Source organism: Quercus lobata, chromosome 3 (assembly GCF_001633185.2).
Source record: "Quercus lobata isolate SW786 chromosome 3, ValleyOak3.0 Primary Assembly, whole genome shotgun sequence".
Classification (NCBI taxonomy): domain Eukaryota; kingdom Viridiplantae; phylum Streptophyta; class Magnoliopsida; order Fagales; family Fagaceae; genus Quercus; species Quercus lobata.
The window spans coordinates 56,741,502-56,813,590 of record NC_044906.1 but is presented as its reverse complement, the minus strand read 5'-3'; the positions used below and the strand labels follow the sequence as shown (position 1 = coordinate 56,813,590).

General features: G+C 38.3%; 2 protein-coding genes and 1 pseudogene across 2 annotated transcripts; 2 read left to right on the top strand and 1 right to left on the bottom strand.

Moving 5' to 3' along the window:
* Window positions 1–7,458: 7,458 nt before the first annotated feature.
* LOC115982400 (cytochrome P450 71B34-like) lies at window positions 7,459–9,100 on the top strand. Its single transcript, XM_031104986.1, has 2 exons — window positions 7,459–8,374; window positions 8,486–9,100. Exons 1-2 carry the CDS (start codon window positions 7,469–7,471, stop codon window positions 9,098–9,100), a joined length of 1,521 nt encoding a protein of 506 aa, XP_030960846.1. The 5' UTR covers window positions 7,459–7,468.
* A 4,819-nt stretch (window positions 9,101–13,919) lies between these two features.
* On the top strand, window positions 13,920–20,293 carry LOC115981120. The gene is made up of 3 exons (XM_031103303.1): window positions 13,920–14,460; window positions 19,473–19,676; window positions 19,746–20,293. The coding sequence occupies exons 1-3, from the start codon at window positions 13,920–13,922 to the stop codon at window positions 20,291–20,293; spliced, it is 1,293 nt and encodes a 430-aa protein (XP_030959163.1).
* Window positions 20,294–42,783: 22,490 nt separating this feature from the next.
* Window positions 42,784–54,330, bottom strand: LOC115981119 (annotated as a pseudogene).
* Between the last annotated feature and the right edge of the window lie 17,759 nt (window positions 54,331–72,089).

The following is a 72,089-nucleotide window of genomic DNA, read 5'->3' as shown; positions in this document are numbered from 1 at the left end:
CATTTGGTGTAGGCTCTGGAAAGTTCTTGGGCTACATGATGACTCAAAGGGGAATTGAGGTGAATCCAGATCAGATTAAGGCCATTAATGGCTTACAAGCACCTCGGAATCCCAAGGAAGTGCAGAAACTGACAGGGATGACCGTTGCTTTGAACCGATTTATATCTAGGTCAGTTGATAGGTGCAGACCCTTTTTCCTTTTACTGCATAAATGGAAATGATTTGAATGGACTGAGGAATGTGCTGTAGCGTTTCAGCAGTTGAAAGAGTACATATCTCGGCCACCTATCATGTCCAGTCCTGAGGTTGATGAGGTCCTGTTTGCCTTTTTAGCGGTAGCCTCCCATGTAATAAGTTTTGTTCTGATACGAGAAGACAGTGGTATCCAAAGACCAGTCTACTACGTAAGTAAGTCACTTCATGAAGCCGAGGTGCGGTATTTATCGCTGGAAAAGGCTATCTTGGCAGTAGTACATGCTATACGAAAACTCCCCCATTATTTTCAAGCACACACCGTGGTGATTCTAACTCAATTACCACTCAAGTCCATACTTTGAAGTGCAAATTATACTGGGAGGATTGCTAAATGGGGCACAATTCTAGGGGCACAATTCTAGGGGCTTTCGACATCAAATATATGCCTCGTACGTCTGTGAAAGGCCAGGTCCTCGCCGATCTAGTAGCCGAGTTTACTGAACTTCTAGAAGAAGCAGAGGTGAAGCGACATGACATGGATGAAAAATCAGTTGGTTTAATCTTCACGTAGGACACCTTATCCTGGAAAGTATATGTGGATGGAGCAGCAAACCAATGGGGAGCAGGAGTGGGGCTAGTTCTGGTATCCCCCGAAAAGATCATCATTAAAAAGTCCTTGAGGCTGGGATTCTCGGCTACAAACAACGAAGCGGAATATGAAGCTTTGCTGATGGGAATGACAATATTCCAGAAAATGGGTGAAAAGGCAGTGGAAATGTTCTCAGATTCAAGACTGATCGTGGGTCAGGTAAAAGGGGAATTGGAAGCTCGAGATACAAGAATGCAGGAATATTTGGGTCAGGTTAGGAGTGTACAAACGAAATTTGAATCCTTCGATTTGTCACATATCCCCAGAGGTGAAAATACCCATGCAGATTCCTTGGCTACCCTCGCCACCTTCTCGGCACAGAATTTGCCCCGAGTGATAATTGTCAAGGATTTGTGCATTCCCACCCCAATGAGGAAAGATTTGCTCCAGATCTATCAAGTTAATTTGGGGCCGAGCTGGATGGACCCTATACTATTATTCCTCGAAAGGGATATATTGCCTGAAGAGAAACCAGAAGCTGAGAAAATATGAAGGAAATCTCCTTGGTTTTGGTTGTCCAAGGACAGAAAGTTGTATAAACGTTCTTTTTCTGGGCCATATTTGCTTTGTGTACATCCCGAGACATCAGAGTCACTCTTAGAGGAATTACATGAAGGAATTTGTGGAAGTCACATGGGGGGAAGATCCCTATCTCACCGGGCTATTACTCAAGGATACTGGTGGCCAAATATGCAGAAAGAAGCACAAGAGTACGTTAGAAAATGTGACTAATGTCAGAGATTCGCTCCAAACATCCACCAACCTGGAGGAGTTCTTAATCCTCTTTCCAGCCTTTGGCCTTTTGCTTAGTGAGGTTTAGATATTGTAGGTCCTTTTCCTAAAGCACTAGGGAACAAAAAGTATCTGCTAGTCGGCACGGATTATTTCACTAAGTGAGTCGAAGCTGAACCTTTGACTAATATCAGGGACGTTGATGTTAAAAGGTTTATTTGGAAGAATATCGTTACTCAATTCGGGGTTCCCTATACCCTTATTTCGGATAATGGCCTTCAGTTCGATAGCAAAGCCTTTAGGCAATACTGTTCTGACTTGGGGATAAAGAATAGGTATTCCACTCCGACTTATCCTTAAGGGAATGGGCAAGCTGAAGCTGTCAATAAGGTTATAGTGAGTGGACTTAAAAAAAGGTTGGATAACGCAAAGGGAAAATGGGTGGAGGAATTACCACATGTCCTTTGAATGTATCGAACAACGCCTTGGTGATCAACAGGAGAGACCCCTTTCTCAATGACATATGGAGCCGAGGCCGTAGTCCCTCTGGAAACTGGTTTCCCAACATTGAGAACTAGCGCTTTTACCCCGGGCGGCAATGATGGGTTGTTGGAAAGGAGTCTGGATTTGATCAAAGAGCAAAGGGAGAATGCGATGGTCCAACTGGCTTACTACCAGCATAAGCTCAAGCAAGGTTATGATACCAATGTAAAGCTGAGGCCTTTGGCTGTAGGAGATCTGGTACTGAGGAAAGTTCTGGGAACCACCAAGAACCCAACCTAGGGAAAATTGGGGCCTAATTGGGAAGGACCATATCGGATCACTTCGGTGGTAGGAATAGGTGTCTACTATTTGGAAGATCTAGATGAAAAAGCTGTACTCCACCCTTGGAATGTAAACAATTTAAAAAGGTATTATTATTAATAAAAATAGTCCTGTTTAGTTTCCCTTTAATTTGTTCCAATCATATGTCATGTGTTTCCTCATCTATTGAAGTATTAAACAGAAACTAAGTTATGTCAGGTTCCTTGGACCACAAACTTAATGGAAATTAATACCCTATGACATCTATTAAGTATTAAACAGAAACTAAGTTATGTCAGGTTCCTCGGACCAGAAACTTAGTGGAAATTAATACCCTATGACACCTATTGAAGTATTAAACAGAAACTAAGTTATGTCAGGTTCCTCAGACCACAAACTTAGTGGAAATTAATACCCTATGACATCTATTGAACCCCTAAACAAGTTCAATAGAAATTAATACACCCTCATACTATTAAAATGCTAGTCCAACGCGAATTTGAGCACTTAAAGGGAGTAAACCCTTACTTTCCATTCTCGGATCACAAAGTTAGTGATCACCTAGTAAAGATATAAACCTTAATAAGCCTATGAGCATCATTTAGAGCATACTGGGGCACTTCAGATTTAACTTTATCAAACGCTTGGATGTTTACTTGGGGTTAAGCTTGTTAGAATAGATATACATGTATTCAAAATATGTCTATGTAATGTTACAGATTCAATGGTTATCGTCCATTGTAACTGCCAATTAAAAACATGTGTAAACTATGTTTTTTCTTTTGTACAAACAAAGGGCGATCAAGATGAGAACTATTCAAAACCAAAGTAACAAAACCGATAAAATAAAAATGAAATGAATAATAACTCAAACGAATTCAAGACGTTAAAAATACATACTTCATTAAAATATGTCTAAAAAAAAAGGGGACAAAATCCCTTACAAAAGTCATAATCATATTACAAAGGATGGCTTATTTTTTCAACTTGATCTGAAGCTTGGAGGTTTTGTTGGCTGGGTTATCTGCCTCTGAGGTAGTTGTCCCCTATTTATCTTTGGAGGCTCCCTCGGTGGGCAGGACAATTGAAGCCAAGTCTTTCTAGAAGCCCTGGGAAGCTACTCTTACCTCTGGAACAACTGCAGCCTTGTCCGAGGATACTTTTTGGGAAGTACCGGGCTCTTTTGCTGGCCCTTGCTTGCTGAGAAGAGGAAGGTCCTGAGGCCGTGCTTCTTTACTTGGATTAGCCACTGTAGAAGCCCCTTCATCTTGAGCAGAAGGAAGGTCCAAGACTCGTATGGTAGAAGGGTAGAATACGTTTTCAGGTTTCCTCAGCTCAGAAGAAGCCTCAACCCCAGCTTGGTTAAGGGCTTCATCCCAAGTCTGGGCACAGTAAATGCAACATACAGCTGGAGCCTCTGCCCTAAGGGCTTCCTCGGTCTCAGCTACTCCAAGGTCGTAACCCTTCTGCTCGGCCTCATCCCTAACCTTCTCGGCCTCAGCCCTTGCCTTCTCAGCTTCAGCCTTGGACTTTTCAGCTTGATCTTTTAGCCTTTGGGCTTCCTCAAGTTCTTCTTGAGCGCTGCCATTTGTTCCCTGGCAGCAGTTAATTGGTTAGTTGTCTCGCGTAGGCACTTCCTCTGGTCCTCGGCTTGCCTCTATGCACCTTCTAAGGCCGAGTCAGCACTACGGCGAGCATGCTCCTCCTCGGTCAGCTTTTTCTTTAGTTCAACATTATTATTTTCAGCAATTGTAAGTGTTTGCACAACTGACGTTCGTCTTTTCCTTTCATCTTCTAACTACTGGTAGTAGTTATTGGTAATCTCCTCCAGCCTGAAAGTGGCTTGGACAACCTAAAAGAAAAGGATTAATACCATAGCCAACAAAAAGTATATGTCTACAAATAATGATTAAAAAAAAAAAAAAATGGGGTTAACATTTTACCATGCCTAAATATCTTTTACCGTTGAGGAAGACCTCATTTTTCCTCATGCTCCGCAAGTCGGACATATCTTTTGGGAGCAGCAAGGCCTCCTCCATGGCCGTGGCAACATGGCACCCAATGCCCCCGTTGAAGTCCCTGAGTGTTGCATCATCCCTCAGGGGCTCCTCGCCGTGCATGGGTGCTAGGAGCTCATGGCTTTGAAGGCTGAGTGTCCGATCTCTCCAGGCCCCGATGTGATGTGTGGCTAACCTTTTGCTGCTTCGCAGCTCGTTGGGCCTCATCTTCCCGGGTCGAACGGGATCTTCCAGCGTCAACCACATCTTTCCCTTTCTGCTCCATTTTCCTTTTGGGATCATCAGGTTCGGGTCTAATTGGTTGAGGTTGGTGACGAGTAGGAGGAGGAGATTTGGGAAGAGGAGGGGGGAATCTGAGATTGTGTAGATTTCCCTGGTGCACCTTTTCCAGGCTGATTTTCTATCAGCTCCATTAAACTCCTTTGGGGTTTCCTTTGGACACCCATTTTGTCAAATACGTTCTCGGGGGATAGAGTCTAGTTAAAAACCTCGAATTCGTCCGAGGAGTCTGACAAGTCCACAACCTTTTCTGGGCTTCTTTCTCCTTATTCTTTTCCTTCTTCCTCTTCCTCGAGAATGGCCTAAGATGAGGATGCTCCAATTGAAGGAGTGGCCACAAAAAGTGGTTGGGTGCGCGGAGTGTCTTTAGGAAGTGGAACACCTTTTGGAACGATGAACCCTTGGTAGGCAACACTGATATGGTGGAGCCGAGGGTCCCGAGCTTTGATCACGTACTTAGGGGCTTGGAAAGCAAATGAGAGGGGTGTGTATCCAAGGATTAAATGGGCTGCTCAGAGTTGACCGTCAGCCTCGTTCACATACACCTCGGCTTGTAATATCCTGTCCAAGCTCGCTTTGTTGACTAAGCTGAGCTTGGGTTTGGTAGCACGCTTGTCTGCAAAATCATTGAATTAGAATGGGGTTTCATTAGTAACAAGAATATTGAGACATAAAAAAGAAATGTAAACTAAAATTTATGAATCTACGGCTATACCCCCACCTGGTTCTCCCTCCTCCATTGGATAGGGTAGGCCGTCGTGCCATTCGAAAAGATAAGGAAATCCTCTTTCAAATTTTTGTTTGAAGTGGGGAGGCACTGGATTAGCCTTATTTTGGGATACCTTGACTTGAGGTAATATCCCTGCCCCTTCAAATTGTGCAGATTGTATACCCAATTCACATCGTGGTGGGTTAGGTTTAGGTTCATTCTCTCGTTTAAAGCTTCTATACTCCCCAAGACCCTAAACATATTTAGGGCACACTGTATGGGAGATAACCTAAAAACCTAAGGTAATTTCTAGTGATGGTACCCATAGGAATGGTCATCCCTCCCTCTATGAAGGCAATCATGGGAATGACAACCTCTCCAGTTTTCCTAGCACCGACCCACTCCCCCTGGGTAGCGTACCTCATGCCTACTATTGGTGGGATCCTATACTTAGTCCTGAAACTTCTCATACCCTCCTCGGACTCAACCAAACACACCCATTTTCCTAAGAGGTTTCGAAGAAAAATTAATGAGTTTAAAATGAAAGCTAAAATGGTTTTAAGAAGACTTACAGGTTTAAAAAAGGGTCCTTGGACAAATTCTAGTATTTGTAGATGCGCAGGAAAATGAAAGAGAGAGAGAGGTTCAGTGTATAAGCTCTAGGATTGTGTGATTGTTGAAAGTAAGAAAAAGAATTGATTTGAAAAACTATTTATAGTAGCGCAGAAATTACAAGCGGGAAAGTTCCCTCTTGTGAAACAAGAAAAACCCTCCACCGTTAGATTTACATTTTACCGTTGAACGTGGGGGATAGGGGTGTCGCCAAAATTTAATGCTGGCACGCTCTGGACACCGAAGCGCCAGGAGCGTTCCTTAAGCAGGTAAAAAGACATATAGGAGGTCAGGAATACGGAATAGGGCCATAAACGAAATAGGCTGAGGACGTCAAAATCAATATTTCCTCCCGAGGAGTTGAAAAGCAAGATTTTGAGAGGCTATTGTGGGGGCCAGTTAATCAGGAGGTACTGTTAAGGCAGTGCTAACTGGGCCTATGACCCAATCCAAGGACGTTAGACCATTCGAGGAGGTCTAGATAAGTTTATAAGGAGAACGGAGTAAAGAGAGGAGTAGAGATAATATGAGATAAGTTCAACGAGCATCTGAGGATAAAATCCATCTCAGCAACAAGTGTCCGAGGTCAGTACAAGTGCCATATCATCATGGAGTTACATCATCACTAAGAGTTAGACATCGGATAAGGGATAAGAAAGGAGAAGGGCAACAAATATCTTCAAAAAGCTGCTACCTCCGCATTAAATAACTTCCAACCAACTCTCTAGCCGCATTAATGTGGAAGTGATGCCTAAACAGTGATCAAGCAGCCTTACAGCTACTAGTTGATGGTTCTAGGAAGTACTGGATGAGACAGCAAGGAGTTTCCCAAATCTAACCTACACGTGTATGGTAGGGATGATACCAAGACTGGAGTATATAGCATGGAAAGATGTACTAAAATAGGGGATTGAAAAAAATCAAGAAATTTTGGAAAGAAGACTGTGAACTCTTGTATGATCGTATTGTTTAACAACTACAATATAATACGAATCACTCGAGTTACTCCGAGGAGTGATTTTCCCATCTTACGTTTGTCTAACAATCTTAAATTACCAAATTTAATCGTTTTTCTTCTGGAGTAGATCTAGTTCTTTCATCCACGCTCTACAAATTTATTGTTTGGGCCGCTTGGGCTAGAACCCAATCCTATTTTGGGTCTAATCCCATTTTAGTCCTTACAGTAATCATATTACACTCATGCAAGTGTGAATGTAGTATATACTAGCTAGAGTGTAAAAATTGAAAAAATTGTGTACATCGCGCATGCAAATGTGATGTAGTATACCGGAGTGTAAGAAATAGTGTGAAGCAATATTTTTCCTTTTTAAGTATATCATACCACCTAATGAGGACAAAAAACTTACATACAGATTTTTTTTTTTTTGGTTCAATCTGGTATCTCGGACTATTTATAGGTGAACAATTTTAGAGGATACTTACTAACTTGACATAAAAGATATAGCTTCAATGGCTCTTGATACCATACCTTTATGGCTTCCTCTTCTCCTTATTCTCCCTCTTCTATTGCTCATGAAAAAAAAGATGGATGAGCGGAGTTCAAAGAACCTTCCACCAAGCCCTCCTAAGCTCCCTATTATAGGTAACTTGCACCAACTTGGTGTGTTGCCTCACCAATCTATGTGGCAACTTTCCAAGAAATATGGCTCTGTGATGCTCCTTCAACTTAGTGCCATAAGAATTGTCATAATATCTTCTGCTGAGGCAGCAAGAGAAGTCTTAAAAGATCATGATCGTGCTTGTTGCAATAGAACTCCCTTAGCTTGCACTAAAGTTTTTTCCTACAATTATAGAGACATGGCTTTTTCACCTTATGGTGATTATTGGAGAAAGATAAGGAAAATATGTGTTCTTGAGCTTTTTTGCATGAAGAGGGTGCAATCCTATCAGTTCATTAGGGAAGAAGAAGTTGCTTTGCTTGTGGATTCTATATCTCACTATGCATCTTCTGCAACCCCTATTGATCTTTCTGAGAAGCTATTTGCCCTCAATGCAAGTATAACTTTTAGGATTGGTTTTGGTAAGAGTTTCCGTGGGAGTGGTTTAGACAATGAACGGTTTCAAGCAGTGGTTGATAAGGTAGTGTCCATGATAGGAAGCTACAATGCATCTGAATTCTTTCCCTTCGTGGGATGGATTATAGACACTTTCTCTGGTAGATTTAAAAGGCTTGAAAGGGTTTTTCATGAGTTGGATACTTTATTCCAACAGGTCATTGATCTCCACCTTGATCCTGAGAGGACAAAACTAGAGCATGAAGACATTATCGATGTGCTATTGAGAATTGAAAGGGAGCAGGCTGAGTCTGGCGATGCTGCTTGGTTCACAAAACATAACATTAAGGCAGTCCTCTTCGTAAGCTGCCAATCTTTTATTAATCCCATGTTTTTATTTATTTATTTATTTTTAACCTTATCAAATTAGCCCATGTTCATCTACTTACCTATTACTATATTTGTTTATTAGGATATATTTTCAGGTGGAGTTGACACTGGTGCAATTACCATGATATGGGCGATGGCAGAGCTTGCTAAGAACCCCAGATTGATGAAAAAAGCACAAGATGAAGTTAGAAATTTCATTGGAAATAAAGGGAAAGTCACTGAAAGTGACACTGACCACCTTCATTATCTAAAGATGATAGTTAAAGAAACTTTTAGATTGCATCCTCCAGGAACTCTACTTTTTCCAAGAGAAACCATGTCACACTTTAAGATCAATGGTTATGACATTTACCCAAAAATGTTAGTACAAGTTAATGTCTGGGCAATAGGACGAGATCCTAAATACTGGGAAAACCCAGAAGAATTCATCCCAGAAAGGTTCATGGATAACTCCATTGATTATAAAGGTCAAAATTTTGAGTTATTGACATTTGGATCTGGTCGAAGAAGTTGTCCTGGGATGTATATGGCAACAACAACAATTGAGCTTGCACTTGCAAATCTTTTATATTGTTTCAATTGGAAATTACCTGATGGGATGAAAGAGGAAGATATCAATATGGAAGAGGAAGCTGGTCCTAGCCTTACTACGAGTAAGAAAACAGCTTTGAACCTTGTGCCAATCAAATTGTTTTAAAATATTAGTATATGTCAACACTCCATTCCAAATATAATCTTCATAGGAATAGTTGCTTTTATATAATATATATATATATATATATATATATATCTATAGGGCTGGGCTTGTGTCCAGTGACCAGTTTCATTGGACAGGTTGAGATGTGAACACGTGTCCAATTTTGGATATGTATCCGTATCCGTATCCTAGCGTGTCTAGTGAAACTGGTCACTAGATAGAAGCCTTTCCCATATATATATATATATATTGCTAAGCACTTTGAAATAAATGGTGGCCAATTAGCATGTATGTTTTGGCTTTTGCGATCATGGATCATTTTCCCTTCTTATAAATAAATGGCAGGAATTGAAAGATAATTTGTGTTTGTCTTTATTACCTATGGTGGTGTTATGGAATACAAAACCACTATTTCTATTCCATTTTATACGTCACTAATCCTAATTTGTTATGATGTATTCATTTTATTTAACCTATAAAATAACTAATTTAAAATATAAAAAATAAAAATAAAACACATGGCATATCACAATCAATAGAGTATAAAGTAATTTTGAGACTGATGGTTTCTATTCAGTATTATGAAGGATAGGCATAATTATTTCATTCAATTAATTGTTTTGGACAACGGAGTAGAGGCTAGGTAGGCAAATTTTCTTTAGACTCCAAACTATATGGAGAAAAAAAGGAAGAAAGCCTCACTTTGATCGTATTACAAATTATATTATAAATTTAAATCGACTTTAATGTTCAATTGTTTGATCATGTATGATGGCAATGAAAGGTGTGTAGAGGGAATCTTTCAACTCCAACATCAAAATCAATGATGCATCCCACCAAATCATTTTACAAAGATATTTTTTTCTTATACACCTTTCTACCTCTTATTGAACCATGTGCTTCGTACAGGGTGTCATTTTTTAACTTTTACATGTGAAGTATTCATTTTGTTTGTTTTTTGTTTTTTTTTTTTTGTTTTGTTTTGTTTTGTTTTGTTTTTTTTTTTTTTTTTTTTTTTTTTTTTTTAATGAGGTGTGTAATAATAAACTTATAAACTAGTAATTTAAAAATATATAAAAAAAAATAACAAAATTGTTTTGGCATACGTAATGATTAGCAATATCTATTAAGTTTTAATTTCCTATAAATGAATGCTAATGAAATAAAAAAAAATGTGGTTGAACATAAAATAGGGATTTTTATTTATTAATTAACAGATTTTGAGTTTAAATCATGTCTATACCAAAAAGAGTTTTAAATTTTATTATATCTATAAAAAAGTATAAGTGCTAAATTAATTAATATGTATTGATGAGATATGACACCTGTAGGGGTAAAATTCCCAAAGCCAACAATGGGCCTTGGGCCCCGCACGGAGCCCAACCACGACCCAAAGGTAAAGCTCATGGCCCAATCCTGTGGAGCCCAGTTTGTTTTAAAAGACGTCCGAGGAGGAATGTCTCCTCAGACACACAAATATGGGCCTAATGTGCGCCCCCTCCACAGTGAAGAACCATCCCAGACAAACGTGGGTAGTAGGATGAGCCACACATAGCAGGAAAGAGGAAAAGGTAAGATGTCTAGAGAGAAGCCACAACTGCCGCATTAAATGCAAAGAAGCTACTTTTTCAGCCGCATTAATGTGGAGAAGACAGGCGAAACAGTGTTACATTGGCCAGTGCAACTCACAGAAAGATAAGGTGGATATCCGATGGAACAGGCACTCAAGTGAAGGTCCAGATGGTTAACAAGTGTAAGGTCCTTATCAGAGAAGGAGATCCCCATGCAGAGGGGATCAGAGAATTTAGAGAAAAGAGAGAGAGAGAGGTGAAAGAATTCTGTAGTCTGTAACCAGAGCAAGAGGTGCCATTATACGTCTCCTCGGACCGGTATCCTGTAAACTTAAATGGAGTATTCTCACGTTCAGACTATTGTATGGCGTTCAACTAACATTCACTTCGTCTAGCCCTAGTTCTGTAACCCGCTCTCTACAAATTCATTGTCTAGGGACTTTTGGGCCAGAACCACTCACTTGCTGGGCTTGGGCCCCAAAAACCGCCCCTACAATTGGCGCCGTTTGTGGGAAGAACTTGTGTCTCGACAAGTGAATCTGTAAGAAATGGAAGGATCAGGTCCGCGTAAAACCGGACGTGTAGATTCCCAACGGCAGGACAATTTTTTGAATCTCGAACGAGGGAAGGACCAAGATAATTAACGAGAGGGCAGTGTGAACACCTCTCACACGAGTAGAAGCCGCTCGAAGGGGAAAGATCATGCATCCTATAAGCGGAACGAACGAAAGGTTCTACAGCAAGAGATTGATGATTTGAAGAAGAAGCTGTGCCGAGCGCAGCAAAAACGTCCTTCACCCGACTCGGACACTAGCAGTGATGAGGATAACGAATACAGGCGAAGATCAAGAACCCCTCCGAGCGAGACTTTTTCCTATGAGGAAGAGTGGCCTCGCAAACGCAGCCACAAAAGCCCATCTTACCAAGGCCTGGCCAACGATGCCATGAGCAAGGCCCTGGATCGCATCTCCCAGTCGCCGTTCACGCGTAGAATAGAGAGGGCAGTGCTTCCTCGGCGGTTCCATCAACCAACGTTTGCCATATACAATGGTCGGACTGACCCAGTAGAGCATGTAAGCCAATTCAATCAGAGGATGGCCGTCCACTCCAGGGATGAGGCGTTAATGTGTAAGGTGTTTCCGTCCAGCTTGGGACCCATGGCGATGAGATGGTTTGATGCCCTCCAGCCGAATTCCATAGATTCCTTTAAACAGTTGACACAGGCTTTGGTTCCCGCTTCATCACCAGCATTAGAGTCCCTCGGCCCCTCGATTCCCTCCTATCCTTGTCCATGCGGGAAGGAGAGACGCTGAAGGCCTACTCGGACAGATATTGGGAAATGTATAATGAGATAGAAGGAAATTACGATGATGTCGCCATTAGTACGTTCAAAAGGGGCCTGCCGACAGAACATGGCTTAAGAAAGTCCCTCACTGGGAAGCTAGTCACCAGCGTGCGCCAACTCATGGACAGAATTGACAAGTACAAAAGGGTCGAGGAGGACCAGCAGATGAGGAAGGGTAAAGCGAAGGTTGTCCCTCAGGAGAGGAGGGACTTCAGGTCGGACTGCTTTAACAGCAGTAACAGGCCGAGAAGAGACTACGCGGAATAGTCCGGACCTATTGAGGCTCAGGCAGTCCATGCTGTGTTCCGAGAACCATTGCACAAGATCCTAGAGAAGGTGAAGTGCGAACCTTTCTTTCAGTGGCCGAACAGGATGGCGGGTGACCCCTCAAAACGTAATCAGAATCTGTATTGCGCGTACCACCAGGAACCAGGTCACACCACCGATAATTGCAGGAATCTAAAAAACCACTTGGATCGACTTGTCCGAGAAGGGAAGTTGAGGCATCTGTTGCACCGCCCTGAAGGATGGCAGGAACAGTCAAATATTGAAACCAGACAAGGCACACTGAGGCCACCCATTAGCACAATAAATGTCATTCTTGCCGCACCTGGAAGGATCGGTTCCAGCCCTTTTAGAGTAATGTCAGTGGGCAGGTTCCCGACTGAACCGGACGGAAGGGAATCCAAGAGAGCCAGAGTGAGGGCCACGCCATTAATCGGGTTCTCGAAGGAGGACAAGCAAGGAACCCTTCAACCCCACGACGATGCCTTAGTCATCACGCTCAGAATTGGAGGTTATGACGTGAAAAAGGGTGTTAGTTTATCAAGGCAGTGCCGTGGAGGTAATGTACCCTGATTTGTACAAGGGGTTGAACTTGAAGTCAGAAGACCTGTCGCCATACGATTCCCCTCTGGTCAGCTTTGAAGGAAAAATCGTCACCCTGAAAGGCATGATAAGGCTGCCTGTGTAAACAGACTTAGACGTGGTAGAGGTGAACTTCATTGTCGTAGATGCGTACTCCCCCTACACAGCTATCGTGGCCCGGCTGTGACTTCATGCACTAGGGGCTATGCCATCAACCTTGCACCAAAAAGTGAAGTATCCGTCAGGAGGTCAAATCAAAGAAATAATAGGGAACTAAGGAATGGCTAGGTAATGCATGGTGTCGGCAATCTCACGACGACCAAATAGTAAACCTTCCACTTCAGCCGAGAATGGCTTATAGCAATCAATGACCCCGGTCCCAACTGCGGGTGGTGGAGGACCAGCCACGGAGGTGAACTGTGAGGAGCTGGAGAAAGTACTCGTCGGATCAGACCCTGAGAGGTTTTTTCAGATCGGCTCAGAATTACCACCACAGGAGAAGTCAACACTAATTGATTTTCTTCGACGGAATGCGGACGTATTCGCCTGGGATCCCTATGAGGCCCCCGGGGTTGACTCAGATCTCATATGCCATCACCTTAATGTTAACCCGGCTATAACGCCTAAGAAGCAACCTCCTCGGCGGCCGTCAAAAGAACATGCAGACGCTGTGAGAGAAGAGGTCGCAAAATTGAAGAAAGTTGGGGCTATCAAGGAAGTATTCTACCCCGAATGGTTAGCCAATACAGTTGTGGCAAAAAAGAAGAGCGGGAAATGGTGGGTCTGCGTAGACTTCATGGATTTAAACAAGGCCTGCCCAAAGGATCCTTTCCCAATGCCACGGATAGACCGATTGGTAGATGCGACTGTCGAGCACCCCCGAATGAGTTTTTTGGATGCCTTCCAGGGTTACCATTAGATATCCCTGGCTGCCGAAGACCAAGAAAAAACTGCTTTTATCATCCCAGTTGGAAATTATCATTATAAGGTGATGCCCTTCGGCTTGAAGAATGCCGGGTCGACCTATCAAAGGATGATGACTAGGATGTTCGAACAGCAGATGGGTAAGAACGTTGAAGTGTATATAGATGACATGGTGGTAAAGAGCAAATTGGTGGCCGACCACATCAGAGACCTCGGTGAAGTCTTTCAAATTCTGAGAAAGTACAAGCTGCGACTGAACGCATCCAAATGTTCATTTGGGGTGGGATCAGGAAAATTCTTAGGCTATATGGTGACCCACAGAGGAATAGAAGTTAACCCTGACCAAATAAGAGCCATTCATAGCTTGCAGCCTCCTCGGAATCCCAAAGAGGTCCAGAAGCTTATCGGCATGATAGCTGCTTTAAACCGTTTCATCTCCCGCTCAGCGGACAGATGCAGACCTTTCTTCCTCCTATTGCACAAGTGGAAGGGCTTCGAGTGGACTGAGGAGTGTGCTTTAGCTTTCCAACAGCTCAAGGAATACCTCGCCCGACCACCGATTATGTCCAGTCCTGATGCCGACGAGGTGCTGTTCGCATACATCGCAGTAGCCTCTCATGTGGTGAGCTTAGTGCTAATCCGAGAAGACAACGGCACGTAGCGACCTGTGTATTACGTGAGCAAATCGCTGCAGGAGGCAGAGACCTGGTATCTCCCCCTCGAAAAAGCTATCTTGGCCGTCGTACAAGCCACGCGGAAGCTCCCCCACTATTTTCAGGCACATACAGTAGTTGTGCTAACTCAACTTTGTGAGAGTGCCTTTTTCGGGATACTCAAGCCCAAGGATCCTGGGCCTGAATGAAAAGGAAGGATTTGGTGGACCGGGCCTTGATTCACCGCAGCTAACGAGCTGTTTAAGAATCAAGTGAATGCAGAGAATACTCCTGACAATATACAGAAAGACAACAAACAAGGATATCGAGGAGTACCAAAATTAACAACGTAAGTTCAGAAGGAAACAAAGCAGGATTAGCAAAACGATAAAACAAAGAAATAGTGCTTGTGAGGATCCTGGGAATTATTAAGCAGTGTTTCATTAATAAGTTATCTGTTTTGATTACAGAAAGCTCACTAGGACGTGATACAAGGTCCAATCAAGCTCAAAAATTGCAGTCTTGAATGGCTATTTCAGCCTTCAAAACTTGCAAAGTTTGATTCTCGTTGAATCCGAGTATGTGCAATAGTGGCCTTTACAGGATATCGGGAAGCAGTATTTGTTCTTCCCTTAGTATTTTTCTTTCTGCATAGATTTTTCTGATGGTTCTTCCTAGAGAATTTCTTCTTTCTTGTGTTTCTTTCTTTTTTTCTCGCTACTTTCTTCACAACCCGTCCCCTCCTTTTATAATGGAGTTTTTCTGGGTGTCCCGAGTTCCCCTGTTTTGTTCTTTTGCAAACAGAGCATGTTCTGTCCCTGTCGCCTCGGTAAGTCCCTTTGCCGTTTTCTCTCATTCTTTCCTTCTCTTGGTTCTGATTCCTTCGAAAGCTTCTGGTTGGCCATCCTCTTTGGGACGTGCTGAGGTATGCCCTTCTCGGCATCCCCATTTTTGGCGCATTCCTCTTTTCCCTTTCTTTCCTATTTGGGCGGAATCCTGTTCTGCCATTTTTGAAAGTCATTCGTTGCCATTCTTCTTCCCTGTCCTGGTTCCCCGAGGCTCTTTTGCTGTCTGTGCCATGAGAGGTCGCTCGCGTTTCTTGTTTTTTTCTTTTCCTGTCTTCTTTCTACCGATCTGTCCCAGTCTTCCTTTTTATTTGTGCTTGAAGGGATTTGAGGATCCTTGCTTCTTTATATTTTGCCGTGGTCTCTTTTTGGGATGCTTCTTCCCTTTCTGGGCTTCAGGATCCTCTGGGCCTTCCTTTTATCCCCCATGGGTCATCCGTGTCTATTACTTTCGGCTTAGCCTGAGATTTTTCCTTTTGGGCTTGACTTGTTCTTCTGCTTTGCCCTGACCCGTCAAACCTCATGGTCCATTTCTTCCCTGGGATCTCCATCACTGCTACCTCACCAGGGATTTCTTCACTCAGCGGGCCTTCTTCCTTTCCTGGGAATTGAGCTAGCAAATCTGCTATGGCCTGGCTCTTGACAGCCTTGGGAGTTTTTATACCTATATCATATTGTGAGAGCAACACTAGCCATTGTGCTATCCTTCCCGTGAGAAGGGGCTGGTGCAGGAGTGCTTTTATGGGGTGGGATTTGGTCACCAAGAGGATTTGGTGAGCTGAGAAGTACCTCTTCAACCTTTGTGATGCATAAACGATCACTAGGCAGGCTTTCTCTATTCTGGGGTACCTGGTCTCGGTATCCTTGAGTGTTCTGCTTACATAATATATGGGCTGCTCATTTCCTTGGTCATCTTCTTGTCCCAGCAAAGCTCCTATTGCCTGAGAGTTTGATGCTAGGTATAGCAACAGAGGTCGCCCACGTACTGGTGCCTGGAGGGTGGGCAGATGATTCATGATGCCCTGAATTCTTTGAAAAGCTTCCTGCTGCTCCGTTCCCCAGGTAAATTCATTTCTCTTTTTTAATAACTTGGATAGGCCTGCTGTAGCTGAGGCTAAACTAGGTACAAACCTCCTGATATAGGAGACCCTTCCCAGGAAGCTTTTGAGTTCCCTAACAGTAGTTGGTCTTCTCATCGTGGCAATAGCTGTGGCCTTGGCTGGGTCCACGCTTATGCCTTTGTGATGTACCAGGAACCCAAGAAACTTTCTAGCAGACACTCCAAAGGCGCACTTCATGGGGTTCATACGTAACTTGTATTTCCTGCATCTTTCAAAGACTTGCTCAAGAACTTGGAAATGTCCTGTTCTGGTTTTTGACTTGACCACAATATCGTCTACATAATCTTCCATCTCCTCATGCATCATGTCGTGGAAAATGGCTGTCATGGTCCGTTGATACGTAGCCCCTGTATTTTTGAGGCCAAAGGGCATTACAGTGTAGTAAAAGTTCCCAATCGGAGTTCTGAATGCCGTCTTCTCTGCATCTTTGGCTGCCATGCGGATTTGGTTGTATCCACTGTACCCATCCATAAACGAGAACATTGAATTTCCTGCAGCTGAATCTACAAGGAGGTCGATATTGGGCAAGGGGAACTCATCTTTAGGACATGCCTTGTTCAAGTTGCGAAAGTCTACACAGCAACGGATCTGACCATTTTTCTTCTTCACAGGTACAATGTTGGAAAGCCATTTTGGGTGTTGGATGGGTTTGATAAAACCAGCTGTTAGTAATTTCTTGACTTCTTGGACTATTTGAGCTTCTACCTCAGTGTGGAAGACCCTAGCTGGTTGGACTACTGGCCTCATCCCTGGGTCCACATTAAGAGAATGGACTACCAACTTTGGGTCTAGACCTGGCATCTCATCATAGGTCCATGCAAACACATCTCTGTATTTTTGAAGCAAGGTTATCAATTGTTCTCTTTCTTGAGCCACCAATTGACTGCTAATGAAGACAGGTTTTCGGGATCCTGGTTCTGTCCCCAAGTCTACTTCCTTTAATTCTTCCTCAGGCTGAATCTGGGCCTCCTTAACTGGTTCTTCTGGGATTTCTTCTTGGGCCATCATGCAGCTCGGTGGTCCGGGACCTTCCTGCACAATGCATTCGGGTCCCGCGCACCTTCACAAACGATAAATTAGCCTTCCCCCAGGTTCCCGCACCACCACACATTCTCGGGATCCTGAAGAGCTGGGCTCTCTCTTTTGTCTTTTTCTTTCTAGAAGGTTTCTCAGGTCACGGGTGCCCCTTCCTCCTTCTTCTTCTTCTAGGACAGGTGCCCCCGGGGTCCCCAGGGCGGGGTTCTCATCATCTGGCTCCAACTCATCATAAAACATCGTTTCTGCAAAGTTCACTTCTCCCTGGCTGAAAGGATTATGATTGGCAGGGATCCTTATGGGCCTCCCATTCAGTCTCCCTTTAATGCATTGATGGAACGTGGATGGAATAAGGCGATGTTTATGAAGCCACGGGCGTCCCAGCAACACGTGATAAGAAACTTCTGCATTAATCACATGAAATCTTGTCAGAGCTACTATCGGCCCCACCCTTAAGGCTAGCTGCACGTATCCTTCTGTTGACTCTACTGATCCTCCAAATCCTGTTATCTCCATGGGAGTCCCCAGGATCCTTCTGTCAACTAAGCCAACAGCTTCCAGGGTACTTAAGGCTATGAGGTTGAGTGATGCCCCCGTATCCACCAGTGCTCTTCTGACTTGAACGCCGTTTATGGTGGCCATTAGATAAAGGGGTCTACGGTGGTCTGGGTGCTCAATCTCCATGTCTTCATCAGTGAAGGTTATTGCGTTGGTTGTTTCCAGGAAAGCTCGACTAGCATGTGACTCAGCTGTAAAGCATTCCATCCCTGAATCTGCTGCTATGCTCATGAGAGACTCTGTGGCCACCCTCCTTGCTTCTGGTCCGAATCCTAATTGATTGAATAGTGACCTGAACTTGAGATTTTTCTGGAGGGTTCTGACTGTGCTCGGGTGGAAGGATCCTTCAGATTCTCCTGCTTCTGCCGGGTTCCCGTGTATTACCACTGCTACCACCCCTTTTCCTTTGTGGTTAGGTAAGGGGTTCCTCTGCACTTCCGGCTCCTTCTGAGTGAGCTCCAGGGTTCCTTCTCTCAACTTTTTGTGGAAGAGTCTGCGAAGGGTCCAGCAATCCTTGGTGGAGTGCTTGACATAATTATGGATTCTGCAAAATAAAGGGTTCTTCCTTTCTTCTTCTGTTGGTGGCCTGGACACAGTGAATGGCCTGACAACCCCATCTCCAATCCACTTGTCTAGGACATGGCTTAACTCCTCAGCTGTACATGGGATCATTGGTGGTTCCTCAAACACCTTCCCATCTGGTCTCTTCCTTTTCTCTCCTGTTGATGCTGTCATAGCTTGGGATGCGGGCAGCCTTTTTGTTCTCATGGTTTGCGCTGTCCTTCTGGTTCTCTATAGCAGGTCAGCAAACTGTGTGATACATAAATTTTCAAGGTTGAGCCTGTAATCAAAAAGCATGTTGGCTATACAGGTTTCCACGAGCTCCTTTTCTTCATGGTCTCCATAGCAGTCTAAGGACACATCTTCGAATCTTTTAATGAATTGAACAGGATCTTCTCCAGGTCTCTGCCTCACCATTTGCAGGTTCTGGAAAGTGATTTTGTCTTCACCAGGGTAATATTTGGCGCATAATTTTTCCATCATCTCATCCCAGGTTTTGATGGACCCGGGTCTCAGTGTGGTGTACCAAGTGTATGCCCTATCCACTAAGGATTTGACGAATTCCCTTAGACATAATTCTTTGTCTCCTGCATAGGGGCCCATAGTGTGAACAAACCTACTCACATGTTCCACGGCACTTCCGTTCCTTCCATCGAAAGGATGGAACTTTGGGGGTTCGTACCCCTTAGGGTATGGTTTGCCAAGAAGTTCTGGAGGGAACGGGGGATCCCGAGAGAATTGCTTGGGGATCCTTGAGAGTTTTTCCCTTTCTTACTCCAGGAGGGCATTGACGTCTGCCAGTGTCAAGTACTGAGGGTTTAGCCTGAGATTTTTCCTTTTGGGCTTGACTTGTTCTTCTATTTTGGGCTTATTTCATTATGACCCTTTTTAGACCTCAACAAACTTCCGTTGAAATCCGTCCTCCGTAGCGCCGACTACACAGGCAGAATTGCTAAGTGGGGAACGATCCTGGGCGCCTTCGACATTAGATACATGCCTCGCACCGCCATAAAAGGTCAGGTCCTCGCCGATCTAGTAGCTGAATTTGCGGAGCCCACCCTAGAAGGAATGGAAGTGTCAGGATCACCAAGTGCTGGTGAGAAACTAATCAGCACAGTCTCTCAGCATGAACACAATTGGTGAAAAGCACACATTAACGGTGCAGCGAACCAAAGGGGCTCAGGCGTGGGGCTCGTTCTAGTCTCTCCCGAAGGGATAACTATAGAAAAGTCGTTGAGGCTCGGATTCTCAGTCACGAATAACGAAGCCGAGTATGAGGCACTATTGGAGGGGATGTCAATGATTCGGAAATTGGGTGGAAAATACGTAAATATATTCTCGGATTCGAGGCTCATCGTGGGACAAGTAAACGGGGAATTGGGGGCGAAAGATGAAAGAATGAAAGAGTACCTGGCCCGGGCTAAGCACCTGCAGACCCATTTCTACCACTTCCATTTAACGCATGTACCCAGGAGTGGGAACACCCATGCTGATTCTCTCGCAACGCTGACCACCTCTTTAGCTCAGCCCCTTCCGCAGGTCATTTTAGTTGAAGATCTCTGCCGCCCAACAATAGAGAAGGCCAACGAAATTCGGGTACACAACGTCGGGGCAGGACCTAGTTGGATGGACCCTCTAGTGCTGTTCTTAAAGCACGACACCTTACCAGACGATAAGGTTGAGGCCGACAAAATCAGGAGGAAAGCTTCTTGATTCTGGCTGTCCGAGGACTCCAAACTTTACCGATGCTCGTTCTCGGGGCCGTACCTGCTGTGTGTGCACCTAGAGGCAACTGAACTCATCCTAGAGGAGTTACATGAAGGGATTTGTGGAAGCCATATAGGGGGTAGGTCCCTGTCCCACAGGGCCATGATGCTGGGTTACTGGTGGCCGAGCATGCATAAAGAGGCTCTGGAATATGTGAAGAAGTGCGACCAGTGCCAAAGGTTCACCCCGAACATACACCAGCCAGGCGGGGAACTTAACCCACTGTCTAGCCCTTGGCCATTCGCACAATGGGGCCTAGACATACTAGGACCGTTCCCCAAAGCGGCTGGAAACAAGAAATTTCTTCTCGTCGGCACCGATTACTTCACAAAATGGGTCGAAGCTGAGGCGCTGGCAAACATTAGGGACGTCGATGTCAAGAAGTTTGTTTGGAAAAATATTATCACTTGGTTCGGGACCCCGCACACCCTGATCTCGGACAACGGCCTCCAGTTTGACAGCAAAGCCTTCAGAGAATACTGTAATGAGCTGGGAATTATCAATCGATACTCTACACCGGCCTACCCACAGGGTAATGGACAGGCGGAAGCCATCAATAAAACCATAGTGAATGGACTGAAAAAGAGGTTGGACGATGCGAAAGGGAGGTAGGTTGAAGAGTTAGCCCACGTCTTGTGGACATACCGCACCACGCCTCGTAGGTCCACAGGAGAAACCCCCTTTTCATTGACCTACGGAGCTGAGGCTGTCATCCCACTGGAAATAAACTTCCCAACACAGAGGACTACTGCCTTCAACCCCATTGCTAATAACAGCCTTCTGGAAAAAAGCTTGGACCTCCTCGAAGAAAAAAGGGAAAGTGCAATGGTCCACCTAGCATACTATCAGCAAAAGCTCAAACAGGGTTACGACGCCAAGGTGAAGTCAAGGCCATTAGCACCTGGGGATCTAGTACTGAGGAAGGTCCTGGGCACTGCGAGAAACCCTGCATGAGGAAAGCTTGGACCAAACTGGGAAGGCCCATACCGTATCACTTCCGTAGCCGGCATAGGAGCCTACTTTTTGGAAGATTTGGATGAACATGTAGTGCCACGCCCTTGGAATGTAAATAACCTGAAAATGTACTGTTATTAATGAAAGACATCATTCTTGACGCCGTATTACTGTACATCCATTTTCACTAAGTGTTAAACAGAACCCAAGTCCTGCCTGGCTCCTCGGACCACAGACTTGGGGGAAATTAACATCCCAGCGATTTTCACTAAGTGTTAAACAGAACCCAAGTCCTGCCTGGCTCCTTGGACCACAGACTTGGGGGAAATTAACCTCCCAGCTATTTTCACTAAGTGTTAAACAGAACCCAAGTCCTGCCTGGTTCCTCGGATCACAGACTTGGGAGAAATTAACCTCGCAGCAATTTTCACTAAGTGTTAAATAGAACCCAAGTCCTGCCTGGCTCCTCGGACCACAGACTTGGGGGAAATTAACATCCCAGCGATTTTCACTAAGTGTTAAACAGAACCCAAGTCCTGCCTGGCTCCTCGGACCACAGACTTGGGGGAAATTAACATCTCAGCCATTTTTACAAAGTGTTAAACAGAACCCAAGTCTTGCCTGGCTCCTCGGACCACAGACTTGGGGGAAATTAACATCCCAGCAATTTTCACTAAGTGTTAAACAGAACCCAAGTCCTACCTGGCTCCTCGGACTACAGACTTGGGGGAAATTAACATCCCAGCGATTTTCACTAAGTGTTAAACAGAACCCAAGTCCTGCCTGGCTCCTCGGACCACAGACTTGGGGGAAATTAACATCCCAGCGATTTTCACTAAGTGTTAAACATAACCCAAGTCCTGCCTGGCTCCTCGGACCACAGACTTGGGGGAAATTAACCTCGCAGCGATTTTTACTAAGTGTTAAACAGAACCCAAGTCCTGCCTGGCTCCTTGGACCACAGACTTGGGGGAAATTAACATCTCATACATTTTTTCTAAGTGTTAAACAGAACCCAAGTCCTGCCTGGCTCCTCGGACCACAGACTTGGGGGAAATTAACATCTCAACGATTTTTACTAAGTGTTAAACAGAACCCAAGTCCTGCCTGGCTCCTCGGACCACAGACTTGGGGGAAATTAGCCTCGCTGCCATTTTGTTTAATTATCGACTATCATTTTTTACACATTCATTCACTCCTGCTTGGTTTTCAACAGTTAATGGCAGAATAGAGATCCATTCATGAGGAAAACAGAAGAGAAAGTAAAACAACAAGAATAGAAGGAAACGACACCTTTCATTAAAATCCAAAAGCGATCCTTTTACAAACGTTAACAAGACAAAATATAAAGGGTTTAACAAGTAGAATCCTACACTACTTTCCTAAATCTGAACCCTGAGTAGGCCCGGTTTGGTCGTCTGCTACCTGGGGCTCCGAAACAGTCTCTTTAGCCTGGGTAACCACCTCCCTGATGGAAAGACTGTCCTCGGGCAACTTGTCCTTCACGGCCGGCTGCGCAGCCTCAGCTTTAGGCATAGAGGAGTCCGAGGCTAAAGCCTTCGTTGGGAGAGGCTCTTCAGGGGCAACCCCATCAGGGATCTCACGAATGTCCTCTGGAAAAAAGATATTCTCAGCTTTCCTAAGATCGGAATCCGCTGGGACTGCTGCCCGATCCAAGGCTACGCCCCAAGATAGAGTGATGTATTCCCTGCATACAGTGGCCACCTCCTCGGCCAGCCTGACCTCAGTGTCCCTGACTCCGCGATCATAAGAGGTTGCCACTGCTTTCTCGGCCGCCTCCCTAGCCAGACGGGCCTCCCCCTTGACCTTCGCAAGCTCGGCCTTGAGATCTGAAACCGCCTGCTTCTCTGTCACGAGATTTTCCTCGGACTGGCGGAGCTGTAGGCGCAGATCCTCAGCCTGCTTAGTGGCGTTTTTAAGGCCGACTTCTACTGCAGGGCCTCGGCCAAGAATGATGCCTGCCTTCGCTGGGATTCCCACAGGGTCGCATCCCAAGAAATTGGAGCGCCGTCCAGTTCGAGCCGTGGTGACCAGATCCGCTGTTCCCTCCGAATAGCCGCTTCATCTCGGCTCTCAATAGACTTAGTCCTCTTCTCTTTAGGCTCTTTGGTCTCTTTGCCTTTCTTTTGAGACTTGGCTTTTTCCTGGCCAACCTCGCCCTCCTCCAATTCCTTCACAGGCCTTTTTCGCCTCAAGTTGGGCATAGGCTGCAGTGCTGCATCCGATGTGGGAGGAAGAGGAGGAGCCTTGTAGGTCAGCTGCTCCTTCGGGACATCTTTGGAGGACTGCCCTTTGTTCCTATTGGAGAGGAGGCCCCTGAGACCAGACCTTTGTTTCAGGTCCATTCCCTCTTCTTCAAGCTCTAGGCTGGTATTAACTTGTGCGATTGCTAAACCAAGATCAGGGGCTGCCGAGGCGCGGTCTAAATCTGAATCAGAGTCCGAGAGCTCTACTGGCTTGGCCGACACCTCTCCCTCCTCGGCGAAATGGAACTGGTCTATCTGCTCTTCCTAAGACGAGTGCGAGGAACCGGCTTCTTCTGCTGGGACAACTACTGCGGGAAAAGCACGTTGAGCGGGCAGCTGGACGGGAGGTAAATCTCTCGAAGCGAGAAAACCTGGTACGGAGACGTCGATTCGTGCTAATCGTGGACTGCCTGCCCTGATTGCTTGGCCGGCCTCCACTAGAGCACGAGTAAGGGGCTCGTAGTCCAAAATCAGAGGTGCGGCCCGCAATTGCCCGTCTGCACTCACGTAAATCTCAGACCTTAGAAGGAAATTGAGTGCTTGGATGTTGACCAAACTTAGCCGAGGAGTTGTATGCGCCTTGTCTGCAAAGCCCAAAGAGAGGGTTATGTTAGTCCAAGGAGGCAAACAAGCAAAGTCAAAATTGAAACGAAGAAAAGAAAGATCAAAACTAAGATCCCTTCCAAGGGATCTAACTCTATGGTGTCCCACCTGGTTTTCCTGCCCTGACTGGGCAGTGAATACCATCGTGCCATTGTCCGGAGACGATCAAAAGGTCGTCCTTCAATCCTTTGTTGGACTTGGGAAGGCAGGATATCAACCTCACCTCATCGGACCTGGACTTCAAGTAATATGAGTAGCCGAGGCTGTGCAATTCATATAGATGAACCACGTCATGCCATGTAAGGCCAAGGTTCATCTGATTGTTTAGGACCTCTACGCACCCCAGAATCCGGAACATATTTGCGACGCATTGGTGAGGGGCCAACCTATGACCACGCAAATAATCCCTAGTTATCCTCCCCATAGGGATGACCATTCCTCCTTCCACGAAGGCTATCACTGGAATGGCAACCTGCCCCGTTCTCCTTTTGATTAAGACCTCCTCCAGAGAACAATACTCTAGACCTACCTTCGGCGGAATACGGTATTTAGCCCTGAAGCTTTCTATACCGGCCGGGGAATTTACCAATTTGTCAAGCTTACCCATCCCCCTAATCCTAGGTGACGCGAAGACGAAGTAATATGAGTAGCCGAGGCTGTGCAATTCATATAGATGAACCACGTCATGCCATGTAAGGCCAAGGTTCATCTGATTGTTTAGGACCTCTACGCACCCCAGAATCCGGAACATATTTGCGACGCATTGGTGAGGGGCCAACCTATGACCACGCAAATAATCCCTAGTTATCCTCCCCATAGGGATGACCATTCCTCCTTCCACGAAGGCTATCACTGGAATGGCAACCTGCCCCGTTCTCCTTTTGATTAAGACCTCCTCCAGAGAACAATACTCTAGACCTACCTTCGGCGGAATACGGTATTTAGCCCTGAAGCTTTCTATACCGGCCGGGGAATTTACCAATTTGTCAAGCTTACCCATCCCCCTAATCCTAGGTGACGCGAAGACGAAGTAATATGAGTAGCCGAGGCTGTGCAATTCATATAGATGAACCACGTCATGCCATGTAAGGCCAAGGTTCATCTGATTGTTTAGGACCTCTACGCACCCCAGAATCCGGAACATATTTGCGACGCATTGGTGAGGGGCCAACCTATGACCACGCAAATAATCCCTAGTTATCCTCCCCATAGGGATGACCATTCCTCCTTCCACGAAGGCTATCACTGGAATGGCAACCTGCCCCGTTCTCCTTTTGATTAAGACCTCCTCCAGAGAACAATACTCTAGACCTACCTTCGGCGGAATACGGTATTTAGCCCTGAAGCTTTCTATACCGGCCGGGGAATTTACCAATTTGTCAAGCTTACCCATCCCCCTAATCCTAGGTGACGCGAAGACGATTTACGAAAGGAATAATGCCGGAAAAGGCAATGGAAAAGGAATGTACACTTACGGGTGAGGAACTTGCAGGAAATCTTCAAGGGGACGATTGCGAAGGCTTGAACGCTTTAAAGGGGAAAGTGCGGGAGTGCTCTGAGTGCTTGAGTGCTTGTCCAAAAATGAGAAGGAAATGCCTTTGAAAATCTTATGTATCCGGGAGAAGTTGGACAGACATACTCCCACCTAGAGAAACGGAAATGATCCCAACCGTTGATCTAACATCCAACCGTCGGATTAAAAAGATATAAAACCGCTAAAAGTAATAATTAGCGCCTCATGGGTCATTAAACACCTCCGTCATTAATGAGTCACGTGAGAAGCATACCGCCGCACGGGTGAGGCAGGAATCCACAATAAATAGTCCTATGAATGTCAAAATCCCGCCTTTCCTCCTCGGACAAGAAAGAAGGAGCCGAAATTTTGAGGGGCTATTGTAGGGGTAAAATTCCCAAAGCCAACAATGGGCCTTGGGCCCCGCACGGAGCCCAACCACGACCCAAAGGTAAAGCTCATGGCCTAATCCTGTGGAGCCCAGTTTGTTTTAAAAGACGTCTGAGGAGGAATGTCTCCTCGGACACACAAATATGGGCCCAATGTGGGCCCCCTCCACAGTGAAGAACCATCCCAGACAAACGTGGGTAGTAGGATGAGCCACACACAGCAGGAAAGAGGAAAAGGTAAGACGTCCAGAGAGAAGCCACAACTGCCGCATTAAATGCAAATAAACTACTTTTTCAGCCGCATTAATGTGGAGAAGACAGGCGAACAGTGTTACATTGGCCAGTGCAACTCACTGAAAGATAAGGTGGATATCCGATGGGACAGACACTCAAGTGAAGGTCCAGATGGTTAACAAGTGTAAGGTCCTTATCAAATCAAGGAGACTATATAAGAGAAGGAGATCCCCATGCAGAGGGGATCGGAGAATTTAGAGAAAAGAGAGAGAGAGAGAGGTGAAAGAATTCTGTAGTCTGTAACCAGAGCAAGAGGTGCCATTATACGTCTCCTCGGATTGGTATCCTGTAAACTTAAATGGAGTATTCTCACGTTCAGACTATTATATGGCGTTCAACTAACTAACATTCACTTCGTCCAGTCCTAGTTCTGTAACCCGCTCTCTACAAATTCATTGTCTAGGGACTTTTGGGCCAGAACCACTCACTTGCTGGGCCTGGGCCCCAAAAACCGCCCCTACAACACCATTTAAAATTTGGACCCTAATGTTACATATCATTTTGATTTAAGTCATTCCATCTATATGTTGTGATGACGTGTTCGTTAATTGCTACCTCAAATCAAAACTGCATATTATGAATCCAAAATTTGAAGCAAAAATGTGTAATTTTAAGTGTGTAAATTGCATACTAGTCTATATTTCATTACCCCTGAACTTAAACAGTCCAACTTCAAAACTATATAATTATATTTTTAGACAAGTTTATATATAGACACATAATGATAATACAACATAAATTTGAATCGACTTTAATGTTCAAGTGTTTGTTCATAAACGTATTATTAATTTTGGAAAATTATTGAATACTCTGAGAGCATCATAAATATGTACTCCCCTTCTCTCACATAAATTGTAGGTCCCACTATAAATTTAATTAGTAAGACCCATAGTTATGTGATAGGAGGAAGAATGCATTTATGGTAATCCGGGAGTATCCAATAATTACCCATTAATTCTAGGTCTAGTTCATTTAATTGTCGAGTTTAAACTTAGACTTGAATTTAACTTATTTTTTAAAGAAACAAACAAACATAAACAAATCTTTTTTTTTTTTTTTTTACTGGAGTTCAAGCTCCTCATAAGCAACCTGATTCATTTACGGTCAATGCCCCCTCTTGATTGATTACACCCGAATGGCCCACCAAAGGATCCTCTTATCATAACAAATTCACAATCTATCATGTACCTAACCAAATAGATTTCCAAAATCTTACAAGGAAATCTTACAAGTATCGTATACCTTTGCAACTTGCAATATTGTACAACACAATCAAACATTAAAATACGTACTAGTTTAGAGAGAGTGGTCGCACTCACTTCACTTGAGGGGTGAATGAATCATGCACTGACTCATCAAGTGGGAACCACCATCCCATTCCAAAAACCAATGTTTTTAAATCCATTTCGTTTCGGTTGGAATGGCTGGAAAATCTCGTACCGGCATATAAACTGGAATGGTAATCCCCCTTGTTCCACCTCGGATTAAATTTCAGTCTGTTTTGGTGAGTTTTGGGCGTTTCAGGACAATTCGGTCAATTTTGGCCAAAAGACAATATTCGGCTGGTATGAGTTATGGGTTCGAATAGAATAGAGAGAGAGAAATAGGGAGGTTTTGAGGTATGGGGGTGATGTGAGAGAGTGCTTATGTGTGAGATAGAGAGAAAACGAAAGAGAAAACAAGTTAAATAGAAAACGAAAGAGAAAACAAGTTAAATACATACTTATCTGCTTTCGGAATCAAGAACGAGGCAATGAGCAGAAGGAATTGTTCTTCTTCTTCAAGAGGATTTTGAACTTGAAAGGGTTAAGAGAGAGACGTAGAAGTGTGTAGAATGGGTTGTGGGGGTAGGTAGGTTAATAAATAGGGGAGATATTTAAACAAATTTATTACTTTTTTAATCTACCATATGATAGATCAAGAGATTTTATCTATTTGTTTAATTATTTTATTGGGATGTGTATTGCACTTTGCACATGTGGTAGATAGCTAATGTTTCACACAAACTCAATAATTAATGTAGTGGGTAACTAAGGGAAAAAATAAATAAATATATAAATAAGAAAGAAAAAAGAAAGAATAAAAATATATGGGTTTAAGCAAGTTAATATTTAGTTGTTTTACTTTATTTTGATATTTAAAAAAAAAACTCAGTTAATTAAGCATTTTTAATATTTATTTCATTAACTTGTATTATTATTTAACTAAAAAAAAGTAATACATTTTTTTATGTTAAGATTTAAGATTAAAATAGTTTGTATTGTTTGATATTTAGTTATTTACTTCCTTAAATTGATAATTTTATGTTGTATAAGAATATATATATATATATATATATTAGGAACCCTGAAACACCTTGAAATAGTACACCGAAATAAGCCGGTACTAAAATATTCATTTTCACTGGACTAATTGAAATGAGTTCCGAAACGATATTCATAACATTGCCAAAAATTACATTGTCAATCTCTGGGCATTCGACACGTGGCAACTATACCAATGCTAGTGTAGTACTTGGTCCTTTTATATATATATATATATATATATATAAAAGAGATTAGTGTTGTGCAACTTGGATGGTTGGATCCCACTTCTTAACACATGACATGCTTCTTGTTGAGGGGACCACGTGCTTCACGCACACTCCTTGCCGATTTAAGGTCACCCAGTTACTCGATGACTTCTTTGCAAATTAGACCGTAGTCAAACAAAAAAAAAAAAAAAGAATGCAAAACTGGCTTTCTAAGTTTTTTCAAATTTTATTTTAGTTCTCTAACTTTTAGGTTTATTCAATTAAGGTTTTTCAATAAAGATATTTAGGGTTCAAATTTTTATTTTCCTAACTATTAAATTATCAAAAAAGAAAAAGAAACGAAATAAGACTTTTGTTTAATGACTCTAATTATTTAGTTTACCTCCACTATTTATACAAATATCCACAATTAATATAAAAATATTCACATTTTAAAAAATAAAAATACATTTAAAATATGAAAGTGAATATAAAAACTAGGAGTAAGTCTTAGGTACTCTTGGAGCACGGAGAATGGTACTCCCTCCTTTCACATTCATAGTGGAGTTCATTCATTAAATTTATGGTGGAGTCTACCATAAATGTGAGAGGAGAGAACATCATTTTTTCGTACTTCGGATGTACCTAAGAATTTTTCAAAGTGAAAGTGAGAGTATCATTAGATTCATTACCCTTGATTGATGAGCATATAATAGCAAAAAAAATAATGGTGGGCGAGGTAAGAAACAAGCGTGGGAAAAAATTATAAGGCGCAAGAGCAAGCCACGGAAGTGGAAGTCCAACTACTTTCAACAACTAAAGATTGAGGCAACAAGGATAGAAAACAAAGACGTGTTAAAGATACCAACATGGTGGAGGCTAAAGACCAACCCCACCATCAACTAAGTATCCTTAATTGAAAATCTTAAAAGTTTGGGAACTCTTGGATAGTTTAAGGCTTAAGCCTTCTAAGATTTGGAGACGGCACAAAGTCTGACATTCTATTCTTGATGGAAACAAAGATGAATGCAAAAATAAAAATTGAAGTTCGGTTATAAGGGACTCTTTGTTGTGGCCAATAGAGTACGTGACAATAATGAATTTTTTTCCACATCACATAGTTTAGTTTGCAAGACAACAAGGACCCGTAAGTGAATTTGGCATCAGTTTTTAGCATTAGTTTTTAATTTTTAACTTTTATGTACATTTTTTAAAACTTCATATTTTTTTTCCACTTTTTTTTTTTCATTTTGTTCAAGGTAAAAGTATACTTTAGAACACTTCCAATAAAAAAAAAACTTTTGACAAAAAGCTAAACAATCTGTTCTCGTGATATGGGAACAAGGATTTTCACCATTCAGTTAAGGGCATCAAAGTCAGCATCCATGAGCGGTGTTGAGAGATTTCATTGAGATTCTAGAGTCGCATGAGAAGCTAGAATGACCAAAGTCAAATGGATGCTTTTCGAAATGCCTTTATAAAGGTCTTAAGGGAAAATATTAATAAACTGATACACACACCTTTACAACCTTCTGGGGATGCAAATAAGTTGGACCCAGGGGTGGAGGCAAGGGGGTAATTGCCCCCTCGGCCTCCCCAAAAATCATATATAATATTAATATTAATATATTATATTACAAAGATTATTTGCCCCACTCAAATGACAAATCAACTTTATTTTATTTTATTATTATATTAGCTTGTCTCATGTGTTCAATTTTACATTCCTAAGAGCATCTACAGCAAATGTGCCAAATGTCAAATATTTGGCACATTTGACACACAAAATACCAAAAAAAACCTCACAGCAGATGTTTTAAATGTTGCAAATATTTGGCATTTGTGTCTGTACCATTGCAAATTGCAACAGTACGGACACAAATGCTAAAAGCAAAATAATGTTCTTTATTCGGCTTTCTCTCTCCTCTCACTTCTTTAATTGATTTTTTCTCTCTCTTCTCATATCAGATTCCCAACTCCTCCTTCAACAGAGAAAGAACAAAATGACACACTCCACATCTTCAAACAATAAGCTCCAAGGCAAGGTGGCCATTATCATCGGAGGCGCAAGCGGCATGGGTGAGGACATGGCTCGCAAGTTCACCGCTCATGGCGCACGAGCCATTGTCATTGCCGACATCCAAGACGAGAGGGGCCAAAACGCTGCCGTGTCTCGCCGTCCAGGTCTCTCTGATCTCGCTTGCCACCATCTCGCCGTGATTTGGGATTTTGGGATGGTGCTGTGGATTTGAGATTTGGGATGGTGTCAATGGGTTGAAGATTTGTGGTTGTGCCAATCTCTCTAGTTGAGTGTCTTTTTTTTTTTTTTTTTTTTTTTTTTTTTTTTTTTTTTTTTTTTTTTTTAAGGTGGCGTTGGTGGATGTGTGTTTGTACCAGTGGTGGCTGGCCGGTGTTGTTGCTGTGGATCTTACCCCCACACAAATGACAAATCAACTTTTTATTTTATTTTATTATTATATTAGCTTTTCTCCTGTGTTCAATTTCACATTGCAAGACAACATTTTCTTATAATGAGTCCTGCAAAATAAAAAACCACTTCGACTTAAGGTCCGTTTGGCTCCCACGTTTGTGTCTGCATTTTCTGCCAACGCGTTTTTGGGGTTTTTTATTTTTTTATTTTTTTAAAGTCCAATTGTTCATGGGACATGAACAGTGCAATCAGGCCAATAAACAGTAAATTCATTAATGAACAGTAACTAAAAAATATATTTTTTATTATTTTCAGTTTTCAGCAAAATAAGCTGTATCCAAACGCACACTTAGTGTATATTTGGCTAACTTATTTTTTGCCAGCTGTTGAAGGCTAAAATTTCACAAGAAAGCCCATTCCACGAAAAGTAAAGAAGACCCAATTCAAGCAGTAAGAAGAATCAACACTAAGGCCCTATTTATGTTCAGATTTTCAGCAAAAAGATCATTAAAAAGTCCAGCAAAATCCAGTGAAAGAACTGAGCCGGGATACTCAGAGGCTGCCAGAGGCCCGGGATCCTCAGGTAATGCAGCACAGCTACTGTGGGATTGAGACAACTCAAAAAAGGTACCACGAAATACAAGAAATGAAGAACAGAGATGTCCTTCTCAAGTACCCAGTGGTGCAGCAAAGAATCAGAAAGTATAAAGCAAACATTCATGAACAAAGGAGCTGTACCACAAGGAACCAAGAATGAGAAAATCATAAGTAGAAGCGATTGGAGGGGAACTTTCAACCCAACAATAAAAGATTCCAGCTATTTGGGAATAATGACAGCAAGGAAATAACACCGACAGCCAAGTCTGAAAAATGAGAAACCTTGAAAGAAGAGAGATTGAAGGCTAATTGCCAAGGACGCCCCAGAATGGAAAGTCAGCAAGTGATTTTAGAGAAACAGCAATAAAAGATGAAAACTATGAGAAAAAAGGGAAGAGACCAGCCCTTGGGCAACTGTCACAGCACGAGCTCTGAGGGGCAAAAGAGAGAAATCACTAGTACCATGGAGCCCTAGAAAACACACTATAAAAGGAAGAGAAAACCCATGTTGAAAGGGGGGGGGGAGATTTTCAGTAGGAAGAATATCATAACAGAGTTATTAGAACTCTGTAAAATTTAAGAAAAACAGAGGAATGTCTCCCGGTATCTCAAAAACAGCCACTAATGTCTCCTGGTATTCCAGAAACAGCCACTATAGCACATACTTGGATTCAAAAGGATTCAAACTTTGCAAGTCTTAGAGGCTTGGATAGCCATCGAAGTCTGTAATTTTTAAGCTTATTTGAACCTTGTATCACGTCTTAATGAGCACATTTGTAATCCACAATCAAGGAAAATAATGAAATATCTCATATTGATTTGAGGATTTCTAACAATTACTTTGCATATTTATTTATCATATTATCTTCCTTTACTGCTTCTTGCTGCTCAATACATATATTCTTGCTTGTAAAGCTAAGTCTTTTGCCCAAGCAAAGCCACTCAGACTTGAGTTCCAAATCCCACAAGTCTTGTGCAAAAGCACTAAGTCTGTGAGAATTGGGGCCAGGATCCTCGTGGCTGAATCATTCTTATGAAATTCATTTACATATATGTATATGTATTAATATATATATATATATATATATATCATAATCTAAGAAACTAACAATTATTTGAAGATATGTGCATTGTATAGTTGTTCTTGTGTAGGACCTATAGAGGTAAAAGGAAAGGACAAAACTCCATTGCATAACAAGCATGGAGAAAGATTGTATAGTGCAGAGAACCAGAGATTCTGGGTTCTTACAGGCCTAATACGCCCCGGGATCCCACGACAGTACGTCCCGGGATCCCACGACAGTACGCCCGGGGTACCAAGTGAAGGAATTCTTTAAAATGATTATACGATAAAAGATAAGCCTTAAATATTCTATTTCAATCTCTTTCTCATTGTGAATATTATGAACATCTATTTTACTTATTTTGTAAGAGTAAAGGGTCATTTTATGATACTAAAACACTTATAATGGTATTTTATTACTTAGGAGGAATCGCATTTTTGCCTTGAGGAGATTTATGTGACTTGCGCATAACTTGGTTCGTAATCAGCCCCCATTTAGCTGTGGTGAACCAAGCCCAGTCCACCAAAATACAACTATTTGGCCCAGGATCCTTGGGCCTGTGTGCTAAAGAAAAAAACACTCTCACATTTTGGGGACTCCACTGGGGACTGGGAAAAAGGAGAGGGAAAAAAGCAGTCCCTTCGCAAGCATGGCTCCAAAGCTAGGAAACACTTAGAGGAAGGAAAGTTCCTCTTGGTGCGTTCAACATCAAGATCCCAAAAGTGTGGGTTCCTCCAACGAACGTTCTACCGAGAGACTCTATATGGAATTTTGGGGAAATTCCCAACACAGGATAAGTTTTATGTATCATTATTTTCTCCATTTTATATTTTGAACATAATGGACTGAAATCTATGGTTTTCAAATGGATAGCTATCATTGTTGCATGAAAGCAAAAGCATTGTATTGTTTAGTAATAGAAGTAGACACTTGTTCTACACAATATAGAATCGTAGATAAGTTTGGTTGTCATGCTCATCCTCCAACTAAATGGACCTCATTTTAAAAATATTCATAAAAGATACTGCAATATTGTTTTATTTCAACTTATTGGTGGTTGAGACCATGTTGCTAAATGGTTTTGACATTGATGAAAAGTTCACAATGTTTTGAACATGGCATGGGATTGGCTGTTGATGACTCCACACCCTGAGCAATAGAAAGGGTAGGAGGGAGTAATGAGAAGAAAGCTGGTCAGTTTGATTAGTATTTATGCAGATAGTTTAGTCCTAAACTTTGAAGTCCAAAACTTGAAGATGCTTGTTAAATGAGGTATTGGTGGTGTGAAACTACTTTGTACCATTGGTCTCCAAAGGCAACTCACTGGTTTCATGAAAAACTTAACTAATACTAAAAGTGTTTTGAGATTACAGCCAACCTATAGAGTACAACCAAAAGGTTGAAAAATAAATATTGAACTCAGCTAGAAGAAGCAAAACCGTTTTTCTCATGAGGATTCTACTCTTTACAAAAAGGGGGTAAGAGGGGTCATGTAATAATATTTTAACAATCAAAACATTGTCTCATTATTAAAAAAAAAAATGGAGAAGTGTGCCAAAAAAAAATAGAGATTGATGAAATGAAGATTGTATGAGCTACATAATAGAGAAATGGCCCCACATTTGGGGGCTAATGTATTCTTTCTTTTTAAAAAAAAATTCATGATATTGTTTCATTTCTTTAAAAAGAAAAAGAAAAAAGAGAAGTAAGTGAATCAAAGAGATTTGATGAAATGTAAATTACATAGCAAAGCAATTTCCTCACGTTGTGGGGCTAAATAATTTTGCAGCAACTTGATAATAATATCATATGGCGCAGGTTAACAAAATGGACAAGTTCCTTGGCTCCACCCACGGGTTTAGCAAAATGGAGTAGTTCCATGATCCCAGCAAAGCCTTGGAGATCCTTGATCCCAGCAAAGCCTAAGAAATCCTTGGTCCCAACAAATCTGAGGAGATCCTTTATTCCAGCAAGGCTGAGTACATCCTTAATTCCAGCAAAGTTTAGGAGATCCTTGACTCCAGAAAAGCAAAGCCTGGGAGATCCTTGATCCCAACAAAGCTGAGGAGATCCTTGATCCCAACAAGGCTAAAGAGATCCTTAATCCCAACAAAGCTAATGAGATCCTTTATTCCAGCAAGGTTGAGTACATCCTTAATTCCAGCAAAGTCTAGGAGATCCTTGACTCCAGGAAAGTAAAGCCTGGGAGATCCTTGATCCCAACAAAGTTGAGGAGATCCTTAATTCCAGCAAGGCTAAGTACACCCTCAATTTCAGCAAAGCCTAAAAGATCGTTAGTTCCAGCAAAGGCGAAGTATTTCCACGAATCCAGCAAAGTAAAATGGTTGTGAAAAAAAAAAAAATGGAGGCATCCGGAAAATGGATAGAAGTTCCATAATAGCATCAAGAGAAGGTGGATCAAGCATGATTCAACAACCGCCTCATGTCTTGGGGGCTAAAGCCTATTATGCAGTGGACCTTAAATATATTTTGAAGAAAATCAATAGAAACACTATATTGCAAGTCAGTAGAAAAATCAACATTATTGAAAGCTCAACAACTATACAATGCATCTATCATTTCTTACAGCTCAATAATTGGGCTCACCTATGGAAATAACAAGATTTGGAGGAGATACAGAGACCACTGGAAGACACCTACAACTAGCTCTAAAGGCCAACCATGACATCACAACTATTGTCTAATCCTCTCAATGTATCACTAGTACGTGAAAGAGGGATTGAATGGGAAGCCCACAAAAGTCACTGCCAATCTTAGTCATTTCATCCAGCACAAAGTAAACTTTGTGGAAAATATACTTTATGGTGAATCAGCTCCAACTGAAGAATATCCCATTGTTAGGATCCCGGGGGGCTCCTATCCCAGAAGAAAGAAGCAATACCCATGGTTTAAGAGATGCCTTGGACAGAAAAAGACAGAAGGAGGAAGGTTAATATACTGCTTATGAAGGTCCTGGAGAAACTTACGGATATGGAATGGAAGACATAAAACCTACCAAAGAAAAACTAGAAGAGGTGAACTTGGGGGCTGACCCAAGGAACCCATGGCCTATCCTAATCAGCAGTCAGTTATCAGTACAAAAAAAAAAAAAAAAAAGGAAAATGATCATTTTGGTGGGGCTTCTGGCCACCAGTTCACCAGTGAGAGCAACCTTAGATGACTCATAAAAGAAGATTCTTTCCATAAAGAATTTGTTCACAGCCAAAAAAGGATATTTTAGAAGATTCTTGGAGAAGAAAACAAATCCTCATCCCTTTAAAGAAAAGAAAAGAAATCAGTTCAGTAAGCCCACTTGAAAATGAGGGGCTACGAAGGAACTTTTTCTGAAGATTGAAGAATTCAATGGTCATGAACAAATTTTCCAAGTGGCATGGCCTAGGACTTGGGAAAAGGAAAATTTTCCATGTACCTAGCCCAGAACTTGAGCAGAACAGAATTTTTTCCAAGTGGCATGGCCTAGGACTTGGGAAAGAGCAAACTTTCCATGTACCTAGCCCAGGACTTTACCAAAATAGATTTTCCCAAGTGACATGGCCTAGGACTTGGTAGGAGCAAACTTTCCATGTACCTAGCCCAGGACTTGACCAAAATAGATTTTCCAAGTGGCATGGCCTAGGACTTGGGAAAGGGCAAATTTTCCATGTACCTAACCCAGGACTTAATCAGAATAGAATTTTTTCCGAGTGGCATGGCCTAGGACTTGGTAAGAGCAAACTTTCCATGTATCTAGCCCAGGACTTGACCAAAATAGATTTTCCCAAGTGACATGGCCTAGGACTTGGTAAGAGCAAACTTTCCATGTACCTAGCCCAAGACTTGGCCTAGAAAATTTTTTCTAAATACATGGCCCAGAAATTGGCCAAGAGCAAAAGTTTCCAAGTACCACCAAGAAAATGGTCAAAAGCAAAAGTTTATGGGTACAAGCTGTAGCGCATACCAGTAATAGGTAAAAGTGCAATTTGTAAGCATATCCCAGTCATGGCTACAACTTGTAGCACGTACTAGCACTGAGTACAAACTGTAGTACGTACCAGCAATAGGTACAAGCCGTAGCATGTCCTAGCAAATGATGCAAATTGTAAGCAAAGCCCAACAAGGGGTACAAAGAGAAAGAGCCTTGAGTGGGTATGAAAACCCAAAAGTGGGTGTGTAAAGTGCACAAGATTGACCTCTTTGAAAGGAATTGGTTCAAGGGAGCCTAAAGAAGCAAGGAAGGTGTAACTTAAAAAAAAAAAATTCTAAGAGTACATCACTCGAAGCCGCACAAGCATGGATACTTTTGCAAGTCTCTATACAAAGAGATTAGTCAATGACATTGCAAACCAGCTAGCAACATTTCCCTCCTCCTACAAGGTGCAAACTCACCAAAGGCTTGGAGGTACTTCAACTCAACAAAAGAAAGGTACCCTTTAGGTAAGCCCACTCATTAATACCATGTTTGAATATATCAAAACACTGCAAAATGTTGTGCAAGAGGTATCACCCATGCACAAATATTTTATTCATATAGATTAAAACGAAAATTCTAATATTTTGGTCTCCTTACTTGACCAATTATCGAAAATCAAAATTTGGAATTCTTGTGTGGTTGAAATCCTCACATGGTTTCATATACATGAAGTAATTTTTATTGCTATATCTTATTTGGCAATTGGCTTTTCCAGTGCATACATTGGGGGCTAAGACAAGATTAAAAATCTTCCTTAGATATATCTTTCACTTGATGAAAATTAAGAAGTCTAGTGCAAACTTTACTGTACATAAGTTCAGCCACTGTTATTTTCTTTGGCTTATGAACTATATGGTATATAGCAATTCAAACAACAATATAATTGGTGGCATGGTATGTGAATAATTTGCTGCAATCTGAAATATTATACAATCTCTAACAATTTGGAAAAAGAATGAGGCAAAGATCAAGAGCATCCACCAGAAGAGCAAGATCTTTAGCTAAAGCAAGGCGTGGAGATGTTCTTAAGCCTTCTAAGTCATGTCCTCAGGGAAGTTTCTATCTCTTAATACATTTTGAGAAGAATAGCTAACCTTGATTAGACTCTAAATCAGTATGTTTTTATGATTCAATGATTTATGATATCATGGTCCCATTGGTAAGTCACTATTCATGGACTAAAAATCTCATGGGGCAAACATCTTGGTGTTATTCACCTTAGCCATAGCAAGCATGTACTACAATGCATAGAATATCTTTGGCAAAGTTCATGGGGGATCCCCTCATTCAACCTATTTTGTAAAACAAACAAAATCTTGTTGACAAAGCTGTGCTATCTTATATAAAGATTTAATATGCATTCAACACGATTTTTGTATGCTACTTTCAAAAAAGCATATCCTAGAATTGCTAGCAAAAAAAAAACGTTAGTGCTAGAAAAATACTCTTAGCATCCAATGCGATACCAATATAATTTGGTTATACATATATATCTGCATATATTATTGTTAGTTTGACAAAGTTGATTTATTGAATACCAATCTACAGCCTAATACTAATATGAAGGTGAATTTTAATCTTTTGCAACATGTTAGTTCATCCCATGAAGGAAGTGTAGCAATTCCTTTGGAGTTTCCCTCAAGAATTATTTGATCTACACATTGGTTCTACAAACCAGAAAAGTGTCCAAAAACAATTTATTTTCTCGCGCGTGGGCTACAGGTAATCCACGAGCTCGGAGGGCTAATGTTGAAGGCTAAAATTTCACAAGCCCATTCCATGAAAAGTAAAGAAGGCCCAATTCAAGCAGCAAGAAGAATCAACACTAAGGCCCTATTTATGTTCAGATTTCCAGCAAAAAGGTCATTAAAAAGTCCAGCAAAATCCAGTGAAAGAACTGGGCCGGGATACCCAGAGGCTGCCAGAGGCCCGGGATCCTCAGGTAATGCAGCACAGCTACTGTGGGATTGAGACAACTCAAGAAAGGTACCACGAAATACAAGAAATGAAGAACAAAGATGTCCTTCTCAAGTACCCAGTGGTGCAGCAAAGAATCAGAAAGTATAAAGCAAACATTCATGAACAAAGGAGCTGTACCACAAGGAACCAAGAATGAGAAAATCATAAGTAGAAGCGATTGGAGGGGAACTTTCAACCCAACAATAAAAGATTCCAGCTATTTGGGAATAATGACAGCAAGGAAATAACACCGACAGCCAAGTCTGAAAAATGAGAAACCTTGAAAGAAGAGAGATTGAAGGCTAATTGCCAAGGACGCCCCGGAATGGAAAGTCAGCAAGTGATTTTAGAGAAACAGCAATAAAAGATGAAAACTATGAGAAAAAAGGGAAGAGACCAGCCCTTGGGCAACTGTCACAGCACGAGCTCTGAGGGGCAAAAGAGAGAAATCACTAGTACCATGGAGCCCTAGAAAACACACTATAAAAAGAAGAGAAAACCCATGTTGAAAGGGGGGGGGGGATTTTCAGTAGGAAGAACATCATAACAGAGTTATTAGAACTCTGTAAAATTTAAGAAAAACAGAGGAATGTCTCCCGGTATCCCAGAAACAGCCACTAATGTCTCCCGGTATCCCAGAAACAGCCACTATAGCACATACTTGGATTCAAAAGGATTCAAACTTTGCAAGTCTTAGAGGCTTGGATAGCCATCGAAGTCTGTAATTTTTGAGCTTATTTGAACCTTGTATCACGTCTTAATGAGCACATTTGTAATCCAGAATCAAGAAAAATAATGAAATATCTCATATTGATTTGAGGATTTCTAACAATTACTTTGCATATTTATTTATCATATTATCTTCCTTTACTGCTTCTTGCTGCTCAATACATATATTCTTGCTTGTAAAGCTAAGTCTTTTGCCCAAGCAAAGCCACTCAGACTTGAGTTCCAAATCCCACAAGTCTTGTGCAAAAGCACTAAGTCTGTGAGAATTGGGGCCAGGATCCTCGTGGCTGAATCATTCTTATGAAATTCATTTACATATATGTATATGTATTAATATATATATATATATATATATATCATAATCTAAGAAACTAACAATTATTTGAAGATATGTGCATTGTATAGTTGTTCTTGTGTAGGACCTATAGAGGTAAAAGGAAAGGACAAAACTCCATTGCATAACAAGCATGGAGAAAGATTGTATAGTGCAGAGAACCAGAGATTCTGGGTTCTTACAGGCCTAATACGCCCCGGGATCCCACGACAGTACGTCCCGGGATCCCACGACAGTACGCCCGGGGTACCGAGTGAAGGAATTCTTTAAAATGTTTATACGATAAAAGATAAGCCTTAAATATTCTATTTCAATCTCTTTCTCATTGTGAATATTATGAACATCTATTTTACTTATTTTGTAAGAGTAAATGGTCAATTTATGATACTAAAACACTTATAATGGTATTTTATTGCTTAGGAGGAATCGCATTTTTGCCTTGAGGAGATTTATGTGACTTGCGTACAACTTGGTTCGTAATCAGCCCCCATTTAGCTGCGGTGAACCAAGCCCAGTCTACCAAAATACAACTATTTGGCCCAGGATCCTTGGGTCTGTGTGCTAAAGAAAAAAGCACTCTCACACCAGCTTATTTTACTATTTAGCTTGTTTTTACTACTATTCATAAATCTCACTGCACTTTTTGGTATTATTCATAGGTCCTAATATACTATTTCAATTAACATTTACCTTTATTTACAGTACTTTCAGCATTTTCAGTTTCAACAAATTAAACTTATCCCAAACAGACCTTTAATATTATCTAATATTACAAAGATTATTACCCCCACACAAATGACAAATCAACTTTTTATTTTATTTTATTATTATATTAGCTTGTCTCTTGTGTTCAATTTCACTTTTTGAGACTACCTTTTCCTATAATGGGTCCTACATAATAAAAATCACTTCAACTAAAGGGGATATATTGACCGATGCCTTAAGGATGATAGTCAATCATTCATTTAAAAAAAGTTCTTATGAGAAAAGAAAAAAAACAATTAATATTTTGATAGTTTTTTTCATTATCTATAAAAGTAGTGTCAAAATTTTCCTAAAATAAATTGTTAACTATTACCCTAAGAACACTCGTTAGCATGATCCATTATCTAATATTAGAGAGATTATTTACTCCCACACAAATAACAAATCAACTTTTTATTTTATTATTTTAGCTCATCTCATATGTCCAATTTCAACTAAAGGAGAAATGCTAACTATGCCTTTAGGATAATAGTTAACCATTTATTTTTAAAAAGTTTTTATGAAAAAAAAAGAAAAGAAAATCAATTAATATTTTGACAACTTTTTTCATTTCCTATTAAAGTAATGTCAAAATTTTCTTAAAATAAATTGTTAACTACTACCTTAAGAACACTTATTAGCATGATCCATTATCTAATATTAGAGAGATTATTTGCTCCCACACAAATGACAAATCAACTTTTTATTTTATTATTTAGCGTGTCTCATATGTTCAATTTCACATTCCCAAGACAACTCTTTCTTATAATGGGTCCTACATAATAAAAATCACCTTGACCAAATGTGACACTACCAATATAATTTTGGTGTAAATGCACTTTCAGTCTCTACATTTTAGGATCATTTTTATTTTGGTCCCTACATTTCTATTTCACCACTTTTAGTCTTTAGACCAATTAACGCGTGTTATTTTAGTCTTTTCCGTCAGTCAACAGACGGAAATAATTGAATTGTCTAATGGAGGGATTAAAATATTATTAAAAATTTACTGTAGCGCTAATCAAATAAAAAAAAAAAAAAATCTAAAGAACACAAGAACACCAAAGAATAGAAACCCAGATTTTAAACGTAAGAACACTGGCACAAAAAAACCAAAACTCGTAGATCCAAACCAACCGTTTAAACTTCCTTCTTAAACCCTCACTTTCACTGATACTTTTCATTCTTCGATTCTTCTAGAGCACAAACTCAGAGAGAGAGAGAGAGAGAGAGAGATGGAGTTGGATCTCTCGCCCTTGGAGATCCAGCCATGACGAAGATAGATTTGAGCTCGACGAAGACATATCTAAGCTTGATGAAGGGAGATTTGAGCACAGAGAAGACAGATTGGGCCATGGCAAAGGGAGATTCAGGCAAGAGCACGACAAAGGTAGATCTAGGCACGTCAAAGGTAGATCTAAGCGAAGTGAAGGCAAATATGGGCAAAGTGAAAGTAGATCTGAACCCAACCCATTCTCTCTTTTTCTCTAATCTCGATCTTACTTGCCCTCTTAGCCTCCATGGCTGGAGCTTCAAGCTCTATAGATCGAAACCCCATAGTGAATCTTCGATCTCACCTTCTCTCGATACGGGCCCAATGGGACTCGTGGGATTGTTTTGGTGAATAGATTGAATGCTTTGCTACTGTGGTTTTTATTTGCAGATGGAATGGTAAGTCTGGGCAAATGCTTTTGCAAAATCTGTATGAGTGGCTTTGAAATTTGTTGTGTTTGGTGTTTGTTAGACATGGCAAAACGGGTCAGAATTTTCTGACCCGACCCGACCCGACCCGACCCGAACCCGATTTTTTTGACCCGAAGCAAAAACGGGTTGACCCGTGACCCGACCCGTGTTTTGTGCGGGTCAACCCGACCCGACCCGAACCCGACCCGAACCCGAACCATTTTTTTAAAACTTTTTTTTTTTGGTAAAAAAAAATAGTGAAATTAAGACAATATTGGTTTAATTGTTTATTGTGAGTTTTAAGGAAACAATTGATACATTTACATAACTGCATGCAAATTAATTGAAAAATAAATGGTTGAGCATTCTGTAATGAGTAAAGATTTTTAGATATCAAATAGCAAAATACATGCTAAGATAATCTGGTTACAGTAAAGTTAAAAACAGATTTAAAATTGTAGATATTTGTGAGACGCATTCACAAGTGTGAAAATAGTAAAGCCAAAGTATCAAATTAGCATAAATTATGAATGCTTAGATCTATTTTTTAACAATTTATGTTCAAAATAAACGGTTTTTCAAAATAAATTATGATATTTCCTAGAGTGTGTGTTGCTTAACAATTATATGATCTTCATAAAAGAGACTAGGTATAAATAAGTAAGCAATCAAGCTTTAATTTATATATCAAATTGAAATAGAGTGTCAACCACAATTGATAATAGATTATAAAATTAATTTTTAAAATTGTAACTTTCTTATATGTTTTTATTCTTTATCAAATGAGTTATCCAATAAGTCATTTGTAATTTTTTTTTTGGAATGTTGATATTGTGTAAAAATAAAACTTGTATATTTGTTTTACTTATCTTTGTGTTGTTTTGTTTTAGATAGCAATGTTAGGATTTGTATAATTTTAAAATTATTGAATAAATATTAATAAGTTTAACTGAGTTTATTCTAGATATAAGTAGTGAATGCAAAATAATGCATTTTACATCAAGTAATATGTTGCATAACTATCCAAATGGCAAATACATATTGTTTTCTTAATAAAAAAAATAAAAAATAGAAAATAAAAAATTTCATGTGAAAAATACGGGTCAACCCGACCCAACCTGACCCGACCCGCAACCCGATTGACCCGAACCCGATTTCAACCCGCTTAAAATGACCCGTTTTTGACCCGTGACCCATTTGACTCGTGACTCGATTGACCCGACCCGAACCCAACCCGACCCGCCCGTTTTGCCATGTCTAGTGTTTGTAGTGAAAATCTGGTGTTCACTTTAAAACTAAAAAAAGTAAAAATTTTGTTTGTTTTTTATTTGGATTTCAAATAAAGGAAAATGTTGTTGCTGGGTTTGCTCTTTGATTCTAGGCTTGATGTCTTTGATACTCAATCTGGGTTTGCTCTTTGATTCTGGGTTTGACGTCGTTGCTAGGTTTATTTCTTGATTTAAGAACATTGAAGAACAAGTTCTTATGTTCTTAGATCTCAATTCATGTATTTTTTTGGTTTTTTTGTGCTACTATTCTTACGTTTAAAATCTGGGTTTCTGTTCTTTGGTGTTCGTTCTTTAGATTTATTTATTTATTTATTTATTTTAAAATTTGATGAGTGCTAGAGTAAAATTTTAATAATATTTTAATCCTCCGTTAGTCAATTTAGTTATTTCCATCTGTTGACCGATGGAAATGACTAAAATAACATATGTTAATTGGTTTAAAAACTAAAAGTGGTGAAATGAAAATATAAGAACCAAAATAAAAATGACCCTAAAATATAGAGACTAAAAGTACGTTTACGTCTTTAATTTACTTAAATCTCACCCAACATCAGCGATTGCTTAGAAAAGTACTGATGTGATAGCTAAAAAAGGAACCGCCCACCAACATGATTTTGTTATTCTGGACTCTCTGCACGTGAAGATTGACCAGCTTCTGGTTAGAGACTCTTTGAGGTTATTGTGTAACAGACTTTGTTCGGATCCAGCAACCTACTGCTAGGAAGTTTTATTTGGTTAGTCAATTAGATATATATATATATATATATATATATATCTAATTGACCTTGCAATAGGTCAATAAGATCCCCTGCTGAGTGATCTACATGCTGCATTACTAGATTCTGCCAAAGCACAACAGAACACAGAGCAAAATCATATGCATAGGTTTATCCAGACATTTTGTCCCAAGAGTTTAGCTAGGAAAAGGCAACATCATACACACCTGAAGACGGAGTAACTTTATAACAGCTTTAATACTTTCCCGAGAGGCTGCACCTTCTGGCCAGTCCAATCTACCCCTTCTGACATACTTCTCTGCATGGTGGCTGAAACAGAAACAATTGTAGACATAGATGAACTACTGTTTTCTATAAACATAAAAATGCTGATATAATCAATGGAAGTCCTTGAATGGTAACGCACGAATGGGTCTAGAAACCTTTCCATCATGGCTAGGTGTTCTAAGTTCTCCTGTGTCTGAAATAAAGCTTCTCCCTGCAATCAATTGCATTTCTTTATCAGCATTTGTAACACTTGCACAGTATAGCCATATTGCTTACAATTCAACATAGATCTGAGATGTTAGACATACAGAGCACAGTTCTACCAAGATACAACCAATACTCCATATGTCACATGGATGACTCCATCCAAGTCCTGGAAAGACATATAAAGCATATACCCATAAATTTCAACAAGATATGGAACAGGAAGAACTGGCAAAAGAGCAGTCAAAACATTAGCATACCAAGAATAACCTCAGGGGCACGGTAGTGTCTAGTAGAGACAATATAGTTGTGGTCTTGATGCTCATAAGCTGTGCTGCCAAAATCAATAACCTTAATTGCGCTAGACTTTGGCAACTGCTTATAATAGGTTCCCTCTTTTGGTGACCGGGATGTAACCTGTAGTGGATTGAAAAGATATTGCATGAAATCCTCCTTCAAGGAACTACAAAAGCAAAATTTGAGAACGTGCATAGTAGAAGGTGTACCTTGTAGTCAGGTACTTTTACATACTCTGGAGAAACAAAAAGCATGTTCTCAGGCTTCAAGTAGGTGTGAATAAGGCGCATATCATGCATGACTGCCAAATTCATAAACCACAACCAACATAAGAACACATACCATCAGATTATTTTTATTAAAAAAAACTTTTACGTCTCAAACTCAATAGAGTTTTCATGTATAACGCCAAAATGAAAAAATTATGTAAACAATGTTACAAAATTCCCCGAGCAGTAAAAGAAGGTTTTTAAGCAATTCCCAGTAGAGCAGTTTCCATCAACATTGACAAGGATAAAAAGAAATAGCAGAAGTAACAACTACACACATGCCACACATTCCAACAGTTGCCTGCCAAGCTCGCGGACAAGGTCAACAGGAAATGGGCGATAATTATTTTTCCGGAGAAAATCTTATAAGCTTGGTTCAAGCATCTCAAAGACCTGTTAAGACCATTTAAATCACAGTGGCAAGTCTTAAGGCACAAATATTTTTGAAGCTGGGAAAATCATGTTATCATAAATCAACTCATACTTACAATACATATATGGTTACGATAGTCAAACCAATTCCGTATTTGTACACAGCTGCAAAGAATAAAACCACTCCACTAATATAAAATTCATCTCAAAACTGATGAAGCAGAAGGAGAGATAATATTATAAGCAAAACTACACTCACCGACTTCCAGTTCTGTCATACTTTCCAAGCAACTGGAGCACATCAATTTCTATCATTGCTGCTTCACGGTACTTCTTAATACTTCTCACAACTTTTATGGCAACCATCTCCCTTGTTTCCTTATCCCTTATTTCTGGTTTTATGAATTTCCTTTTTTTTGTTTTTTTGGGGTGGGGGGGACAGGATGATTGAATATGAAGACTATTTTAGACTCCTGTTGCACAAGACAGAGAACTAACATGGGAGAGCCTTTTTTTCCATCTTTGTTATCGTCACGCCATATGGGAGAGCCTTTTTGAGCCAATCCCTTTACAAATAGACTAGCATGGTCTGGTAGTATCCTTGAAGGTCCAAAGCTTGTCCCACTCTCAAAATCTTGCCCACAATATATTCCTGACTCAGCCTACACACAGCCATATATTCATACTCCGCCAAACAAAAAAATAATTAATAAAACATACCCCCCCCACCTTAAACCACTATTCTTTTTAAGTTATTCACCTCTCTATTTCTCATCAACCAAACAGAAAATCAATCTTTGCAAAATTTAAAAAAAAAAAAAAAAAAAAAAAGAAAAAGAAAAAAAAGCACACATTACACCATTAACCAATACGGAGAACATGACATATTTAACAAAAATAATGCAAATTCCTATCTGCTCAATTAGGTATCCAATTTTTTTTTTTTTAAAAAAAAAAAAAAAAAACCCATTAGGTTGGAAAATTTTCCATAAAATACTTTGCAAGAAAACTTAAAGATCAGCAAATTCATATATTTTGTTCTTCATTGAATATTTCCTTGAAAATAATAAAAATTGAGCATATTTATAGGCCTAAAAATTTCATTTTTTTTTGGTTCTTGAAATATTCCCAAACCAAAAAATTGCTTATTATTATTATTATTTTTCATTTGATTCTATTTTCACCTTTTTTAAAAATATTTTTTAATCTGTAGTTTTAGTATTAGTATTATTATTATTTTTCATTTGGTTGCATAAAAAAGAAGGAAAGAAAAGAGAAAAGAGCAGTGAGGTGAAGGGAAAAAAGAAGGGAAAGAAATTGCTTCATAGAGAACATTTAAAAAAAAAAAAAAAAACTAATTTTAAAAATTTGAGAAATATGACGTGCATAATATTTTATAACACTTTTGCAATAAATTTTACGTGCTAAGTTAATATTGATTGTTATTGGGTAAGAATATTATTTTAGTGGTGGGTTTAAATTAGAACCTTAGCACCTATAATTTGCGGTAAAGTGTTGTGAATGTAACACTTTTTTTAAAATTTATTTTATTATTTTATTTTTGTAGATTATAAATTAATAATTAATTACAAGGATATAAAAGTAAATTAAAAAAAAGTCAAATTCTCTGCATTTCTTTTATCTCCTTTTATTTTTTAAACCATACAAAGGAAAATGGAACATGTCTTCTATTCTCTTTCCTTCCATCCAACAAAACAAATAAGTGTGATAGATCTAATTTGAATGGATCAATGGATTATTGAAATATTGTAGACATATAATTTTTAATTATTTAAATTCATTCTTCAAATACTCAAGGGTAAAATAATAATTTCACATAGGTGGAAAATTCCAGAATTGACAACCAAAAAAAACCATATGAGGTCATTATTAAAATTAAGGGTAAAATATTCTTGTTCTAGAGTTCAAGTAATACAAAATGACACTCTTTAAAAAAAAAAAAGATATTTTTTATTGCTCAAAAGTGTAGTTAGTAAAAATATGTTATGCTTTTGATATCTAATGGAATGGAGCCAGGGGTGGAGGCAGCATGGGGTGAGGGGTGGCACTTGCCCCCTCTGACTTTGTAAAAATGCCTTTTAGTTACTGTATTAGCGATACGTTCTTAAAAAGTTTGACACTTTGACTCCTCTAAAAAAAAAAAAAAAAAAAAAAAAAAAAAAAAAAAAAAAAACAGCCCCATTCCGACCTTAAAGAAACATACCAAAAATAAGGGATAAAGCTCCCCTAACATGCCTAAGTCCTAAGAGCATCTACAGCAGTGGAGCTAAAAATTTAGTTTTTTTGCTCCACCAAAAGTTACTTTATCTATTTTACCTACACACATGCTGCAGCAGTGGATCTATTTTAGCTTTCAACACAATAAAATAATATAAACATCACTATAAAATAATATATCCCCTACAATAAAATAATATATCCCCCTACCCAAAAAACATCTACAGCAACAACCACAACCACCTCTACCATCGGCCACAGCCACGACCACACCCACAACCACCACCACTACCACCATTCATCAACCATCAACAAACCCCATTCATCAACCATCAATAAAATCAAAACCCATTCATCAAAATAAAAATAGAACCCATTAACATAAAACCCAATCAGAGAGATAGGGGCGGAGCACGAAGAGATCAATCGGCACTGGGCAGGGGCTTGGGTCGGCGGCGAGTGGAGGGCAACGGGAAGAAATGAAGAGTGTGTGGACTGACTGAGGGGAGAGAGGAGCAACGGGTAGAAATGGGGAAGGAGGAGAAAGAAAAAATAAAATAAAATATTCTAATCATAGTGTGAACACAAAATAATATAATATATATTTTTTTTTTTTTACCTTTGAGCTACAGTGCACATCTAAAGATAGATGTGCACTGTAGCTGAGAAGCAAAAAATTTTGCTTATAACTCCACTGCTGTACTCTTCTTTTGTGATCAGTGGTGCTAAAAAAATACTAATATAGCTATTTAGCACCACTGCTGTGGATGCTCTAACCTCATATTATTATTATTTTTTTTAGTTTTTATATTGTATCATGTTTTTTACATGTTTATTTTTTTACCTATTTCACTATTCATAGCACTTTCTTTCTTGCTCATCTCATAAATATCTTATCCCATAAATGAATGATGAAATGCCGTTATTTCTTAACTGTAAGGTTGAATTTAATCAACCATCTTGTTGGCTTTATTCCGTACCAAATTTGCTTGTATTTCAGCAATTAGTAACCTTGTATTTAGTTGGGATTTTTGTAAGGGTAGTGGTGAGATAGTGTGAAGAAATGCTCAAGAGTGTGCAAGAAAAACAGAGACTCGCGACTGGATCTTGCGGGTGACTCGCGGCTACAAGCTGCCAGAAGCTGCACACGTGCCAGACATGCCAGAAGTTGAAGAGTCATGCTAGCTGGAGCACTGCAGGACAAAATAGGACAACTGGCCGTTCAGTTATCTCGCAGCTGGATCTCACAACTCAGTCAAGCCGCGAGGCCAAGCTGCGAGCCAGCCCTATTTTGAAAAACCTGACTCTTCACATTCCATTCTCACCCAAGTATAAATACCCCTTATACCCACGAAAGAAAGAGAACTTCCAGAGAGAATTTTGAGAGAGAAACCCTAGAGTAAAACAAGATTGATTCATCCACAATCTTCACATAAGAGACTCTTCAAATTCCTTTACTCTCTTCCTTTCCATTGTAAAATCCTTGAGAGGCCTTTTACTAAAACATTTTCTCACCATATCCATTTCTGTGAGAGGGCTGTTTGGTGTTCTGGGAAGCAGTTAGGAGGGAACCAATTTCACATTGGTTGATGCTATGGTCAAGTAGCAGAATTCGGGAAGCTAGAAAAGAAATAGGTTCGGCACAACCTCGTTGGAGCAAGAAGCTTGGAGGGCTTAGGTACATTGGGTAGATTAGGCTTGGAGGGTCTATTGCTATTCATGTATCCCAACTACATTTTCTAGTGGATTACTTACCGCTTCGAGGGCGGCATAGAGGTTTTACGCCGAGGGCTTCGGTTTCCTCTTCGATAACACATTGTTGTGTTGTCCTTGTGTTTGCATCTCTCTTCCCTTAATCTTTGCCTTTTATTTTCTGCTATGGATGTGATTTTAATTGGCATAGATTGTTTACCAATTCTGTTTATAGCTTGTGTTCATTTTCCGCACACTTATTGTTTGTCATAAAACTTGAATTGGTATTTTAGTTTTTGGGGGTCTAAACGTTCAAGGGTGTTTTATACACTATTTGAACTTTTAATTGGTATCAGAGCGGGTACACTTTTATTGGTTTCATTACCATAGTGTGATCCTTGACCCTATATTGAGATGGACCGGTCTCAATCCCTAAATGCAGCTCCATATTTTGATGGTAGTAATTATGCTTTTTGGAAGGTCCGCATGAGAGCATTTTTATGTTCCATTGATGAATCAGTTTGGGTTGCTGTTGATATAGGTTGGACCAGGCCTGAGGAAGCCAAATCCACACGGGATAAGGCAGCACTCGCCGCATCTAATGCTAACAGTAAAGCACTTAACGCGATTTTCTGTGGTGTGTCTCCAGATGAGTTTCACAAGATTTCTCACATTACCGTTGCCAAAGAAGCATGAGAGATATTGGAGACCACCTACGAAGGCAAGAAGAAAGTGAAAGACACCAAGCTGCAGATGCTGACCACTCGGTTTGAGGAGCTTAAAATGAGTGAGGATGAGTCCTTTGACTCTTTCTATGGCAAGCTGAATGAAGTGGTTGTCTGCAAGTTCAATTTAGGGGAGAAAACAGAGGATTCTAAAATAGTAAGGAAGATCCTTCGGTCATTGCCGGAAAGTTTTCGTGCCAAAGTGTCAGCGATTGAAGAGAGTAAGGACCTTGATGACATCAAAGTCCAAGAGCTGATTGGTTCTCTTCAGACTTATGAAATGTCGTTGCCCACTCAACGGAAGAGCAAATCTCTTGCTCTTAAGACCATTAATGAAAAGTACGAAGTCCATGACTCATTGGATAAGGATGTAGACAAAGATGTTGCATACCTTGTGAAAAATTTCTGAAAATTCTTGAAATTCGAGAATAATGGTAAATTTGGTGATAAAGGGAAATTTCAAAGTTTAGGAAGGGAGAAAAGGGAATTCAAAAAGAAAGATGGAAAAGAATCCCAATCTACACAAGGTGTCACTTGTTTTGAATGCAATGGGCATGGACACTTTAAGAAAGAATGTCCGAATTATTTGAAATCGAAAGGCAAGGTGTATGCCACGACACTGAGTGACTCGGATTCATCCAACTCAGATTCTGAGGAAAGCTGTGACGGAGAAGGGAATTATTCTGCTTTTATGACTATTGCCCATGTTGAGTCTTCAGACGAGTTGAATTTGCTTGTACGAGAACTTGGAGAACATAGTGATGAAGAATCATTGGGAGTTGTTGAAGAATCAGATGCTGAAGAAGATGAAAGCACAGCCAATCTTCAAGAAAATTATAATTCACTCCTGGAGAAGTTGGGTGAGTACACAAGGGTGGCCAAGGCAGCTGTGAGAAAGATGAAGAAGGCAAAGGAGGACTATAAAAGTCTCCTAATTCGCTACAAGGAGGCCAAATGTGAGATAGAGACATTGAATAGTGAGCTGTAAGAAGCCTACACAAAAGTGAGATTTCTTGAGCAAGATGTTGTGCAAGCAAATGCTAAGATAGAAAGGGTCTCCACCAAGAAGCTAGATGATGTTATTTCATCTCAAAAACATTTTTCAGACAAATTCGGGTTGGGATATACCGGAGGGAGTAGCTCATCTGGCAATATCACCAAAGAAGTGAAGTTTATAAAGGCCAAAGAGCCATTTGAAGTTGACCCTACTGCTGAGAAGCCCAAGATAGAGGAGAAGAGAAATGTGGAGAACTAACGGATGTTGAACAACCCTCGTAATCAATCTGTGTGCAGGTCTGAATCCCAAGCCAAGTCTCGTCCATGACCACAAAGAGGTCCTAGATCGAACTATGTGTGTCATCACTGCAGACTTCAAGGGCATACTCGACCAAATTGTCAAAAGTTGAGAGCAATGAATAGTGCAACTGCTCCAAGGTCACGAGGACCTAGAAATGACAGGAGAAATTGGGCTGGTGAACCATTAAGAGATCAAAGTGGTGATCCCGGAATGATGGACGTAATGAAGATGATTGGTGCTTTCACCAACTACTTGGAAAGCTTCACACGAAGGTTTGAAAGCCCTAAATCTCGTACCCAATCCTATAAGGAAATCACCCCAAACGCAAGTGACGTGTGGGTGAAAAAGGGTACTCATGTATAAGCATTACAACATGTCCATGCATCAATACTTCCTATGCTTTGTGACTTTGTTTGGTTGTTTACTTATTAATTGTGTGGGTTGAAATTTGTTTGTTTGTTTTTGCATTCTATCATTCAAATTTTTTTTAATGTTGCTTTTGATCAATCTTTTCCTTCTTTTGTGTCAAAAATCCAAAAACCACATAAAAAGTAGAAAATCAAAAAGTTTAATCGACATTGTTGAGTTTTGTCTCAAAACTTGTTTTACCTTGTACCTTTGTGCTAAGGGCTTTGTGCATTTACGAGCGTAACTTATTCCTTTGCACTCTTATCACTATGGAAGAAATCTTGAAATCTATGTGACTGTTGTAAATAGATCTTCAAACTTGTCATGAATGATTAGTGAATGGTTATGTTGATCTTGAGACATGCATAGACTTGTGGCTATATTTCTTCCCACTCTTTATTTTTATTTTATTTTTACTAAAAAGAGCTCACCAAATGTAAATCTCCAAATGTAAAGAGATATTGAGCTGCAAAAGCCTGTCGCACATACTAGTATTTAACTAGGAAAAAGGAAAAGCGACCAAAAATAAAGTGTATGATTATTCAAAAAGCCAAAGGCTATCTCATCAAAGTGAAATATCAAATATCATTCTCACAATGAGAGGTGATTGTTTCAAAATGATCAAAAAGATCAAATGTTATGATTGAAAGTGGAGTCAAATGTAAAGCTCCAAATTATGTAATCAAGTCTTGTGAGAGGTCATATATGCATACTTCTATAATTGAGATGGGTCACATGATCTAGTGCTAATTGTGTATGCCTTGGTTGAATTGATCATTGAAGCTTCACATTAGACTAAGGACTATCTCATTGTTGATATCCACACACAACACACAAGTTTATGTTCAATAAATGCAATATTCATTTGTGTGATTGTACTTGATAAAATGTGTTTTTCACATGCTCAATCTTTGTTGATTCAAACACAAAAAGATTTTTGAGTGTTTTAGTTGTTTTTGGAAAGTATTTTGTTCTCACAAAAACTGAAAATTTCAAAAACAGTGTTGCCCTATTTTGGCGACTCAGTCGCGGGTCAGTCAAGTCGCATGCCACAATCGCGAGCTCGCGGGTCAGTTTTGGCGACTTGTTCACGAGTGGAAGGTCCAGTCGTGAGGGGTACACAGAGATTTTCGCGGCTCAGCTCGCGACTCCCTCGCGAGTGAGACTTCCAGTCGCGAAAAACACTTAGAAATTTTTTCAAATCTTTTGGCTTGAAGTGTTTTGGCGACTTCCTGGCGACTTACCTCAGTCGCAAAAAATGCGTGTTTTGCACAATAAGGGCAGTTTTTTAAAATCTTTTTCAGTTTTCCCTCGAACTTTTTGTGACTATTCATTTTCTCTTTCGACTGAAACTGACCCAAACACTCCGTGTCACTCTCTACCAAATCCATTCTTGCTTCATTTCTTCTCAAATCTTCAAGGAAAAGGTATGGGTCTTCCCTTCCTCACTTCATATTTCATGTTTTGAGCATTATTTTCTTGCTTTTTGAGTTGTCATTGTGCTTTGGGTTATACTTTGTTCAAACATGTTTTTTTTTTTTTTATTTTTTTTTATTGCTGGTTTTGGTTGTTTTTAGGTTGGTTGTTTGTGTTGCTGATTTCATTTGCTATTATTTTTTTTTGTCTCATTGTGCTAATCTTTGTTCTGAGTTTTGGCTTTTGTTGGTTTACATACTCATTTGGCATATGGGTTTGGAGTTTTCTGTGTTTTACTCCGTATGTCAGTTTGAATGTTTAAGAATGTCTGAGACTTTGGATTGCTTATCTTATAATACTATGTTTTTATGTTGCCATAACGTGTGTGTGCTTCTGTCTTGAGGGTATTTTTTAAAAACATTCCATTTTCAGTAAGTTATGCCTCATTGACATATGCTCTATTTTGCATGTTTGTGGTTTCCACTGTTCTTACATATTGCTGTTTTATACCTGTTCCTATCTTACTGTGGTCTAATTTGAGCTATCCTTCCTTGGTTCTCTACTGTGCTTGATCTGTGCATATCATGCTCATGGTAGATTGTCTCAATGACAATTATTTGTAAATTTGTGTTATTCAGTGTTCTCTTGAACAATCACCATTTTGGTGCACCTGCCTCATTCAATACTTTAGTGTTGCTTATGATTTTGTTTGGTACTGACCTGACTCATGTTTGTGATTATGTGAGATATCTCTGGTTCACATTTTTATCTGAATCTAATCAAGTTGATATCTGTCCTTTGTGGTGCTGTTTTTGGTTCTTTGCTGTGTGCCTGCTTTCTTGCAAATGTCTCATCGATCCTCTAAAGGCAAAGACGTTGTAACTGATGATCCATCAACCCCGGTTGCTAAACGAACTCGACTCTCATCTTAGTCATCTAAAGACTCCAATTGTGAGAGGTTTAGAACCCCACTTACCTCACACATCTACTCAAACATCTTTGACAGGGCATCTCCTATAGTGGAATGTGTGGTTGAGTTTGACACCTTGGGGACCACTTTTGTTCCTCGGATCTTTGAGTCAAGAGATTGGGCAAACTTATTTGGGAATTTTGAAGACCCAATGGATGAATTGGTTAAGGAATGTTACTCTAATACAAGTGACCTTGGAGTTGAGCTAATTTGCTGGGTAGGAGGAAAGGAATTTATCATCACCCCGAACTACATAGCCGAAATTCTCCGCATCACTAGACCTAAGAATGTGGATCTAACTCCGTATGATGATCGAACTCCAGAGGCTCAAGACATTCTACAAGTTCTTGGACTTAACCATGAAGTCTCTAGTACAGGCACATCCATAAGCACTGCCAAGTTTGCACCTGAGTTGACCACACTAAAGCTGATCATGTTCTCCAATCTTTACCCACTGTCCAACACGACTTTCACCAATCTTGGAAGAGCTGAATTCCTCTGTGATCTTATGACAGGAGCCCTCATTGATATCTGTGCCCACATCTTTCAAACCATAAGGAAGACCGCGGCTCGATCAGCAGCACGAGGATGTATTCCATTTTGCAGTCTCATCATGAAGTTCATTCTTCGTGAAGGTATTAATCCTCCCTCAGATGGAAAAATGATGACCTGTCCGCGTCCAATTTCCATGTTCACTCTACAAGCCAGCAAAAGTCATTCCTCTAAAACACCAAAGAGTGCACACATCTCTCCGGCTATTCCGTCTGCTCCTGAGTTAGAGACACATGTACATACCACACCCACTTCACATGTCATCCCTGAATTACAACAAACTAGCATTTTGCAAGTACAGTCTGATCCTCAAACTGATAGATTGGGTAGTTTGCTTGAAAGTATTCAGAAGCGCATTGAGGGAATGGTGACACTTCTCTGCTCCACCAACAACCATGTCCAAATGTGACTCGAGACCATGGAGAATCAGCTAGAAGCTATTCAACAAAAGTTAGAAGACAGCCTTTAGCTATTCGTGCCAAAAAGGGGGAGAGCATACAGTAAGGGGGAGAAAGTTCAAAGGGAAGTGTGCATAGTAATAGGGGGAGTTACACCACACATACTTTTGATTTGTCTTACTTTTTAACTTATAGGATTATGTTTTGGATAATTGTTGTTACTATGGGTTTGGTACACTGTGGTTATGGTTATTGTCTGGTTTAAACTCATAACTCATGGATGTTTTTAAAACTTTGTTACTTTTTATATATTGATGATGTTTTTCAGTATATAATGTGGTTTGTACCCATATTGCTTTTGTAAGCTTTTAGGGTTTGTTTTCATTATCTGTAAGCTTTATGGTCTATACCATACTTTATGCAGCCTTTATGCTTTGTTAAATCAGTACTTCTAATTAAATGTCATGCATTTTCTTGTTAAGTACTGTCACTTTTGTGACCTTGTAGGATTGTTCCTAGATGCATATACTTAGTGTATTATGCATTGGTTGAGTGTTGGGTATACAAGTGACCTGCATTGTTCTTGTTAGCTTGTATGTCCAAGTGTTCATTCCAAGTGTGAATGAGCATTGTGGTCACTACCTTGTAGTGATTAATTGTTTGATCAAGCCATGGTTTGTTTCTTAACTCCATCTTTGCTTGATCACATCATGCCTACTTCATATGCATTTCATGCTTTTCTGCATACAATGATCATGGTGTATTGTTGTGTTTCAGGAGATTCATATTCATATGAATCAAGAGCTTCACAGTTTCTAGAGTTAGGTGTGAGTGAGTTATGTTCAACTGTTCCCAACTCACATGTTGAGTCTAGAGTTTGTTTTAGGGTTTTGTCACGGAATAGCCAAAGGGGGAGATTGTAAGGTTGAATTTAATCAACCATCTTGTTGGTTTTATTCTGTGCCAAATTTGCTTATATTTCAGCAATTAGTAACCCTGTATTTAGGTGGAATTTTTGTAAGGGTAGTGAGTGAGATAGTGTGAAGAAATGCTTAAGAGTGTGCAAGAAAAACAGAGACTCGCGACTGGATCTCACGGGCGACTCGCGGCTGCAAGCCGCCAGAAGCTGCACACGTGCCAGGCATGCCAGAAGTTGAAGAGTCATGCTAGCTGAAGCACTGCAGGACAAAATAGGACAACTGGCTGCTCAGTTATCTCGCGGCTGGATCTCGCGACTCAGTCAAGCCGCGAGCCAGCCCTGTTTTGAAAAACCTGACTCTTCACATTCCGTTCTCACCCAAGTATAAATACCCCTTATACCCACGAAAGAAAGAGAGCTTCTAGAGAGAATTTTGAGAGAGAAACCCTAGAGTAAAACAAGATTGATTCATCCACAATCTTCACATAAGAGATTCTTCAAATTCCTCTACTCTCTTCCTCTCCATTGTAAAATCCTTGAGAGGCCTTTTACCAAAACCTTTTCTCACCATATCCATTTCTGTGAGAGGGCTGTTTGGTGTTCTGGGAAGCAGTTAGGAGGGAACCAATTTCACATTGGTTGATGCTATGGTCAAGTAGCGGAATCCGAGAAGCTAGAAAAGAAATAGGTTCGGCGCAACCTCGTTGGAGCAAGAAGCTTGGAGGGCTTAGGTACACTGGGTAGATTAGGCTTGGAGGGTCTATTGTTGTTCATGTATCCCAACTACATTTTCTAGTGGATTACTTACCACTTGGAGGGCGGCGGAGAGGTTTTACGCCGAGAGCTTCGGTTTCCTCTTCGATAACACATCGTTGTGTTATCCTTATGTTTGCATCTCTCTTCCTTTAATCTTTGCCTTTTATTTTCTGCTGTGGATTTGATTTTAATTGGCATAGATTGTTTACCAATTCTGTTTATAGCTTGTGTTCATTTTCCGCACACTTATTGTTTGTCATAAAGCTTGAATTGATATTTTAGTTTTTGGGGGTCTAAACGTTCAAGGGTGTTTTATACACTATTTGAAATTTCATTAACTATTTTAAAATTTCAAAATCTGAATTTTCGTTATAAACTTAAATTTTAAATACTTAGAAGGATAGAGAAATAAATGTTGAATTTTACATATTTTAAGAAGCAATCGGACAAGAAGACATATATACAACTTTACAAGTATTTGCTATATTTTTAATATTTTTAGATTTCATTAAATAAAATAAAAAACTTATAGATGAATTTTTTTTCTTAATTCATTTTAAGGAATCAAATTAGATGTCTAAACACTATGTATTTATTTTTCTTAAAAAAAAAAAAACTTTATAGATTTACATTAATCTCTTCTTTCAACTGTTAGTAACTATGAATTTGTTATTTTTGTTTCTTTCTTTTAACGATATGAAACATATACTTGTAATTACAATTGTTTATTTACAATTTATTTTGTTACTGTTATGGATTAATATATTTAAATTATTTTTCTTTTAATATTGTCTTTTAATCATGCCCCGTTAGACTTAAATCTTGGCTTTGCCACTGAATGGAGCTGATTGTGTATCTAATGGAATTGTAATGTAATGAGTTTTATAAGTGGGTTGTAGTTTTTTTAGCAATAATAATAAAAAGGACATTAAAAGTACTTTTTACCTTTGAGGGATTGTGAATTTTTTGATGATATTACAATATCTTGAAACAAACATTTGGGGGGAAAAAAAGTTTATATATGAAGAACAACTATTAGTTGTTAGGACTATAAATGATTATTGGTATTAATGATGTTTAATACTTTATTATTGAGCAATCATTTGCTTTATTTATATTTCTTAGAAATTATATTTCAATTTAATCAAATCGTACCATAATCTCATTATATACATATATTTAAAAGGCTTATAATTATCAACTTAACCAAAACTTAATGTGGTTTATCTCAATATTTGAATTTGGTAAGTGACCCAAAATAATAATAAAGCATATACTTTAGTAGCTAATCACATCTAGTAAAATAATAATGCATGCATATATTGAAAGACAGTTTAAGTATATGTAAGGTGTAAAAGAAGACTTGTGGGAAGTATAGTGGTTGGGTAAATTTAGAAGCATAATGATTTAAGTGTTGGGTTGGGTTGATTGAATTCTACTCATGTTTACTACTATCATGTAAAATTTATACAACCAAGACTTCAATATTAGTGATCCCACACCAAATCATATTTTAGAGCCTATAAATTTGAAGTACATTTAAAACAAACATTTTCGTTTGACTGATGGTGATAACATGTTTGTGTGACCACACTTTTTAGGCATCCCAAAACTTCGAACGTGCTAGAATGAACCAACCACAAGAAGAAAATAAATAAAATCTAAAGCATTAGAATGATATAGCTTTTGACCAGATAATTAAACTTTTAATTTCACGTATGCAAGTGATACATACCTGTCCACCATTCTTGCGATAGCAATGGAAGCCTCATCTTTGAGATAAATAATAGATGCAATGCTCATAAAAGCTACCTAAAAAAGTTGAAGGATCAATAAAGAGTAAGTGAGTAATCTAAACCTTGCTTCGCATGATGCATAAGCATGATGCGTTTTTGCTTGGAGGGAGGGGGTGGGGATGCGCTCTTTTGATCACAACAACGAAACTTTATAAATAATTATCTCAATAAAATAAGGGGCAAGAGTTCTTCCTATAATCAATATTAGAATGATATTTGGTAGTTTCAAATTTAATAAAAATCTAGATAATATTCATAAAGAATGATACAGATTAAAACCCTTCAAAAATACATATTGAAAATCATAGTGAATACCAATACCAAACCAACCCTCAAAAAAGAAAAAACACATAGCTACCATAAACTTTTTCAAAAACACGAATGCCCTAAAGTTAATACCATACAAAGAATAAGAAAATTAGTTATAACAAAAATGTTAATTCAAAAACTTGGGTTAAAATGAAGAATTAAGAAAAAAATAAAAAGAAAAGAGAGAAAAAAAAAAAAACTTGTTTCAATACCAAAAATTAAGAAATAAATGTAATGGAAAATCAAGAACATGTGTTCAAATCCTATTGCCAAAAAAAAAAAAAAAACTAGACTACTTACCTAGGAAGATTAAACCAACCCAAACAAAAAAAAAAAATAAATAAACAGTAACATAAATGGGAAAAATTATATTTGTAGCATTGAAAAGAAAGAAATATAAAATAACATAACCTTATTAAAAAGAAGAGAAATAATTTTTTACCGTACAGTTTGGTGACTTTGAACTTGAAATTTGAAAGCTAGAACGTGTTATGGAGAAGAAAACTAATAGGAGGAATTTTTAATATGTGTGGTGTGCAATGGTTTTTTTTTTAGAAGAAGCATGGTGTGCAATGTGAGCAAAGAGATAGTGTCTTGATTGAATGAGATAAAATTGATTAGAGAAAATAATTTATCTTAAAAACATGTGATATAGATAATCAGAAGCGAAAAAATTGTGATACTTCAAACGTTACTGATTTTAGGATAGGGATAAAAAAGGTGTGGAAAAAATTTTGATAACAACAATTAAATATTTGTATTTATCTATAAAAAAGTTCCAATTAAATTTATATTGACAATCCTAAAAAAATATCTTACTAAGTAATATGATGAGTCCAAAATTATTTATCAAATTATGACCTTTTTTTTTCATAAGAAAAAAAAAAAGTTGATACAAAGAAAATGTAAGTCACATGTTTTGTTAAAACATAGCTTTTAAGTCCTACTTTTATTATACAGTATATAATATATAATATGATATGATATGATTGCACTAAGTGTTTTTCCCACCTACTTTTTCGGAGTAAGAGCAGAAAATGCCTCTAGGCTCTAGCCCATGTTAGATTTATATATTATACCCTTTTGGTTAGTCCATAAGAATTCGCACCTTAAATGTTCTTCAATATTAGAATTTGTACTTTAAATGTTCAATCATGATCATGACTTTTTAATGTATCTACAATATAAACGAATCATCACTTAATCTTGCCAACGAAGAACCATTGTTTCTTTAAGGCTTGTTTCATTGAATCTTCATAATACTTGATTCATTCTTTGAAAACCCCTTCAAATCTAAATCGTTTGCTCATTCTATTGCAGTAAATATTGACTAAGATTGTTGGAGAACAATGGAATGAACAATTAAGAAATAGGACAAATTTAAGAACAAACAGAAATTGTAATAGCTTCAAGGCACAAGGAAATCGCTTCCTTGAACAATATTTGCCCCCCCACACCCACACTTAAGTTGTTAAAGGGTTATTATAAACTTGTTTTCAAGATACAATCAATCCTGTTGGGTTATGCAAATAAAAATTTGAAGAAGACCCACATGAGTTTAAATGTCTTTAAGAGAAAATTATGAAGTTATATATAAAATGGGGTAATCACAAATAAAGTGTTATTTAGCACCAAAAAAAAAAAAAAAAAAAAACACAAATTAAGTGTAATAACTGTTAAAAAAAAAAAGTTTGAAATAGTTTTCTAACGTTCCCAAACATTTATATATCAAATGGACAATGTTTGGCTATAAAATCTGCAAAAAATACAATTTTGTATGATCTTGCTTGGAACTTGGTCGATCCAATTCATAAACAATAACTCATAGAGAGGTTCACCTCTCTCTTGATTGAAATATCGGCCGATCCAACTCCCAGTTGACACTTGGGTTGACCCAATTGCCAGCCTTACTTCACTGATCTTATTTTTTCCACTTGTTTACTATTGTCTCCTTCACTTTACCTCTACTAAAAAGATAAGAACACTTTTCCACTTCCAAAATCAGGATTAAACAACATTTCTCCAATACCCAAGTGAGTTCTAACTTGTATTACAACCTATTTGGATATACAATAAATATTTTCTAGTTTCTTTTTTATTTGCTTAACTTTTTAGTATGTGAAAAAAATAAATAGGTCATATAGGGTTGATCCAACTAGGCAAAAACTCAATAAAGATCCTTAGGTTTTGCAATCTGTCTTAGTTCAACCCATTTCAAATGCAAATCTATCTTAGATGAATGCACTTGAAATCAAGATCATGTTCTCTGGAATAAGATTTGGTTTTTCTGTTATTTAGTTTTTTTGTGCATGAGATTTTAAAATTTTATTTTCTTGGATATTGCTTTTCACAATTGAATTATTGAAGTTAGTTTTGGATTTAATTTGATAATATTAATTTGAAAATCTCAAGAGTCTTATAATTTAACTTACAGTACCTCTTAGTCAAAAACGTTTAGGATAATTTTCATTTGGGACAATAACCATGTAAGAAGTTCTTATATCTTAATAATGAAAACTTAGGTGAAACTTTACTAGTGTTTGGCTGTTATGGCATGCCTAGCTCATCTGTTGGAATGGAGACATGATAGAATTGTGCACTTTAATGCCATTATCTAAAACAATATGAAACATGCTTAAATTATTGTCCAAGGGCCTCGATTTCAAGAATATATATTGCATCCTGCTTATGGTGATTTTTATAGGACTTGGTTTAGGTCCAATGCATCTAGTGCACTGGACTCAGTTAGATGGTGACACGTGTTTAAAAGTGGACACATGTCATCATCTCAACGAGTCCAGTACTACTGGACACTGGACCTAAGCCTATCCCATTTATGTATTCCTTCTCAACCAAACTGATAGTACCATTTTTCCACAATTTATATTCTTTACACAAACCCACACACACTTGAGTTCTACGTTATTCTCACTCACTGAGACACCAAATTATCACAACAAAACACCAAACACAATAAATTTCAAAACCATTCATGCAAAAAGAAAAAACCACAGTAGCCAAACATTCAACCCATACACCTCTATTCACAAAAACAAATCCACATGCCTCTTAGACCTTCTTTAGGCCTCGGATTAGAGAGAGAGATAGAGTTTGGTTAGGAGAATCACCTCGGTGGTTGTTTGAACTCAGTAGGTTTCGGCCATGGAGGTCCGATATGAGTTTGGGCTTGTACTAGAAAGAAAAGTAGAGAGAGGGAAAGACCAATTCGGTGAAGAAAGGGAGGATTGGGTCGGGTCTTACCTGACCCATTTGATGAGGTCCAACCCATGCTAGCCAAGTTCGAACTCAGTCCTTAGGACTAGCCCAGCAACTAAACTCCCTTGGTCTAAGCCTAGCTCTCTCATGGCCCAGCCTGAAACTTACATGTCAAGCCCAGAAAATAAAGTAATAAACCCAGCTCAAATTCTAGCCGAATTCGAAATCAACAAATCTCCACTCTTTAAAATCTCAGCCCAATTGGCCCAATAGTTTTTCTCAAGCCCACTAAACCTTATACCCAGAAACAAACAACTAGCCCATTCACATAAACTTTCTACAGCATAACACTTTGGCCCTCAAACCTTCATAAATTGCATTTTGGCCCCTAAGTCAACAGAAACCTTCTCTCCAAACTAAGAGAAACTATTCAAACTCTTTATATATCTTTTTATTGCATGTGATTTTTGAAAATCTAATTGTTAGACTACATGTTCTTAATATAATCTCCATGCTTGCAAAATTTCAAGAAGAATAAAGATCAATAACAATGTCATCAATGAAATATTTAAATTTCAAGTTTTTGGTAAAAAATTATGCACAAAACATAAGTTTATAGATCGAATAGTAAATAACATCTGATTTGAACGAAATTTAACACGCATGATAAGAACATAAAGAACATGTAATCCATTGGTTCGATTTTCAAAATTCACATATAATAAAAAGATATATGATGAGATTAGAATGTTTCTCTTTAAATTAGTTTGGACAAAAACCTTGTCCAAGGTCACTAATTTCCTTTTCATTTCCATTAAAATTAATAAACGAAGTGTAATACCCCGATTTGATTTTATAATCATCATCGTCATTGTCATTATTAATATAGAGTTGAGGTACTATATGTGTGTGCATAGCAAGATGGAAGTAGACAATTTTGTGATGTTGCCAAAATATGTGAGAAAATTAAAGTTTTAGTGCATACAATTTAGTGCGGCACTTAAAATAATAAATAAATAAAAGAGGAAGATGTTTTATGGACTTCTTGGAGACTGAAGAGATAAGTTCAAGTGGGCTTTAAACTCCAGCCCACTACCCCACCAAGCCCACATCTCTGATGTGTTAAAATATAGGGTAGAAGAAAAGATAAATTAGGGTTTTCATTAGAAGGGTTTCTTAGTAAAAGTGGATGCCAAAGAAAATTTGAGAGGGAGAGAGAGAGGTAGCGTGACAAAAGAAGGAGGCAAAATTGTTTAAGGGCATAAGGTTTGGCTACGAAATCAAGGTGAGAACCCCATCTTAATATTACTATACTGTTTATAAATCTTGAGATATATTTATGGTTTTGGCAACGTGGTAAGATTAAGTCATGCCAATTTGATTACAGTGGAAAGACGTTTGTATATTAGCGTTATTGAAATAAAGATCTGATGGTTATACTCTTACGTTTTTGGTAGTGTTGTAATTTATATTGGTTACCTGTTGAATTTGAGGACTTTGGGTCTAACAAGAGATGATATATATTAGATTAAATTGCTAGTAGTCAGTACACGATGTCACTAGGTTGCCTACGGTTAGTATTTTAGAACAAAATCATGGAATTTCAAATCTTAAACATGAATATGGCTTTAACGATTGGGGTTATATATATATTAGGATGGCTTTAACGTTTTTCATTGGTTATATATATTAGGATGGCTTGACGTTTTTCTTTGGGGTTATAGATATTAGATCCTAGTTGCCCACTGTGTGTATATTCTAGAACAAAGTCATGACTATAGAGCCAAATTCATGTCGAGGTTTTACTTTTCGTTTAGGACATATATTAAATCCTAAAGTTTTGGCTACTGCCTATGAGTTTTGATAAATTCAAGGAAACATATTTTTGGGTAGAGATGCCTTGCATCAATGTTATTATTTAATTAAACAAAGTATAATCTTAGTGAGTTAGTTTGTATAATTTGATAAGCTTTATATTTTGTGGAGGATATTAAATAATTTCTACGGTTAATTATAGGTCCTATTTAAGAGTATTTTGAGACTTTTTGGAGGGTGTTTCAGCTGGACTTTCAGATTGATTCAAGTGTTGTAAATAATTATGCATAATATGCACAAGTTTTGTTCATTTGGTTCTTAGAAGTGAAAAGTTTTCAAAAGTAATGTTTTTAAGCTTACATTTTCTAAAGTTTATCAAAATGCATTTCTTTATGTCATTTAAAGAGAAACTTCGACTTTTAAAAAATGTTTTAAAGAGAAATTTTGAATTTTAAATAAAGTTTTGAACATCTAAATCTCATTTAAAAGATGATGTTTAAACGAAACTATTTTCAGAAAGGAATTGAGTTTCAAGATAAGTTTTCTAAAAATTGATAGTTTTTAGACCCCTTAAAACCAATTGATTTAACCTAGGTAATTAGCCAAGTTGTTACTTAGTCCAATTTAACAAGTCTAGGTTATCACAATAACAAAGATCAAATCATGCAAAGCAGCGGAAAATAAATAACACAAGATATGATCACCTAGGAAACCAAATCGGTAAAAACTTGGAGAGGATTTGACCTAGCTATCCTCAAGGTAAACTTGAATCCACTATCTTGAAAGAATCGAAGTTCGTACAATAAGACTTACAAGCCCCCATGCTAGACTTCTTATTGCTACCAACTAGTAGAACTTACTGACACGACCACGTGCAAGCTCTGAATCCACGAACTCCTTCTTTTTTGGATTCACCACCAGATACAAGCACACCTGCTTGTGTTTTCTTTAAGCTTCAATGGCAGCAACTGAGTTGATCATCAAGGTGTAGATAAATCTTCTCCTTGAAAACCCTAAGTTTGTGTAAAGGAAAGCTCCTCTAGATCTCACAAGAGATTTACACAAACAACAATATGAGTAACACTAAAACGTGGCTAGGGTTTGCCTTTTATACTTAGGACAAATAAGAAACCCTAAAAACGTTTTAAAACAACTAGGGCTGAGTTGGAAAATTCTGCAGAAAAACATTCTGCCCGAGCTTCGATCGATAGAGCCTAAGCTTCGATAGATCGAGCCAGACCGAAATGCATTAATCTTTTCTGCATTAAGCTCGATTCCAACTTTACATAAACGCACAACTTTGAGCAAGACTAAAACACTTCTAAACACATTGTTTTGATCATGGTTTGCCAACAATACAAATTAGAGTTCTAAATACATAAAATCCTAAATCTTTAGAACCTAACAAAAATGTTCTTGTTCTTTAAGTTGTTTAAAACCAAAAAGTCATATTCTTATTTTCCAAATGGTATTTAAGACGTTTCTTTTAGCAAATTGGGTTTTCAAACTTACTCAAAAATTGTAAAAATATTTATATAAATTCTTCAGTTCTTATTCGTTCCCTAAAAGAATCAAGCATCCTTTAATTTATGTTTCAATTTGATATTGTGATCTTCGATATGCCTCTTTATTTGGAATAATTGTTAATATAATGAAAATTATTATATTTTGTATAAACTTTGCTTTTGCGATATGTGACTCAAAATAAGTGTTTTTAGAATTGATCAGGTATATGTGTTTTTATTAAGAGTATTGTTTATTTGCAATTTACTAAATTATGTTTAAACTAATTATGCTTATTGAGTTATGTAAGATCAGCAAGTTAGTCATGCATCTAAATTCATATTCCATGGATTTGGGTCGTGACATGAAGTGTCTTTTGCAATAATTTTGTCAATAAATTCACATGTTGGTTGATTAGATTTGCATGATATTCTCTTTGGAATTCACATGTTTATTATGCTAATATGTTTATCTCATCATTGCCAATTGCAATTTATTTGATATATTGTGTTCATGTCATTTCCCCCTTGGATGTGTGTATATCTTCATGCCATCTCCATAGTGGTATTGAAGGTTCTCCATCCCACGATAAAAGGCTTGATGTTTGCACCACTTTTAAAGAAAAAGAAAACAAAAATTTTCTAAAACGCTTAGAGGATAGTTTCCAACTAAAAATCATGTGATGTTCCCTAAAAACCCTTGGAGGGTATTTTACATAAAAACTCAAAAGGATTTCAAAAGCCTTTTTTTAAAGAAATAAATCAATTTTCCAAATAAAAGGACAATTTTCACAAAATGATTTTCAAATGGTGCTTGGCCCATGGCTTTAAATCAATTAAGCCCATGACCCATCAAAATAAGCTGACAAATTCCCCATCCCCTAATCACCAATCATTTCATTAGTGTTTTATTTTGTAGTGCTAAGTAATAAACTTCTAATGGAGTGACTAAGTGAGGTAGATTTCTTGCACTTAGAATAATTCATCTATGCAAGCCTAATTGTATTTTCTCACATGCTAGTACATAGTATCTTGTATGCTAGTAACTAGTATCTCACATAATATGCATTCTCACATGCAATTTCATATGCTCACGTGTTTCCTTGAATCCAAATGCCCACTAAATAAGTCACACTTCAAATCAATTAAGCCCATGGCCCATCAATAAGCCAACAAATCCCCATCCCCTAAGCACTAATCTTTTCATTAGTATTTATTCTGCAATGCTAAAATTTTTAATGGAGTGAGTTAGGTTTCTTGCACAGAATAATTCATCTATGCATGCCTCTTGTGCACATGCATCTCACATGCCATGCATTCTCACATGCACAAACATTTTCACATGCTCACATGTACATGCATCCTCACATGTTTCCTTGAATACAAATGCCAAATAAATGGGTCACACTTCAAATGATAATTATTAGAATTAAATCAAAATAATGTACTATCTTAAAATAGACATTGTAGGGTGCCTAATAGCTTCTCTACACGTAATAGAACTTTCGAGTTCATGTCTTTTATTCAAGACATTTGCTTTACCCTTTAACTTAAGAACCTTTAGGAAAATCCTTAGTTAAATAGGTATAAAGGGATTAGACATATAGGTGACCAATGGCACCCAATGGTTAGTGGTGATTCTAAAAAGGAAAGATAAAAAATAGACTCACACCCACATCACCCTAGTGTAGGACACAAATCACACACTTGGCTTACACGTTACCTAGAAGCTCCTCACATATAGGAGGTTGATACTTGAGATATGCACATTGGGCATTTTTTCCAGTGTCAACAGTGAAAAAAATAAACGGGTCATACAGGGTTCACCTAATTAGTTAAAAACTCGATAAAGATTGTAGGTTTTGCAATTTGTTTAAGTTCAACCCATTTCAAACATAGACTTAGCTTAGATGAATGCACTTGAAACAAGATCAAGCTCTTTCAAATAAGATCTGGTTTTTCTGTGATTTAGTTTTTGTGCACATGAGATTTTAGATTTCTATTTTCTTGAAGATATTTTTTCACGTACAATTGAATTATTGTGGTTAGTTTTGGATTTAATTTGATAATATTTGTTCGAGAATGTCAAGAGCTTTATAATTCAATTGACAGCACCTCCTAGTGTTTTCAACATAAACGCTATTATCGCATGCCTAGCTCATCCTTTGGAATGAAGACATGATAGAATTATACACTCCAATGTCGTTGTATAAAACAATATGAAACATGGTTCAATTATTGTTGAAGAGCCTTGATTTCAATAATATATTGCGTCCCTTGTTATGTTAACTAGTCGCACACCCACATGTTGCGTGTGATAATTTTTTCATAGTTATCTCATAAATATATATATATATATATATATTATTGTTTTACTTTTTTCTATGTAACTTATGTAAAATTCTTATATGGTAAAATTATCCAAATTATGTATGTATTAGAATAATATTATATTTTTTATAATGCAATAGGATAACATTTAACAATCAAAGAGAACAAAAACTTAAAACACAAAACTAAATTGCATCAACTCAAATTAGAGTTCTTAAAAATACAAAAAGTTAATAACCTAAAGAAGAGATGCAAGAAAAAAAAAAAAAAATCCACCAAAAAATTGAAAGTGAGAAATAAAATTTTTTGTGAGGGAAAATTATGCATAGATATATAGAATAAAAAAGATAATGAAAAATTTATAATAAGAGGATAAGAGTAAGAATAAAAAAAAATAAATGAAAATAAAGGGAAAGATGAAGAGTGATATTAAGGTAGACGGCAGTGGGGAGATGAAAATGTGAAAAGAATGAGAAATGTTGAAGAAAATTTAAATGTTAAAAAAAATGAGTACGATTTTATAAGGAATTTTTTATTTATTTGTATTTAATTAAAACATTATATGTATAATTTTTTAAAAATTAAAAAAAAAAGAGAAAATATTAATAATTTAATGATATGGAGGATATGACTAAATTTAAATGGTCGATTGTAGTAGTGCTATTGATATTAGCTTGACTATATATATATATATATATATATATATTAATATTTTTTTTGCAACATAAAAAATGATAAACTCTATTCATATAACTAAATTAAAGTTACTTTATGATGTTGAGTTAACAAAACGAATTGGTGGTTACTAAAAAGCTAAGCATTTTTTTAATAGAATAAACCTGAAAGCTGAACATGAATTGTCTTGTTTTATTGCTTATCATTTGGGTGAAATTGAAGCCTCGCGTAAATTAATGAAGCCTCATTAGATCTATCAACCATTATAGCTCTAAAGAATACCAATAACAAAAACTTAGCATAAATCAGTACTTACCCTTTGCAAGTCAAGAGGCTACACATTCAATCTAACATACATCATTACCCAACAATGTTTCAACTCACCACACAGCAAAGTAATCATGTAAATGAACTTTGAAATATCCATTTGGTGTAACGATCGATGGTATGTAGCTTTTAGGAAAAAATATGTAATAGTGGTAAATTAAACAACAATACTATTCAACTACTCATATTTATCACGATATAAGGAGAACATGAATGCATTATGACCCCTTTGTTCCTTATGTTACAATTTATTTTTAATTCAAATGATTTAGATGGCCTAATTAGTAGGGTATATGCTCCACAAACTTTCAAAAGATTAGAAACATTAGTTACATAGACAAACCAAATATTAGTTTCTCTCGCACTACTTTTAGGGAATAATGTATAACTTAGAGGAGTTGATCCCTATAAAGCAAATTATTGTAGAATTTATTTTACTTTTATTTTTTTTTTCATATTAATTGCTCAATAGAATCCATGGCCCATACAAAATTTAACGGTTGGAATTAAGAAGAAATAGAATTCTAAATATATAAATAGAATAGTTTTTGTTAGAAGTCAATCACTGCACATGAGGAGAGAAAAAAAAAATCAAATGAAAAGATAATGTATCAAGTCTAAAGGAATTTCATAGAACAAATGTCATGTTGTACAAAAATAATATATATAGAACAACTAAATAGGTGAATTCAAAGCAACCCAAACTAAGAATTTAAAGAAAAAAACATGTAATAAAATTAAATATTAAAGAGAGAAAAAAACTTAAATCACAAAACTAAATCGCATCAGTTCAATATAAAGTTCTAAAGAACACAACAATTATCAACCTATAGAGAGATGCAAGAAAAATAAAAAATTCACCAAAAAATTGAGAGAGAAAGAGAGAGAACCTTTTTTTTTTTTTTTTTTTTTGGGTGAGGGAAAAGTATATAAAGAATGGAAGAAAGAATGATAAATTTATAGTAAGAGTGTGTGAATAAGAAATGACAAAAAAAAAAAGGAAAATGAAGAGTGATATTAAGGTAGAGGGTAGTGGGAATATGAAAAGTGATATTGAGGAGATGAATAGGTAAGGGATAGAGAAATGTTATAGAAAGTGTAAATATTAAAAAAAAATGAATAAATGTTAAAAAAAATTATAGGAAGATTGGAAAGAAAAATGATAATGATGTTGACGCTGATGTGGCTCAACTGGAGCGTAGCAACAATAAATGTTACGCTTCAACTTTTAGATATATATATATATATATATATATAGATGATTGCAATTATTTACTCTTAATAAGATGAAAACTTTACAAGTGTTTGGTTGTTATCGCATGCTTAGCTCATCCTTTGGAATGAAGACATGATAGAATTGTACTCTCCAATGTCATTATCTAAAACAATATGAAAGATGCTTAAATTATTGTCGAAGAGCCTTGGTTTCAAGAATATATTGCGTGACTTGTTATGTTAATGATTGTCTAATATGTATATATATACACACACAGACAAGTGTGGGGCATGGGAAATGGGACTAGTAACATGCCTGCGAAAGTGATTGATAAGTATAATTTGATTTTTGAGGTCGGTTTTTAGACTTTGGAATTAACGATTTTTGTGCTTTTTTCATATTTTGGGGAAGAAGGTTCTAGTTGGTCCGTGTTCTCTTTTCGTGTACGTGACTTATACAATCAATCAATAAAATTCTATCCGTTTTATCTCAAAAAGAATTAACGTTTAGCTTAAAATTCACTTACTAGTTTTCTTTGCTCACTCCACCATATTCCGGGAAAAAGATGATAAGAGTGGAATTTCGAAAGTATAGATGGGATGTTAAAAGGAGTATAGCGAAATGGTCTTAACTTGTCGGGTGTTGTCTCCCATGCAATAATGATGGATATTTGCCAAACTTTCACAGGGATTAGAAACATACGTATGCAACTTTATCTGACAAGACAAAAACATTGACCAAATAATTTGAGAACTTATAATATATCACATTCATTTTGTATATATATCATCTGTACATACAATTCTATTTCTCCATTGTAAATGGAGATATCAAAAAGAAAAAAAAAAATGTAATCACATTACACTCATGCAAATGTGAACGTAGTACATACTAGCTAGAGTGTAAAAATTGTAAAAATTGTGTACATCGCGCATGCAAATGTGAATGTAGTATACTAGAGTGTAAGAAATAGTGTGAAGCAATATTTTTCCATTTTAAGTACATCATACCGCCTAATGGGGACAAAAAACTTACATACAGATTCATTTTTTTTTTGTTCAATCTGGTATCTCAGGCTATTTATAGGTGAACAATTTTAGAGGATACTTACTAACTTGACATAAAAGATATAGTTTCAATGGCTCTTGATACCATACCTTTATGGCTTCCTCTTCTCCTTGTTCTCCCTCTTCTGTTGCTCATGAAAAAAAAAAAAAGATGGATGAGCGGAGTTCAAAGAACCTTCCACCAAGCCCTCCTAAGCTCCCTATTATAGGTAACTTGCACCAACTTGGTGTGTTGCCTCACCAATCTATGTGGCAACTCTCCAAGAAATATGGCTCTGTGACGCTCCTTAAACTCAGTGGCATAAGAGAGTTTTGTTTAAAGTGTTTCAGAAATACAGGTTGTCAAAGTCTACTTGCCATAAACTCTCTTCTTGCAAAGTTTTTCAAGAGTTTGTGTTAGGATAGATTTTATTGTATTCAACAAGTGAATATGAGTTGAGTGATTTATGACTTCTCTCATATATTCATTTGTTTGTTGTGGTTTTGTCACGGATTGCCAAAGGGGGAGATTGTTAGGACATATGTGATTTACTTGTTTAGAAACATATGTCACTATTTTATGTAATTGGCTAATCCTTTGACAAAACGCACTTTACTTGTAGTTGGGTAGATCTAGAATGTATTTAATACTTCAAGAAA

Bases quoted from the DNA above. Each gene is read 5' to 3' on its own strand.
- LOC115982400 (XM_031104986.1), top strand. From the start codon at position 7,469: ATGGCTCTTGATACCATACCTTTATGGCTTCCTCTTCTCCTTATTCTC. The intron at 8,375-8,485 runs GTAAGCTGCCAA...TTTGTTTATTAG, and splicing joins ACATTAAGGCAGTCCTCTTC to GATATATTTTCAGGTGGAGT.
- LOC115981120 (XM_031103303.1), top strand. From the start codon at position 13,920: ATGACTAGGATGTTCGAACAGCAGATGGGTAAGAACGTTGAAGTGTAT. The intron at 14,461-19,472 runs GCACGTAGCGAC...GACCCTTTTTAG, and splicing joins GCTAATCCGAGAAGACAACG to ACCTCAACAAACTTCCGTTG. The intron at 19,677-19,745 runs GTGAGAAACTAA...TTAACGGTGCAG, and splicing joins GTCAGGATCACCAAGTGCTG to CGAACCAAAGGGGCTCAGGC.